The 58,410-nt window shown below is 37.2% G+C and overlaps 2 protein-coding genes across 3 annotated transcripts; one reads left to right on the forward strand and one right to left on the reverse strand.

The window, feature by feature from the left end:
• Positions 1 to 2,147: 2,147 nt before the first annotated feature.
• LOC130247971 (NADH dehydrogenase [ubiquinone] 1 beta subcomplex subunit 1-like) lies at positions 2,148 to 6,741 on the reverse strand. Its single transcript, XM_056481487.1, has 3 exons — positions 6,657 to 6,741; positions 2,381 to 2,525; positions 2,148 to 2,297 (listed from the first exon to the last, which is right to left on the reverse strand). Exons 2-3 carry the CDS (start codon positions 2,518 to 2,520, stop codon positions 2,261 to 2,263), a joined length of 177 nt encoding a protein of 58 aa, XP_056337462.1. The 5' UTR covers positions 2,521 to 2,525; positions 6,657 to 6,741; the 3' UTR covers positions 2,148 to 2,260.
• Positions 6,742 to 7,238: 497 nt separating this feature from the next.
• Positions 7,239 to 38,608, forward strand: cpsf2 (cleavage and polyadenylation specific factor 2). 2 transcript variants are annotated; one of them, XM_056481663.1, is made up of 15 exons: positions 7,239 to 7,381; positions 10,162 to 10,314; positions 12,574 to 12,733; positions 16,120 to 16,225; positions 16,328 to 16,457; positions 17,306 to 17,421; positions 19,310 to 19,497; positions 20,997 to 21,287; positions 24,273 to 24,373; positions 27,697 to 27,900; positions 29,922 to 30,074; positions 32,336 to 32,561; positions 34,763 to 35,083; positions 35,410 to 35,544; positions 38,278 to 38,608. In XM_056481663.1, the coding sequence occupies exons 2-15, from the start codon at positions 10,166 to 10,168 to the stop codon at positions 38,368 to 38,370; spliced, it is 2,373 nt and encodes a 790-aa protein (XP_056337638.1). In that variant the 5' UTR covers positions 7,239 to 7,381; positions 10,162 to 10,165; the 3' UTR covers positions 38,371 to 38,608. The 2 variants fall into 2 exon arrangements, with proteins under 2 accessions (XP_056337638.1, XP_056337639.1); XM_056481664.1 differs by having other exon boundaries at positions 10,165 to 10,314.
• Positions 38,609 to 58,410: the final 19,802 nt, after the last annotated feature.

A 58,410-nucleotide genomic window follows, 5' to 3' on the forward strand; every position in this document is an offset into this window, starting at 1 on the left:
GGTCGCGAGAGTTATTTAAAAATTGTGTAATTTTCAGTGATTATAATAAATATTTTTCAGTATTACAAGTGAAAGCTAATATTTTCAGATTTTTAAAAAGATATTACTGATTCATAAAGTATTTAGGACACATTCGGGCAGAATGCATCTTTGTACTTGGAACGCAGCGCTCAGGAACAGTTTAAAACTGTTGTCATGTCAACTTGCCGCAGTAAACAAAGCCTTCAACGCTTGCCCCGCCTTCGCGCTCTTCTTATTGGCCCACTGCTCTAAGAACTGAACACGAATGATTGGTTAAAATCAGCTGTCAATCACTCAGTCAACACTCAGTCAACGCCTCCTGTCTTCAGATGACAGGAGCTACAACCGCGAAAATGTAAAGCGCTGAAGACGAGAGAATGAAAACAACACTGACAGATTTTGTCTTAGAAACACCTAAAGCTACAAATATTTGCACATCTGATTACTGATCATGTGCTGAATGTTAATCCACCAGCTATACTTATTGAAGAGTGGATAAAAGACCTCCATTGGCTTCAAGTCTGCTATGAAAATAACTAGCATTCACTGTAAAGTCTGTGGGATATCTTTTGGGATATCCGTCCGTGTATCTTTTGGTCACTCAATCATGTTATAAAAATGTCTTTTCTTGTGATAACGGGATTTCATTAAGACATATTTTCCTCACGCATGCATATTTATTTTTTTGCTTGTTAGTTTTGATTAGTGTTGATTTTCAAATGCAATAAATCTGTTTATAAAACGTGTAGTAACAGTGCGATAATTGGTGGAAGCCACTAAATTTTGGCTGGTGCGTCTACATTTTTAAAGTTAGAAGCACCAGTGTTACCAAGCAAAAATGTTAATTTCGAGCCCTGTAATCTATAGTAAATATAGTTAAAATATTGTGAACAGCTTAAAAAAAAGCTATTTTTATTGTTTGTATATGCTTTGGTAGTGGGGGGTCGCGAGTTCTTGACGATCTTACAATGGGGGTCGCGGGTTTAAAAGTTTGAGAACCACTGGGATAGATAAATAGACAGACGGATGGATGGATTGATGAATAGACCAACAGATGGATGGATTGATGAATAGACAGATAGATGAATGGATGGATAGATGAATAGAAAGACGGATGGATGGATAGGTGAATATACAGATGGATGGATAGATAAATACAGACGGACGGATGGATGGATAGATGAATAGACAGACGGATGGATGGATTGATGAATAGACAGATTGATAGATGAATAGATAGACAGACGGATGGATAGATGAACAGACAGATGGATTGATGGATGGATAGATGAACAGACAGACGGATTGATGGATGGATAGATGAACAGACAGACGGATGGATAGATGAATAGATGGATGGATAAGTGGATGGATAAATAAGCAGATGGCTGTATAGAAAGATGGATGGATGAATCGATAGATGCATTAATAAAAAGATGGATGTATAGACAGACAGACGGACTGATAGACAGATAGATGGATGATAGATAGATGAATGGATGAATAGACAGATCGATAGATGAATGGATGAATAGACAGATCGATAGATGAATGGATGAATAGACAGATCGATAGATGAATGGATGAATAGACAGATCGATAGATGAATGGATGGATAGACAGATCGATAGATGAATGGATGGATAGACAGATCGAAAGATGAATGGATTGGACTGAAATATATTGATGGATAGACACATATTGATAGATGCATGAATGGATGGATAGACCGACACACAGACAGATGGATGGATAGATATGGGAGTGTATATGTAACGTATTTATTAATGAAGACTAAGTTCATAAAATTAAAAAGCATGTCTGTTAATTAGAATAAAACATTCATAATAATCTCTCAACACCAGATCAGCACATGAATATATGTATTATTTGTTTATCTAAACATCCTATTATTGGATTTTCCTAAAAGCCATTATCAGTAGTTTATAAAAGAATGAAAAACATGGACTATTGATGTTATTTCATAATGCCCATATCATAATAATAATCCCTGAATGGTGATCAAAACTAATCATATCAGAGCACATATTAATGCGATGAAGAGTTTGGAGTTTCAGTGTCCCATCACTTGTCCTTAAGCTCTGAGAAATCAAAACCACGAGGCCTTACAGAACTAAACTGACAATTTATTGCAGCATGTTTGCAATCAGACACAGTCGCTGGACAGACAATATACACATGGTGGGAATCAGATCCAATAAATATCAGTGGCGGAGCCTCACTTCCAGGTGTACTCCTCACCGGGCTTCAGCTCCCTGAAATCACAGTTACACACTCAGAACACATTCACTTACAAACAAACAAACACACACTCTGAGTTGATAAGAGCTCAAATGACCTGCTGTATAAAGCGCTCTTGTTCCTGAACGCCGTGAGTTTCTGGTCATTCCACCGGTCCAGATAAATACCCATGACGAAACCCATGGGCACCAGGATATTGACCCAGTGCTCACGAACAAACGCTGCAAACTTCACCATGATGCCTGATGATGGAGAAAACAGTCAAATCCAATGCTATCTCATGCCAATTCAGAACTTTAGGATTCAGTGGATAATTCGTATGAACTTCAAATTAAATGTACGTTTTTTTAAGACCGCTATAATGAAATTTTAGGCTTACTCGGGGCTAAACACTGAGGATTTGTTTTCTAATGGCACGGTTACTTCTGTAAATATTTTTTTATTAATGGAAGATCATGTAAAGGGAGGTGTTGTTTTAGTTTTCTTTTAAATTAGGGAATTTAATTAGGAGAATTCGCTGTAAAAATGTCTAACAGCTGTCGTGAATTGTATCTCGTTCATTTTCCTGCGGCTTAAGCTACGGTCACACCGGGCTTTGTGTGTGCGAAATTCTGTCGTGCGGCGCTGCGAAAAGGGGCGGGATTAAACAAGATCATTAGACATTTAAAAAACGAGCGATTTGCTCCATGTTTTAAATTTCTGTCCAGAGAGGTCATGTTTTGTTCCTCGACGGGTCTCATGCAGTCAAGTGATGCGATTTCGCAGGTTAGAGTTCACCAAGCTTGAACTTTTGCACCGCAGCAACCTGCGAAACTTGACGCATGACCTTGCGTTTCCGTTCTGATGCATTCACGTGCGTATGAATGGAAGTCTATGGGAGGAAAAGCCAAGTGTAGTCCCTTTATTCATCAGGGGTCGCCACAGCGGGGACAGACTCATACACTACAGCCAATTTAACTTATTCAATTCATCTATAGTGCATGTGCTTGGACCAGGCATGGGCCGGTATAAGATTCTTAAGGTATGATAGCCTCGGATATAAATAGCACGGTTTCATGGTATCATTGTAAGGAGATTACTGCTCTAAAATAAGTTCTTTTTAAACGTCTGGGTAAAAAACAAAACTTTTTCCCCCCTTTGAAAACAATATATTTTAATTTAAAAAACATTTTAAATTTGCAGTAAACCTGTCCGGCCTAAACAATTTAATGAATTATTGACTTCTGCTGTCTTCATTTCTTTCAAAAAATGCCAAAACCGACCTCCGCAGACTACAGCGAATAGTTCGGACTGCTGAACGAATCACTGGCACAACCCTTCCCACACTTCAAGAACTGTACTCTTCCAGAGTGAGTAAAAGGGCTCGCAAAATCACTCCGGATGCCTCACACCCAGCACACTTTCTGTTCGAACTGTTACCGTCTGGTCGGCGCTTCAGAGCACCAAGCACAAAAACAGCCAGACACAGGAAAAGTTCTTTCCTCAGGCTGTCTACCTTATGAACAGTTAAATATTCCCCTACTGTGCAATAAATATGTGCAATACTTTCTCATACGCACTTGTACACAGCACCTTATATCAATATACAATGCAATACTTTCTACATACGCACTTGAACACAGCACCTTATAACCTGTATATTTATAACAATCTGTACATACAATTCAACATCCAGATTTCTTCACTAACCGCATCTGTTTAATGTTTATCTTTCTTTTGTGTTGTCACTTGTCACTTTATGTACACTGGAAGCTTCTGTAGCCAGAACAAATTCCTTGTGTGTGTGAAACACACTTGGCAATAAAACTGATTCTGAAAACACAGATTTCTTTAAAATTTAAAACGGCAACTTTGGAGATTTTTCTGCTGGAGATACTGTTGTCCCAAACAAACAAAAAAAAAGTAAATAAAAAAATCTTACTCATACTTTAGGACCGGTATTACAGAACATTTTGATGGTATTTAAACCTCGAATTTATCAAACCACAGTATACCTTGAAAACGGTTATCGTCCCATGCCTAGTTTGGACTTGTGGGGGTAAACCGGAGCACCCGGAGGCAGCCCACGCCAACACAGAGCGAACATGCAAACTCCACACAGAAATGACCCAGCTGGGGATCGAACCTGCGACCTTCTTGCCGTGAGGCGACAGTGCTAACCACTGATTGTGTAACTTTACTTGGATAAAGGGAAATTAAGACCTGTTTAAAAAGATTTAAGACCTACAAGACAAATTTCAGTGAATTTAAGACTTTTTTTAAGGCTTAATTTAGTTTTTTTGAAATGTAAAACATTTTAAGAGTTTTTTAAAGACCCTGCGGACACCCTGACCATCCCGTTCAGACATATTAGTAGGATTTTCTCATCCCCTGATGACGGTTGGGTTTAGGGGAGAGTTTGGTGTTACGCTTCCTTTTAAAAATGGAACATTTTCACATGACTGAACTCGCATGTATGAATTATACACTAAACCAACAAAACTTAAGAGTTATTTGAGCAATTCCAGCATTATGAATGAGACATTTGCAGTAAAAACTCAAAACAAAAATTCACATAGAAGAAAGATAATGAGCAATTCCATGCAAATGTCAACCTTGCCATTAAAAAAATAAAGTTTTGACCAAAATAGTGAAACGTTTCTAGATTTTGGGTGTAAGCGACTTTAGAAATACTCAAACATGTCTCTCTTAGTGTTTTCAAACTATTATAATTGATTTGCCAAAGTCACAATAATGGCATTTTCACATCTGTCACATCCATAACGAAACTTTTCCCTCATAAAAGCAAAACTGTCAAGTAAAACCAAATCAATCATTTTTGTTTTAAAGTGAGCCGACTCTTATCCTTTAGATTAGCATTGTTTCTTTTGGGTTGTGCAGTTTAATTCACAGAATTTCTACAAAGCATGTTGTGTACTGTAAACTCGCAGACGATTTTGGGAATCTAAAAGTGTGCTGATATTAGAGATGTACTGAGTTTTCAGCCACTGAAAGTGTATCGGCCGAAAATGTTATGCCATTTAATGGAGCCTCTAATTTTTCTGTCTTCAGTCATTGTTGGGGTATTCTTTTAAACAAGGAAGCATTAGGAACTTACATGGTTATCGTTTAATATGGAAAATAATTATCAATGTTGCATTTTTGCGATATCGCCCAGCCCTAAACATAAAGATGCATTACTCTCTTCATTCAAACTCCAAAGAGTTCTGTGAAATGAATAAATAATAAATATATATAAAAAAAATTCATTTGCACATTTAAACACTATTTTAGCAAGCTTAGTTATAACATACATACACAAATCTACTGGGGAAGAATGGTGATCGTTTTCCCTACTATTCATTTGCAGTGTCTTGCGTTAAAAACCTTATAGAGGTAAAGTTGTATTTATATTCGGATATTCAGACATTCTCCTTAATAATATAGTTTCAGGAAAGTATTCTTTGCAAATTCTAAATCGAGAAATCATATTAGCAGCCAATGATTGTCAAAGTACAGCATTGTTTACAGTCAATTAGATAGTGCTAATGTGGTTTTGAAGTCATACTTGCATGCTAATTCTGACTGAATTTTAAATTGGCGTAAACAGTTAAATGAATGAATGTGCTGTTATATATTCGCACATTCCTTCATTTAACGGTCCCTATAGTGTTTACCACGCTAATTTGAATATTCGGTCAGAATTAGCATTCAAGTCATATTTGCAAACAACATTAGCACTATTTAACTGACTGTGAACACTGTTGTACTTTGATAGTCATTGGCCTCTAATATGATTTCACTATTTAGGATTTGCAAAGAATACTTTCCTGAAATTATATAATGGAGAAAGTCTGAATGTGTGAATATAAAACCAACTTTAGCTTAAATATATTATTAATATATTAAATACACATAATATTAAATGTAAATTAAGTTAATAAGCAAAAACAGATAACCCGTTTTTATATTAGTTTGCTTTTACTGTACATTGAACACCTGAACATACATTTTTAATACTATTTTGTCCGTAATGTTTATTAATTACATTATAATATATAAATAAATCTGAAATTCCGCTGAATTTACGTTAACGTTACTGATCTGTCTGTTTGCAGAACTCCTCAGAAACTCTTATTCATTTATATGTAACGTTATTGACTCAAGTCGTAGTATCATCATAGAAACAATATTCAGATTATGATAGAAAAATATTTGTTGACGTGAAGGTGACTGTTGTGGGCCCTTGTGCACACTATCTGCTAATATCCTCACACATATACGAGATTGTATTGTCACTTTCAGCTATATAACTCTATCAAACATCTAATATTCACAATTAGGAATAAGCACGCGTTTATTAGTAACATTTATGAGGATATAAAGTCGTTTACCTTGAGAGTGCTAGCACAGCAGCATTAGCAGAAGGGTGAGAGGGCTTTGGGCTGCACCATATGTCAATAGTTTGAAGGGAGGCACCATCAAACCTTTGTGTTACAGGCACAGTTTAACCGAAAGTTAAAATTCGCTGTTAATTTGTGCAGGTTAATCAAATTAAATTAAATAAATGAAGTAATACCCTGGCTCTTAATGGTACACTGAAGTGTATTCTAGGTATATTGTTTTTGGACTTATTCATTATTCGTTATTCACTTTATTATAGTTATTTGTTTTATCATGTATTAGATTTATCTTAAGAAAAATAACGGGAGACTGTTTCCTCCGCTGAAATATAATTTATTTTCTTTCCTACTTTCTATCTTAAAATCTTGGCTTTGAATCGCGAGTTTCGCAATTAATAATTAATTTTCGGTCAGAATTGTAGTCTGTCTCCATAATAACTATATTGTTGAAATATATTTAATCCAAAAGTTAATATCTATATAATTAAGGGAGTGTATGCTTTACGTTTAGGAGACTTTTGTTGGTTATTATAAGTACCCCTCTAAAACTGTCAGTGGTAGAGTCTAGTGACGTCGGCAGCGGTGGTAATGGCTGCTCCTCTCATGCCGCCGATCTTCACACATTAATATGATTAAAGATGATTTTTTGATCGATTTTCATAACATTATAAGAAACCAAACCTCCTAAATTCAAAAGGTGATATTACAGGATTCGGGTATGTACCTTTATATTTACATATATTCGGTCAGTTTTGCCAAGAACACCACTTCATTTGTTTGATTCTAATGTGTTTTCATTGAGTTAAGATTTAAGTTTAATGTCAGATTTATCTTAATGTTTAGAAATTGTGTAAACAAAGAAGGCTCAAGAGTACTTTATTCGTTCATTATTTCAAACTATTTCCGCTCTGTGTCTTGAAATGATAGTTTTTCTCATTATATGCTTGTCTGTTGTCTTTATTAGCATATGTATGAATTAACGTTAACGTTAGCTTGTTTACAAAACGTTCTATGGTTAGGGTCATGCTACAGGGATGTTATCAGATAATAATACTATGGTATTTGGAGCTACATCAAAGAATACGTTATTAACATAGTACATGTGCCATTGACTTTTGTAAACCATAATAATACTATGTAAATTGCTGGATTGATTTTCTTATTTAAATGCCATGTTGTTGTTAAATCTGATCTCAAAAATTAGGCTTAATATAAGATTGAGTGAAAAAAAATACTATCAAACTTCTAGGAGAGAAGGGCCTCAGATTTTATAATGAAATGCATTTTGGCCAGAAAATTCAGAAAAAAAATATATATACATATATATACATACATACATACATACATACACACATACATATGCATAAGACAGATAAATAAAGAATGAAAATGCAGCACGTACTGCTTGAAGTAAGGGTGCACAGTAACAATATATCGGCAGCCATATCGATAACGGCTAACATTATCTGTGCACTTCAAAAAAAACTAAGCTCATATTTTAATATGTTTTAGAACATATTGTCAGAGTAATTTCCGATTCATTCTGCTGTGGTAACCCTTGATGTATATATATATAATATATATATATATATATATATATATATATATATATATATATATATATATATATATATAAAACACTGTATATATGTACTAATCTGGACTGCTTGGCTTTTAATTGCTGCTGGGTAGCCTATATTTATATATAATTTTTACTGGTTGAAACCATTTCAAATTCAAGAATACGTATTAACATAGTACATGTGCCATTGACTTTTGTAAACCATAATAATACTATGGTAAATTGCTGGATGATTTTCTTATTTAAATGCCATGTTGTTGTTAATCTGATCTCAAAATGATGTGAGTGAAAAAAAGATTGAAGATTAAGTGAAAAAAAAAAAGGTATTGACATTCTAGGAGGAGAAAAGGGTCCTCAGATTTTATTATGAAATGCATTTTGGCCAGAAAATTCCAAGATTATATATATATATATATATATACCAAGAAATGTAATATGTATAAGACAGAATAACATAAATGATGAAAATGCAGCAAGTACTGCTTGAAGTAAGGGTGCACAATATATATCGGCAGCCATATCGATATCGGCTATCATTATCTGTGCACTACAAAAAACTAAGCTCATATTTAATATATTTTAGAACATATGTCAGAGTAATTTACGATTTTTTTTTTTTTTTTTGCTGCTTGGCTTTTAATTGCTGCTTGTAGCTATATTTATATATTTTTACAATTTTTACTGGTTGAATCATTTCAAATTCTTGTTGCCACCACAGTTTTTTATTTTACTGGTACTTTGAATAAGTTTAGTTACTTGATTGCTTTATTTAGGCTTTGTTTGCCAGGCAGTAGATTGTATTTATATAAAAGAAAGTTGGCCTTAGGATAGTTGCTTAATAAAGTTCAGAGATCCAGATCAAACTTTAAGTTGTTTTAAATAAATCAGTTATTCACTGTATGTGTTTTGTTTGTAATCATTTAGAAAAAAATGGAAAATATTTATATTTATCGGCTAATATATCAGCCTCCAAATCTAAAAAGTTATCGGTAGAGGTCTGCGCCGGACTGTTTATTTAAGTCCTGCTCCTGCAAGGTTTTTAATCCGCACCCAAACGCTATATTCAGTCTTTGCTCACCTGCTGCCCGTTGGAATAATTTTCTACCTGATCGTCTCCTGCTAATTTACATCTGGTTTCCCAAAATCTCACGTTAAATTAGGTACTACCAAAAGAGAGAGATAACAGATAAAATTGTAGGTTGTGCAAGGATTTTAGGCTAAATGTCAGTTTTGTTTGCCCCTTTGTGATGAGACATGAGTGCCGCCAGTCTTGAGACTGCTAAAAGGTAAAACTTTGAGGTATTATCACATCATGCAAAGGGTAATATTTTCTATTTCCATCTATGACGCATGAAAAAGACTTCCCTATATCACACTTGCCTGATGTGGGTTCCTAACAGTACACTGACCGTTATTCAATGCTAGCTGAATGTCCTTCAAGGACTGCATCTTCAGTTTGCTCTGCCATGGTGAAGATCACTCTGAGAATGTTATACAGTGGTGGAGTTCAGCATGCGTAACAGTCGTGAGCTCAATAAGAATGAGGAAATCACAGATATGCTGTTCTGAAATAACATCGGAACGCTATATTGTTAGACCACCTGCTCTTGTTTAAGTTGAGATCAGTGCATTCCTCGTTTTACCTGTAAATACATTCATAAGACGCATTTTTTTTCTTCTTTGTACCTGGACTCAGTTAAATTACAAGTACTTAATTTATTTTTTAAAGTGTTTTACACCACTGCAAATATCAAAGTATTATCAAAATCTGCAATCATTGTGTCTGACTCACTTCTTGTGATAGAAATGTTCTTAAATGTCATTCTGATTTAAAATCAAATGTCAAGTCTAAATGTGCTGTTTTCTGTTGGTGATTTACTGATGATCTCTGATGTTCATTCTTCATTCACACAGCAGAATGACGTCCATCATCAAGCTGACGGCTCTATCCGGAGTCCAGGAGGAATCTGCTCTGTGTTACCTGCTACAGGTGGACGAGTTTCGCTTTCTGCTCGACTGCGGCTGGGATGAAACTTTCTCCATGGACATCATAGATTCCCTGAAGCGGTATGAGTTTATGCTGATTCAGTTCAGTTCATCTTGATTTCTATAGTGCTTTTACAATGTAGATTGTGTCAAAGCAGCTTAACAGACTATTAAATTGACTAGTGTTATAATAATTGATAGTTACTAGTAAATTGAAACTGCTTCAGTTCAGTTTTATAACGGTATCAAATTTTATTGTTAATATAAGTATTATCAGGATATTGACCTAAGCTTTTACGGCAGTATCAAATTGAATTGTTGCGATCAATTGCTGAAACCTTATCACAGTATATGGTATTATCACGATATGACCTGAGCTGCAAAAGGGATTAATTTAATATGTATAATAGCTCAAAATGGCTGCATGGTGGTGCAGTGGGTAGCACGATCGCCTCACAGCAAGAAGGTCACTGGTTCAAGCCTTGGCTGGGTTAGTTGGCGTTTCTGTGTGGAGTTTGCATGTTCTCCCTGTGTTTGCGTGGGTTTCCTCCGGGTGCTCCGGTTTCACCCAAGAGTCCAAAGACATGTGGTACAGGTAAATTGGCTAAGCTAAATTGTCCGTAGTGTATGTGTGTGATTGAGTGTGGATGGATGTTTCCCAGTGATGGGTGGCAGCTGGAAGGGCATCCTCTGCGTAAAACATGTGCTGGATAAGTTGGCGGTTCATTCCACTGTGGCGACCCCTGATTAAGCCAAAAAAAATTAATGAATGAAGAGCCCAAAATACTTAGTATATTGCTTATTGTAGAGTGTATGCTTATGTCGTAGCCAATGTTCTTGTTGCAATGCTAATTGTTGATACTTTTATCATGATATATAGTATTATCACAATTTCATTATTGATTAATTTAGCAGGTACAGTAACACACAATACTTAATCATATTTTTTGTATGTACATGTCCAGATTAAATACATTTTAACCAAATTAAATTGCAAAAGGATGTACAATAGATAACGCTTTACAATAAAGTCTCATTAGTAATGTTAGTTGATGCATTCAAATCAACAGTATGAAAAAGACATATTAAAGTTATGTTATAGTAACTTTAAAAAATACAACTGGATTTTATTAGTTATTAACTTTGATTTAAAAAAATAATTACGACTTTTGATTTTAATGCATTAAAATTAGGCATTAACAAAGATATTGGTGTCACCTAAGATTAATAATCATGTTTTGTAGTTGTCATACATTGACTTTAATTAAATGAAACTGATGTTAACAAATGCAACCTTACTGTACAAAGTGTTAACAAACAAAAGGGCCCATACATATGCACAGAATCTCAACTTCTATCCCAGATTAATCTGAAAATGTGTGAAAATAAATTGCCTATTAAGTCTTCCTCATTCGGTGCTGTGTTGAACACTGAAATACAATCTGAATACTCTAAAACCAGTGTTTCCAACCCTTTTCCTGGAGGCACACAAACAGTTCATGTTTTTGGATGTCCCATCATCTGACCATTAACTTCAGATTTGGAGTCTCTTCTAATGTTCTTATGAGTGTTTCAGGTGTGTTTGATTAGAGAGAGAATGAAAATGTGTACTGTTGGCGTGCCTTCAGGAACAGGGTTGGGAAACTCTGCTCTAAAAAAAAAAAAAAGTACCCTGAAATGTGAGATGTTTAGTATCAGTATGTAGTATCTATTAGGCTAGTTTGCTCAAAAACAGTGACAAAATTGCATTTAGAAGCTAAAAACTATATATAAACATCCAAAGTTTGCAGTTTGTCACTTCTGTCTAAATGGATCAACAATTTTTTTTCACATCACCTCATACTTCAGTTTCTCATCAAATCTTCTGACCAATCAAATGCTCTCTAGTGTCTAACATGCCCTGCCCCTTCAAGATGCTTCTCATTTGCTTTTCATTTGATGCGCTTGAGCTCAACAACTCTCACTGGCAGAGCTGTGATAAAAACAAAATGCTATTGGCTGTTTTTTTAAAAGGGGAGGAGCTACTCTGTGGCCCGCCATCTCTTCATGTTTCAGTTGGGGTTATATTAAACGTCGAATAAAAATGCACATTTCAAAGCACTTTACGGGACCTTTAAATAATAATTATTTGTAGTGTAATAATAATAATATAATAATAATAATAATAAAAATAAATAATAATTTTAAGTGTCCGCGATATCAATATTGTGCATGTTCATTATCACAATTTATTGAATATCCAAATATCAGCATATATCTATATAAGGGATTCACAATGATGTAGCGTTATTGATGTAATTTCCTATGTGTGATGTGTATTTCCTGTTTTGTGCGAGTCAGGTATGTGCATCAGGTGGATGCAGTGCTGCTTTCTCACCCTGATCATGTGCATTTGGGTGCTTTACCGTATGCTGTGGGCAAACTGGGGCTCAACTGTACAATCTATGCCACCATCCCAGTCTACAAGATGGGCCAGATGTTCATGTATGATCTCTATCAGGTGAGCTGGACGGATATACACAAAGTATTGCTTATGATAAAGACTGGACGATATGAGACAAATCTCATATCACAATATAAGTCAATATAAAGTCATCTCATATTCTGATAATAATAAAAAGTTGAAGTCTGAATTATTACCCCTCCTGTGGTTGCTTTTGTTTTTTTTTCTTTTGCTAAATATTTCCCAAATGATGTTTAACAGAGCAAAGAATTTTTTACAGTATTTCTTATTCCTCTTTGATATTTTTTCTTCTGGAGAAAGTCTTGTTTGTTTTATTTCGGCTAGAATAAAAGCTGTTTTAATTTTTTAAAAACCCTTTTAAGGTCAAAATTATTAGCCCCCTTAAGCAATATTTGTTTCTATTGTCTACAGAACAAACCACTGTTACACAATAACTTGCCTAATTACCCTAGCTTCATGATTAACCTAGTTAAGCCTTTAAATGTCACTTTAAGCTGAATACTAGTGTCTTGAAAAATATCTAGTCAAATATTATGTACTGTCAGCATGACAAAGATAAAAGAAATCAGTTATTAGTAGGCCCACAGGGAATCTGCGCGCACAGAATTCCCTGGATTTTTAGCCATCATTAATTCTGTTTATTTACTTGAGTAAATGTGTGTAAATCTATATTTATTCACTTTTCAAAGTAATTAAAGTAATATTATTGACTAATATATGAAAATGTTCATCTGATTTATGTACAATGCAGTTTGTACAGTAATATTTTCTGTCTTTTAGTGGAGATATTATATGAGAGACTTGCTTTGTTTACCAAATTAAGTGAATCTTATTGGATTTGCATTTTAAACATTAAATACAAGTTAAAAAGATAATATTTTTATAATAATAAAAATTCCTTACATTTATATAGCGCCTTTCTGGGCACTCAAATCGCTTTACAGGGGGGAATCTCCTCATCCACCACCAATATGCAGAATGACATCCTGGGATTTTTAATGACCACAGAGAGTCAGGACCTCGGTTTAACATCTCATCTGAAAGACAGCGCTCACTGAGCAGTATAGAGTCCCTGTCTCTATACTGGGGCATTAGTACCCACACAGACCGCAGGTTGGGCGCCCCCTGCTGGTCTCACTAACACCACTTCCGGCAGAAACCTAGTTTTCCCATGAGGTCTCCCATCCAGGTACTGACCGGGCTTAGCTTAAGTGGGTGACCATGTGAGAGTTGCAGAGAGCTAGCTGCCGTTATTTGCACATATTAAGGTTTAGTTATGATACTCCAAAAATAATTCCGCAGAAATCCACAGATTTAACCAAATTCTCTGCAGAAATGACAAAAAACGTCCGCAGATTCTGTCTGGCCCTAGTTTTTACAAATTAGTTATTAAAACTAAATGTTGTTTAGAAATGTTTAGTAACAATTTCACGATGCTGCTATTCATGTTTTTGTCTGCATTCCATCACATCCCATAATATTGCGCTTATATAAATTAAGAAGTATTCCCCTAAACAATGTGTTTGTCACCACAAAATAAATGATAGAGCATAATACAAAGCTATAGACTTTTTTTGTCCGTACAGTATATATCAACATATTGCACAGCCCTACTTATGATTGTCATATGAATGAAGACTTTTTAAAAATTGTTTCAAATTAGTTAAGAATGAAAAACTTGACAGTACATGGCATCATTTAAATGATAAAAGTCATGTGTGAATAAACATAATTGCATATACAGTAATGCAATTATATCTGCTTAAAGGTATAACAGTATTAATCTGTTATCTGTTATGGATTAGTTTTACACACACATGCATACAGTGCTCAGCATAAATGTGTAAATATGAGCAATATCACATGAGTAGCAGTGCGATATGGCATGCGTTGGAACAAGGCCACAGACTGAGTGCCTTAGTGTCCCACTAGTGACGATATACAGTACAGCCATATTGCACTGCTATGAGTGTGATATTGCGTTATAGAAACAGTTTGGCATCATTATCGTGTGTATGAAAAAAAAAGCAAACACGGACAGTCTAAAAGCCCTTTTGTATGAGGAACTACTTCGTTCATTCACATCTGCAGCTGACGTGCAGAAACCGTTGCGACTTCACCAATGTCCCTTAAGAGCTAGTATTTGAATGATTCTCTAGCGTAATGTCTAAAGTGATGAAAAAACAGATCATTTTTGCTGACATTTTAAGATTATAAGACTGAACAGCATGAAATGCCATCAGTCTACAGAGATTTCCCAGTATTTCTCTGTTGCAATCAGCAGATCACAATAATTAATCCCGAAAAAGCCAAACACTACCATAAACACTAGACTATGATATAAAGACAGCACTACATCGCTTACCTAAGGGCTTACTATGTGGCCTCTGTCGCTATCTTGTGGCAGAACATCAACCATCTTTACTCTGCACAGTATGACAGGCTGATGGCTGTTGATGTGCTGTATCTCTGAAATTATTAATAGGCACTATCCTTATAAATAAACTGTATAGTTGCAATCTAAACGACTACATTCTTGCCTAAAAAAGCCTCGAAGGTACATTATGTTGTCCAACAGCTGCAATATTGTCAAACTGAAGTGAGTTTATTGATCTACTGTCACTCTATGTGGGCAGAGTAATACAAGTGTGAGGAGGCTGTACTAGTGCTGAGATTACTTTAATATCTTACTGCTATCTGCCAGTCAGATTTGAGAACCAGACAGAACTGTTGTGTGTAAATAAGTGTGTGTGTATATGATGACAGTAGATTATATTTGACTAGATATTTTTCAAGACACTTCTATACAGCTTAAAGTGGCATTTAAAGGCTTAACTAGGGTAATTAGGTTAACTAGGCAGGTTAGGGTAATTAGGCAAGTTGTTGTATAACGATGCTTTGTTCTGTAGACTATCGAAAAAATATTGCTTAAAGGAGCTAATATTATTGACTTAAATTGGTTTTTAGAAATTAAAATTGCTTTCATTCTAGCCGAAAATAAAACAAATAAGACTTTCTCCGGAAGAAAAATATTATCAGACATACTGTGAAAATTTCCTTGCTCTGTTAAACCATTTAGGAAATATTTTTTAAAAATTATAATAAATCAAAGGGCGACTAATAATTCTGACTTCAACTGTATATATAATTTTTGTGAGCAAACTTATTGTGGTACTGCAATCATAACTGTTAACGGTTTATTTAAAATATATATTATTAATATTTATTTAAAGCAAAAGTATGTTATATAATCCTTATTATAAATATTAAATGTTACATTCCTGTGATGCATCATAAACGTGAACTGCAGTTGAACCCTCATTCAAACAGATTCCCTAGCAGAATGAGGCAGAGAAACACTGCTATGATGAAAAGTTCAGCTATGAAATATTAACCATGCTCTATCCTGTTTAAACTCATAGTCTCGACACAACACAGAAGATTTCACCCTCTTCACGCTGGACGATGTCGATTCGGCTTTTGACAAAATCCAGCAACTGAAATACTCACAGATCGTCAACCTGAAAGGTGAGAGAAGTTATCATAATAAAAAAAGCACAATTCTTCGAGAAAAGTGCTGATGTGTTCTTTGTGGAGCTTGATATTTAATGATGGTTTATTGGTGAACAGGGAAAGGTCATGGTCTGTCCATCACACCGCTTCCTGCGGGTCACATGATCGGCGGAACTATCTGGAAAATAGTGAAGGATGGAGAGGAAGAAATCATCTATGGTGTGGATTTCAACCACAAGAGGGAGATGTGAGTCTAGAAATCTGCTGTAATTCAAATCACATTGGGTCTATATAATATAAATATATATATAAATATATATATAATGTTTTATTTATAATGTTGGACTTTGGAATAGTTTTATCAGTGATTTTTATTTTTTATTTTACTTTTGCTGTGCTGTCCAATGTTCTCAATAATAATTTAAAGGTTTTAAAAGAGTCAGTTGAGGGGCAGAGTTCAGAGGTCCTTCTGGGGGTATTTCAGAATATTTATCAAATTAAAAGATCTTATATGACTTTTTATATACAGTTTAAAGTCGTAATTGTTTGCCCTCCTGTGAATATTTTAGTTCTGTTTCAAATATTTCCTAAATTATATCTTAACAGAGCAAGGATTTTTTCACATTGTTTCCTATAATATTTTTTCTTCTGAAGAAGTCTTATTTGTTATTTCGGCTTGAATAAAAGCAGATTTTAATTTTTTAAACCATTTTAAGGTCAAAATTATTAGCCCCCCTTAAGCAATACTTGTTTTCGATTGTCTACAGAACAAGCCATCGTTATACAATGACTTGCCTAATTACCCTAACTCTCCAAATTACCCTAGTTAAGCCTTTAAATGTCACTTTAAGCTGTATAGAAGTGTCTTGAAAATATCTAGTCAAATATTATTTACTGTCATCATGGCAAAGATAAATAAATCAGTTATTAAAACTTTATGTTTAGAAATGATTCCACGATGCTGCTATTCATGTTTTTCTCTGCATCCTATTATGTTTAGAAAAAAAAATCTCTCCGTTAAACATAAACTGGGGAAATAATATACAGAGGGGGCTAATAATTCTGACTTCAGCTGTATGTGATGTTGTCTCTCAGTCATCTGAACGGCTGCTCGCTGGAGACTCTCAGCAGACCCTCTCTCCTCATCACAGACTCCTTCAACGCCTCGTATGTTCAGCCTCGCAGAAAACAACGAGACGAGCAGCTGCTCAGTAAGTTCATACTAACCTAATATTATTCTTATGAATAATCATTAAATAATCTGCTTTGAAGCAAGTCAGACATTTCTACTCTTTATATAATGCCAGAAGGACAATATAGTAGCATTATTATACAAATACATTCTTTCAAAGAACACATCATACTTCATTCCTAAGAATATTTCATATTCCGCACAATAACCCAGTGGTTAGTCATTTTACCATACTATCAAATAAAGGAAAAAAAAATCCTATTTTATAATACTTTAGGTATTTTTAACGTTTGTAATTATTAGTCATTGGAATTCAGAATGCGAAAGTGTTTATCCAAAACAAATAATATAAATAAATATAGAAATAAAACAAAACAATGCAAGGTAACAACTGTAAAAAGTAACATGTTTAACAAAGTTATTTTAGACATTACACATAGGCACAGGTTCTTATACAAGATTTATTTTCAGTTGTTAAGCACCCTCATGAAAATATACTATAGTACTTAGTATATTAATTACTATAGTACTTTACTGTAAATATTATAGTACTTGTAAAAAAAAAATCAGTTTGTTTTTTTTCAGACACCTCAATAGATTTTGTGAGATGACAGAATCTTTGCAATTAGCTAATGTTACTGACCTTTTTTTAAAATATTTATTTATTTATTTATTTTTTTATGTATGAACCGATATACACTCACCGGCCACTTTATTAGGTACACCGTACTAGTACCAGCTTGGACTCCCTTTTGCTTTCAGAACTGCCTTTGTGGCATAGATTCAACAAGGTACTGGAAATCTTCCTCGGACATTTTGCTCCATATTGACATGATAGCATCACGCAGTTGCTGAAGATTTGTCAGCTGCACATCCATGATGCCAATCTCCCTTTCCACCACATCCCAAAGGTGCTCTATTGGATTGAGATTTGGTGACGGTGGAGGCCATTTGAGTACAGTGAACTCATTGTCATGTTCAAAAAACCTGTCTGAGATGATTCACGCTTTATGACATGGAGCGTTATCCCTTCTGGAAGTAGCCATCAGAAGATGAGTACACTGTGGTCATAAAGGGATGGACATGGTCAGCAACTATACTCAGTTAGGCTGTGGGGTTGACACGATGCTCAATTGGTACTAATGGGCCCAAAGTGTGCTAAGAAAATATCCCCCACACCATTACACCCACCACCACCAGCCTGAATCGTTGATACAAGGCAGGATGGATCCATGATTTCATGTTGTTGATGCCAAATTCTGACCCAACCATCTGAATGTCGCAGCAGAAATCGAGAATCATCAGACCAAATTGAGACCATTCTCTGTAAACCCTAGAGATGGTTGTGCGTGAAGATCACAGTAGATCAGCAGTTTTCTGATATACTCAGACCAGTCCACCTGGCACCAACAACCATGCCACGTTCAAAGACACTTAAGTCACCTTTCTTCCCCATTCTGATGCTCAGTTTGAACTGCAGCAGATCGTCTTGATCATGTCTACATGCCTAAATGCATTGAGTGGCTGCCATGTGATTGGCTGATTAGACATTTGCATTAACGAGCAGTTGGACAGTTGTACCTAATAAAGTGGCCGGTGGCCACTTTACACAAAAAACCAAAAATACCCAACACACACCACATATATCACATCTTCTGTGTCAGTGATTGTTTTTTTTTTATTTTTATTTTTTTATTTATTTATTTTATAGTTTGTTTAATGTTGTCTTATATATGTTTTAGTGTGTGTGTGTGTGTGTATATATATAATGATATACCTTATATATTCTTTAAATGAGAATTGTGATGTTCTATATATGTGAACTATTTCTCTAATAAACATTTGATCACACACAAACTTCCTAATACATGTTTGTGGTAAGTTTGACCTTCCTCTTTCTTTTCCAGCCAATGTGATGGAGACTCTGCGGGGCGATGGGAATGTGCTGATCGCAGTGGATACAGCGGGACGGGTGCTGGAACTGGCCCAGCTCCTGGATCAGATCTGGAGGACCAAGGATGCAGGACTGGGCGTTTATTCACTCGCTCTGCTCAACAACGTCAGCTACAACGTGGTGGAGTTCTCAAAATCCCAGGTCTCACTTTTATAGTCCACTCAGATATGTGTGTGTGCAATAATGTGCTGTCTATATCCTGGCTATTTGTGTGTGTTTTTTTTAATTTTTTATATATATATATATATTTTTATTTATAAGCGAGCAGATGTTGTCTATCTGTCTGTCCGTCCGTCTAACTGACTGTCCATCTGTCTATCTGTCCTTTTGTTTGTCTGTTGTCTGTCTGTTTGTCCATCCCTCTGTCTGTTTGTCTGTCCGATCATGTTTGTCCGTCCGTCTATCTGTCCGTCCATTTATCTGTCTGTCTGTCTTTCTGTCTGTCCATCTATCTATCGTCTGTCTATCTATCGGTCCGTCCATCTGTCTATCTGTCCGTCCGTCTGTTTGTCCGTCCGTTCGTTTGTTTGTCTGTCCATCTGTCTATCTATCTGTTGTCCGTCTATCTGTCTGTCGATCTGTCTGTCTGTCCGTCCATCTGTCTGTTTGTCCGTCCATCTGTTTGTCCGTCCGTCTGTTTGTCCGTCCGTCCGTTTGTTTGTCTGTCCATCTGTCTATCTATCTGTTGTCCATCCATCCATCCGTCTGTTTGTCCGTCCATCTGTTTGTCCGTCCGTCTGTTTGTCCGTCCGTCCGTCCGTCCGTCCGTTTGTTTGTCTGTCCATCTGTCTATCTATCTGTTGTCCGTCCATCTGTCCGTCTGTTTGTCCGTCCATCCGTTTGTTTTGTCTGTCCATCTGTCTATCTATCTGTCGTCCGTCTATCTGTCCGTCTCTATCTGTCCATCCGTTTATTAAATATTATATTTTATTAAAATTACTTTGAACAGAAATGTCTGCAAATCTGCATGGCCATTAGAAAAAATACTATAGTAATGTATAGTAAATATTAAAGTATTTTTGAATTTTACTATAGTAATGTACTTGAATAAATCTGTTATGGTGGTTCCATAGTTTCTAGCACTAAAACTATAGAATACTGTAGTTTTTACAAGTCTAGGGTATAATATACACACTAAAATACACCTTGGTTTACTGGAGTTTACAGTATAATATAGTATTTGTTTTTACAGTAACAGTTCACCATTGGTAATACAAACAAAGAGTTGAAAATACTATATCATATACAGTATATTAAACTTTACTATAGTGTGGTTCACAAACACTATTGTGATTACTATAAATTACTACAGTATTTTTTCATGCATGTACACCTGATATTATAAAAAGCTACTGTGACATAATCAGCCACTGCACAGAATACTGTAAAACAATAAAATGCATGTATATATTTATATAAAACATTGATAGTACAACTAATGCAGATGTGTTCACCCTTTACCCCTTAGTTTGTAGCATTGGTGTAAATGATAAGCTACTAAAAAGCAACAGAGCCTTTAAGTAGAATTCTTAATTTATCATTATTATGTAGTGATTGGAACTGTGGAATAGTTTGTGATATTTGACTGTAAAGATGCGATCTTTAAGAATTTTAACATCTATCTCCCTCTTCTCTCACAGGTCGAGTGGATGAGCGACAAACTGATGCGCTGCTTTGAGGACAAGAGGAACAACCCTTTCCAGTTCCGGCACCTGTCACTCTGCCATGGCCTGTCAGATCTGGCTCGAGTGCCCAGCCCGAAGGTGGTTCTGTGCAGTCAGCCGGATCTGGAGTCTGGCTTCTCTCGGGAGCTCTTCATACAGTGGTGCCAAGACTCCAAAAACTCAGTCATCCTCACCTACAGGACCACACCGGGAACACTGGCCCGATACCTCATAGATAACCCCGGGGAGAAGAGGATAGAGCTGGAGGTGAGGACCAGTCAGGAGCGCAATAAATGCATAGGCTTACAGGGGAGGGCCCTACTGGTGGCACACTGTCTTTAAATATGGAAAAATATTTTACCGCAGTAAATCCAATGGATTTTCAACACTCGGCTGATGGCGCTTGCATTTAAATGGCTCTAGTTTTACTCTAGAACATCTAAATGAATGTCTATTCAAGTCTATTTATTGGCCTTAAGGCTTAAATCTATTTATTAATGCAATCAATATTAATTATCAATGCTTTAAAATAAGTCTTGTGTAATTGAAACTAGTCACTGGAAGTTTTCACCAGAAGTTTGTCGGTAGCCCATTTTGAAGACCACTAGCATGGATGAAACAATCTGAATATCCATTAACCCTTGTGTGTTGTTCAAATGTACTACCCTTTCGTTATGTTCAGGGCTGTTTTTGTCCAATTGACTTTCATCATAATAACACTTTTCGATTGCGAAGCCATGATACCAAATAATCATGCATTGTTTCTGGTTTTGTCAGGTAGTGCAGGTTGGTGGTTTTCTCTGGTGGGAAGAGGTACAATTTGTCATTTTTACTGTTGATCATCAATTAGTACCATTTACCCTTTTAGATAGGCCTGTGTAAAAAAGTTTCTGGCTTTTATTATGGAGTTCTGTGGAGCTAAACCGCAGATTATAATGTGTGTGCATAAATACATTTGCTATGTTTACTATGTAACTATGTTCTTTACTATGAGAGCTGAGCTGCTTATTGTAATTTTTTTCAGACATATCAAGGTAAGCGTACAAATGTCTCTCTTACGCTCTGTCTCTTTCTCTCTCTCACATACACACAGACACGCTATACTCCATATAAAAACCTTAAACTAGGCTTTGCACTGCAACTGATGATCAACAGTAACAGTTTATAAATTGTACCTCTTCCCAACAGGGAAAACCAACTGCAATCAAAAATGCATGATTATATGCTATCATGGCTTTGCAATCAAAAATGTCATTATAATGGAAGTCAAAAGGGCAAAAACAGCCCCCAACATAATAAAAGGGAAGTCAATTTGGCCAGAGTGTATTGGTGAGTTTTTGAAGAATGTCCAAGCATTTTCCCAAAATATGTGTTGAAATAAGGGTTATCAGCAAAAATTGTTCCATTTGCTGAAACACAGAGAAAGTCGTGGCCAAATTAAGACTCAAAATCACCCCAGAGTGGATGAAAACATCTCCAACAGCACACAAGCGTTGAATTGTGTCAACAAAAAAAATCCAGAAATGAAAACTTTTGCTTTGTCTATGCATTGTTGCTTGGTCACTTTTTGTTCCTACTTACTCAAGATCTGATGCAAATTTGTAAATATAATCAGTTGCTGTTAATGCATTTTTAAGCTATCAACCACAATTTAAGCAACAATAAATGCATTAAAAACATGTTGTCATAGAAAAACCATTAATGATTGAAAATATGAAGCAGCGATTAGATTTTTAGTGGTTAGGCTAGCAACTGTTTATATTGCACATCATAGAATATGATCGTAGCATCCATTCGTTTTAATTTCCTGAGAAAATTGTTTGTTTTTTTTGTTTGTTTTTTTTACGATTTTTAATTAACTAAAAATATTTTAAATATTATTTTGCTATTATTATATTTTTTGCATTTTATGTTTATTGTTAACTCCATTAAGTACAATCATATAGTATTTCAAGTTACATTTAGATCTCAGTATTTGACCTTAAATGACATACAAAGGTGTACTAACTATACATGGTACTCAAATTTTGTTAAATTATACATTTAAATATAAATTTATAATTGTCTTTGTTTTATATACACTACCTGACAGAAGTCTTGTCGTTGATCCTAGTTGTAAGAGCAAGAAATAATAACTTCTAGTTGATTATTTGGAAAAGTGGCAAAAGGTCGATTTTTCTGATGATCTGTTGAACTGCATCCCAATCATCACAAATACTGCAGAAGACCTACTGGAACCCACAAGGAGCCAAGATTCTTTAAAAATCAGTCAAGTTTGGTGAAGGAAAAATCATGGTTTGGGGTTACATTCAGTATGGGGGGGTACGAGAGATCTGCAGAGTGGATGGCAACATCAACAGCCTGAGGTATCAAGACATTTGAGCTGCCCATTACATTACAAACCACAGAAGAGGGTGAATTCTTCAGCAGGATAGCGCTCCTCATACTTTAGCCTCCACATCAAAGCTCCTGAAAGCAAAGAAGCTCAAGGTGCTCTAGGATTGGCCAGCCCAGTCACCAGACATGAACATTATTAAGCATGTCTGGGGTAAGATGGAGGAGTCATTGAAGATGAATCCAAAGAATCTTGATGAACTCTGGGAGTCCTGCAGGAACGCTTTCTTTGCCATTCCAGATGACTTTAATAATAAGTGATTTGAGTCATTGCAGAGATGTATGGATGCAGTCCTCCAAGCTCATGATGGAGTCAGACACAATATTCATTCTGTTTCCACTACACATGACTTTATATTCTATACTGGACATTATTTCTAATAAATGACAAGACTTTTGTCTAAACAAAGTCAGACCTTACTGTCCTAATGAAATCATTAAAAATCAAGGCATGATCATATTTTATTTTGGTCAAATCAGCGTAATCTAGACGCCTTTGCCTTTCATATAAGCCACTTCTGATACCAAATGATCAACTAGAAGTCAAGTTATTATTTGTTGTTCCTAAAACCTGGATAGGCGGCAAGAATTTTGTCAGCTAGTGTATATATACTAATGTTCCTAGTGAATGCAGTAAATATTAATTTATCTGATGTCATTCAGATAAATCTCTAAATATCAATGATTTGATTGCAAAAATGTTTGACTTCTGCCTTTTTATCTTTATTTTTTGTGCAGTTTTTGTCTTTAATATGTAGCATATGCAGTCTAACTGTGGGAATGTGAAGTGTTTGATATCTTAATTTATTATTTGCAAGCTTATGTTATCGTTTCTTTTTCTCTCTGTGACTAAACAAGATAAGAAAGCGCTGCCGACTGGAGGGACGAGAACTAGAGGAGTACATGGAGAAAGAGAAGATGAAGAAAGAAGCTGCCAAAAAACTGGAGCAGGCAAAAGAGTAAGTGGAAAATGTGACTAAAACACTGTCAGAATGAAAAATGGGCTTTGATTCACCCAGAATGCACCACTGATCAAACCCCCAAGACTTTCTCTAACAGCATTTATCAAGTGCAGTCTGGCTAATACTCTGCATAGTCAAAGAAAAGATCCTCTGTGAAAAGAAGAAAGATCTATAGCTATAAATACTTGATGAACTGAGGCGTTATCAGGTTAAAAAGTCGCAGCACTCTTTAGAGCTGTTGTTAAACATTCAACATCTGCTTCTGCCGCTGCTTAAAGATGAATAAAGGCACTATAAAACAGCTCTGATGTTCAGCACGGTGTGTCAAATCCTGCACTAATGCTGCTAACGTGTCTTCATGTTAATTTGTAGTTTTATGCACACTATGTCAAATGTAGAAATTATTGAGGCTGTTCGCATTTATGCTTATTTATAGAACCAAAAAACTTAAATAGTGCAATAGGTGATTGTCTTCAGACAGACTTTTTGTTGTGCTGGTCTCTTCACATTTCTATAGTAATGATTAAAGTAAATGATCTAAATGTATTTCTATATGGTGGGTAAGGCATAGGACTAAAAAATGTTCGTTCAAATAAAAAATTTCAGGCTAAAAATTAGGATAGGTTGCCCAAAATGTCCATCAACAAATGTAGATTTGTATATCTGCAATGTACAATGTTTTAATGAATGGGCTATAGACCTTTTTCTTGGAACGCAAAATTACCCATTATGCTTTGCGTGTATGCGCAAGGAGAATGCTAAGAACTTCCGGTCGGCAGCTGCTGCGTGTAAACAGTCACCTTTGGAAAGCTTTGAATCGATAGCTTTAATCTATTTTACCTGCTTTTATCCTCTTTAAACTGATACTGTTGTCGATCAGCGCCACCTCCTGGACTGATCATTTTAAAAAAATGTGATCTAATAGGATGGAAAACAACTGCTGTGAGGCATTTTCCCCTCATTGTCTGACGGCATCTTCTGCTGTTTAAATGAAGCCTCGTCATCGCTAAAGTCACCTGCACTGTCCCACTAGCACACTGATTTAATAACGGTGGCAAAGTGAAAATAAATGGACATTTTGAGATGATAGAAAAACACAAACCGTGGTGAATACAACACACTAAATGAAACATAAACGGCTCACAATTAGAATGACCAGCAAATCAGCCAGCAGAGTATCAGTAACGGACTATTATTGGTCATTTTTGTAAGTTGCATGACTTGCATACTTAAGTTTCATGTCAGTAATCTGGTTTGCAGTGAAGTATTGCGTGTGTGTATTGAAGCTGAGCTAACAGCTGAAACACACAGACACACGCACACACACTGTATTTCTGATGGCAGACACGTGAACTAGGAGACAGTTTTTCTCGCGTGCTTGAACCAACATCTGACAGATTATAACGGCTTTAACACACACCTTTCAAAGTTGTGTGTCACAAAACTCTCCGTAATCCACTCAAAATGCTATTAAACGCATTTTCTTAGCACAAATTACCGATTGTAAACGCTGTAACGGAAGTTCTTAGCATTCTACTGGAAGATGCTGGTCACTATGGCGCACTCCATGCAGCAGCCAAAAAAAAGGTCTACATGATCGGAAGTGTTCAGCCACTGAAATCTTCTGGCGAAAGATTGATGTGATTTATTTTCAATTTTGTAACTGCATCGATAGTGTAACTTAATCAAAATATAGTCAGTTAAATAGACCTAAGCATTGGTTTAGTTGTTCAAGCGTAAAATGAGACGAAGAGCCATTTAAACAAGCGATGTGAGGAGCAGTGAGCTGTTATGATGAAAAATTAGTAACCGTCATTGTAAAGATGACTGGATATTTCTGTTTTAAGCGCTCCTTTTTTTCCTGATTTTTATTTAGTTTAATAACAAACCATAAGTAAATAGCGCCTGTTTTTATTTTACTCGTTTATTTTTGAACAGTGACAACCTGAGATGCGGTCCCTATAGTGTTTACCACGCTACTTTGAATATTCAATCTGACATAGCATGTAAGTATGGCTTTGTTGCGAAGTTTCAGCTTTTTGGAAACTGGCAGTAATGAGTGTAATTCCTGCACCCTGTCAACCAAGTGTAACAGAGGCCAGCTAGTGAAGTGCTGTGCAGGTAAACCTCACTCTTCTGACACCTAAAGGTGCTAGACGCTAGAGACCATGGTCTATTACCTTGTTAGATCAACCGTCTTCTATGTGGACAGTCGCCGGTTCGATCCCAGCTCGGAGCAGGTTGGGTGGTGTAGGACCAGCAGGGTTACATTGGTGCCTTGACCTGGATGGGAGTGAGGTTTAGGGGTGTGAGTGTAACAGAGGCCAGCTAGTTAAGTTCTGTGCAGGTAAACCTCACTCCTCTGACCTCTAAAGGTGCTCTAGAGACAGACACTATAGACCATGGTCTTTTACCTCCTTGTTAGATCAACCAACTCCCAAGTAAAGAGTTGCCGGTTTGATCCCAGCTCGAAGCGGGTTGGGTGATGTAGGACCGGCTGGGCAACGTTGGTGCCATGACCCTGATTGGAGTGAGATTTAGGTGGGTGAGTGTAACACAGACCAGCTAGTGAAGTGCTGTGCAGGTAAACCTCACTCCTTTGATTTCTAAGGTGCTCTAGCGACAGACGCTAGAGGGCATGGTCTTTTACCTCCTTGTTAGATCAACTGTCTTCCATGTGGAGAGTCGCTGGTTCAATCCCAGCTCAGAGCGGGTTGGGTGTTGTAGGACCAGTGGGGTTACACAAGCACTACGCATAGTCACTTCGTTTGCTCGCGGCATTCTGAAGATCTTTTCAACTGGGTGCACCTAGAACACACAAGCCACACGTCTCTATTCGAAATAACGAACCTGCGCATGGGAAAGATGTGATATTTGATCCATCTATCTGTCTACCTATCCATCTTCTTTGGTCTGGTACCAACTGATACACTGAGAGTTAGCAGTCCGCGGCCCAGGGTTTGGGTCTAGAGTTATCATGTGTTTCCTGATGTGCATATAATGGGGTGGCATAATGGGGGATATATATGGGGTAATGGCTATTAAAAATACTTTTCTATCTGATTGTAAAAATGTTACATATTCATTGTGGAAATACCCCCCCCCCCCCCCCCCCCTCAATAAAAACCCATTTATTACTGATATCAATTAACTGTATTGAGTAATAACCATAATCACCTAATAAGAAATTTGTTAGTAGCCGAGGTCATGAACTTATATGTACTTTTGCACTGTAAGAACGTCTTGGCTAATGGAGGTTTAATAATTGCATAATAATATGCATGAATGGTTTTATACGATGGTTGTTTACTGTTGTTCAGAGTGGACCTAGACTCGAGTGATGAAAGCGATATGGAGGATGATCTGGAGCAGCCGGCGGTGGTGAAAACCAAACATCACGACCTGATGATGAAGGGTGAAGGCGGCAGGAAGGGAGGATTCTTTAAACAGGCCAAGAAATCCTACCCGATGTTCCCTACACACGAGGAGAGAATCAAGTGGGACGAGTATGGAGAGATCATCAGGTGAACAACAAGATTTATTCAGACATAAAAGAAGGATATGCAATGTGTCAAATCTATCCATCTGTCCATCCGTCCTTCTATCCATCTGTCTATTCATACATCCGTTTATCTTTCTATCTGTCCATCCATCCGGTTATCCATCATTCTATCCATCGTTTCAATCATCTATCTGTTGTTCTATCCGTCTTTCATTATATTTCTGACATTCTATCCATCTATACATAATTCTATTTATGCATCTATCTGTCTCTGCTGTGCTATCCATCTATCAGCTGTTCTTTCCATCCGTCTATCCATCTACTGTATCTATCCATTCGTCCGTCCGTTGATTAGTTGTTCCATCCATCTATCTGTCGTTCTATCCGTCTATCTGCCTTATCTATTTGTCTATCCAGCCATCTGTCCATCCATCCGTCCATTCATCTGTCTTTCTATCCGTCTGTCTGTCTTCATCGGTCTATTCGTCGTTCTTTCCCTCCATCTGTCGTTTTGTCAGTCTATCTTCCATTTTATCTGTTGTTCTATCTGTCTTTATATCATATTAGTCTATCTGCCGTTCTATCCAACTATCTGCCATTTTATCCGTCTCTCTGCCATTCTATCTGTCCATCCATCCATCCATCCATCTATTTATTCATCTCTGTCCATCCGTCTTTCCATCCATCTATCCATCGTTCTCTCTTTTGTTCTATCTGCTGTTCTATCCACCTTTCTGTCGTTCTGTCAACCTTTCCGCCGTTATATCCACCTATCTGTCGTTATATTCGTCTATCTGTCATTTTATCTGTCTCTCTGCCGTTCTATTCATCTATCTGTCATTTTATCCACCTATCTGTCATTTTATCCACCTATCTGTCATTTTATTCATCTATCTGCCTTTTATACGTCTATCTGCCTTTTATCCATCTATCTGCCGCTCTATCCGTCTATCTGCCTTTTATCCATCTATCTGCCGCTCTATCCGTCTATCTGCCTTCTATCTGTCTATCTGCAGTTCTATCCGTCTGTCTGCCATTCTATCCGTCTATCTGCCGCTCTATCCGTCTATCTGCCTTCTATCTGACTGTCTGCCGTTCTATCCATCTGTCTGCTGTTTTAATTGTCTGTCTGCCGTTCCATCCATCTATATGCCATTCTATCCGTCTATCTGCCATTCTATCTGTCTATCTGCCTTCTATCTGCCGTTCTATCCATCTATCTGCCGTTCTATCCGTCTATCTGCCGTTCTATCCATCTATCTGCCATTCTATCTGACTGTCTGCCGTTCTAATTGTCTGTCTGCCATTCCATCTGTCTGTCTGCAGTTCTATCCATCTGTCTGCCGTTCTAATCATCTGTCTGCCGTTCCATCCGTCTGTCTGTCGTTCCATCCATCTGTCTGTCATTCTATCCAACTAATTGCCATGCCATTCATATATCAGCCATTCTTTCTATCCATCTGTTCTATTAGTTCATCCATCCTCTATATATTTGTCTCTGTCCATGCTTTCATTCATCCATCATTCCATCCATCCATCTATCCATTGTTCTATCTGTCGTTCTATCCACCTATCTATCATTCTATGCGTGTATTGGTCATTCGATCCTTCTATCCAATCATCTGTCCGTCTGTCTGCTCATCCATCATTCCATCCATCCGTCCATCCTTCCTTCAATCTATCATTCGTTCTATTTGTCTGTCTATCCTTCTACCCGCCTATCTGCCCTAGATAGATCTTTAGCCATTTCTTAAGGATGAAAACTCACACACAACGTAAAAGCAGAAAAAAAAAAATCACCCAATACTGTAACTTGGATGCAGAAAAAAATAACTTTGCATGAAAGCATCTTCCAGCATTGCCCTAACAATGATGGCATCAAATACCATAGTAATACCATGGCATTTATGCAGTACAGGTCTCTGCTCCTGTTCACTCAATAAACTAAAGTAGTCGTTTTTATTAATCGCTGTGGATGTGTTGTTGTCTTTTATTAATTGTGTCCTATTGATGTGTATTAACTCTGATCGTCTGACCTCTCAGGCCTGAGGATTTCCTGGTCCCGGAGCTGCAGGCCACAGAAGAGGAGAAGAGCAAGCTGGAATCTGGACTGACTAACGGAGAGGAGCCCATGGAGCAGGACCTGTCGGACGTGCCCACCAAATGCACGAGCACCACTCAGACGCTGGAGATCAGGTGAGAGTCTGATAAAACACCTTTCAATCACTCCTGTACACTAAATTCAGCGGGTACTTAAACACTTGTGTGCTGCTGGGGATGTTTTCATCCACTCTGGGCTGATTTTGAGGCTTAATTTGGCCACAACATTCTCTGTGATTCAGCAAACGGGACGATTTTTGCTGACAAACATTATTTTGACAAATATTTTGGGAAAATGCTTTGGTATTTTTAAAAACTCAACAAATTATGAGCCAGCGTGATCTAGAAAAAGCCATTCATGCTTTTAGCAGCTTTCGCCTGGACTATTGCAATGCACTCTGTTGAAATTAACCAAACCTTATTTCATCGGTTACAACTGGTGCAAAATGTTTAATTTTGTTTTTAATACTGGAAATTAACTTTAGGCAGCCTCCTGGTTGTAAAAAGGTACTTTATAAATAAAGATTTATATAAAATTTTCCTTAAAGCAAAGAAGGTCAAGGTGCTCCAGGATTGGCCAGCCCAGTCACCAGACATGAACATTATTGAGCATGTCTGGGGAAAGATGGAGGCATTGGAGATGAATCCAAAGAATCTTGATGAACTCTGGGAGTCCTGCAAGAACGCTTTCTTTGCCATTCCAGATGACTTTATTAATCAGTGATTTGAGTCATTGCAGAGATGTATGGATGCAGTCCTCCAAGCTCATGATGGAGTCAGACACAATCTTCATTCTGTTTCCACTGCAGCATGACTTTATATTCTACACTGGACATTATTTCTGTTCAGTGACAAGACTTTTGTCTAAGCAAAGTCAGATCTTACTGTTCTAATTAAATCATTCAAAATCAAGGCATGATCATATTTTATTTTGGTAAAATAAGCGTAATCTAGAGGCCTTTGCCTTTCATAAAATCCACTTCTGATACTGAATGGTCAAGTTATTATTTGTTGTTTTTAAAACTCAACAATACACTACCCTTTTGTTATGTTCTGGCTGTTTTAGCCCCATTGTAGGGATAGAAATTGTGACCATTTTGGTCACATATGTCTCCAAAATTTTATCTATACGACGTCAAAATAGTATTTGTGTGAGCGCATAAAACTTTTGCTGTGCGACCGGTTTTCTTTTAAAAAAATGTATTTGTAGTAGCAATAAACACAGTACAATGATTCCACTTAGGAGAGAGTACATTTCCCACTGCTAAACATTTTTCGTTTTTACAAACTATAAAGTAACAGAACACAATAAAAAAAAAAGTTTCATCAAATAAAATATATAAAAACAGTAACAATAAAATGGTAACATAATATCAATACTAAGTATACATAGGCCAGAGAAGGTCAAATCTTTATTTATTCACTCAACTTTAGGTTATTATCAACTGTGAATTCCTAATCTAAAGAGAGGATTAAGAGGGGGAGTGCAATGGGTCGTAAATTGAAAAATGTTTGTTCTGTGGATGGGAAATTATATGGTAATATTTTTATGAACACTGGATGGAGCAATCTAATGTAATCAGTCCACTTGGACCAGATATTTCTAAATGCATTAATTTATAGTCGAAGGGAGAATGTAATTTTTTCCATGACATAAGTATTATATACTATCTCTAGCCTTTCTTGGGTTGTTGGGGATTCGGGAAGTAACCAGTGTCTTGTAATTGCTTTTTTGGCTGCGATTATTAAGCGACCTGTTTTCACTGCAAAATGTTTACTGCGTGCGCAGATTTAAGAGACATTCTCGCAGAAGGCATCTTTCCACCTAAAAACATATTTGGGTTCTCAGGATTGGATAAAAACAGTTGTCATGGAAACTTGCCGCAGTAAACAAGGTCTGCAATGATTGCCCTACCTTCAAGCTCTTCTGATTGGTCCACTACTCTAGAAATGATCGCTAATGGATTAGTTAATATTCGCTGGGAATCACTCAGTCAATGTCTTCTGCCTTCAGATGACAGGGAGACCTACAATCGCAAAAAAGTAAAGGATGGGCGAATTAAAATATCACTGAAAGATTTTGTTTTAGAAACCACCTAAAGTTACAAATAATGGTCTGTTCACATCTGATCATATCTAATTGGTGATCATGTGGTGAATGTTAATCCACCATTTACACTTTTCGAAAAGTGGATAAAAGACTTCCAGTGGGTTCAAGTTCACTATGAAAATGACTAAAGCCATTCACTATGAAGACTTCAACTGTACATACTAAATAAACACAGTACACACACTTAAACACACCTACGTTATAACTCCTCAGATGTGCTTCATTCACTGCTGTATTTGTGTCTTAGAGCCCGAGTGACGTATATCGACTATGAAGGCCGATCTGATGGTGACTCTATCAAGAAGATCATCAACCAGATGAAGCCTCGGCAGCTGATCATCGTTCACGGGCCACCAGACGCCAGTCTGGACCTGGCTGAGTCCTGCAAGGCCTACAGTGGGAAAGACATCAAAGTGTACACTCCCAAACTGCAGGAGACGGTGGACGCCACCAGCGAAACACACATTTACCAGGTCAGCAATCACTCACACATGGTGCACTTTCAGATTTAGGCTCAATTTCAGTTCTATTTTTACCTTTACCCTTCAATATTGGGGTTCAAAATTTACCTCTAAGAAATGCGACAGCACTACGACACACAAACACGTCATCATATGTTTTTGCAAGCTCTTGCTTCATATGAGATTGACGATGGCGACTGCTGTAGTTATTCCAGTTGCGTTATTTTTTGGTATTTATCTTCAGGAAATCACTGAAGGCATATATCATGCTATCATAACCATATAATGTGGCAATAAGATGGTAACTGTACTGTGTATTTACACAGTGGCCATATTGATCTATGTAAACACAGTAAAAAACATTAACATAATAGCAGACACTGTAAAAGCTCATTCCCAGCCACTAGACTTTTCTGACAGGGGATTCGAGTGTCAGAAATAAAAAGTATGTTTTGGGACTGCTAAACAGGAGTTTTTATTATGTATTATAAATGGCCAAATTTAGCAGGATTCTGATAAAGCATGACATCAAACACAAGTGCCGTTATGAATGTATAAGAATATACACATATATATATTTATATGTGTGTGTGTGTGTATGTATATATATATATATATATATATATATATATATATATATATATATATATATATATATGTATATATATATATATATATATATATATATATATATATATATATATGTATGTATGTATGTATGTATGTATGTATGTATGTATGTATGTATGTGTATGTATGTATGTATATGTGTGTGTGTGTGTGTGTGTATGTATGTATATGTGTGTGTGTGTGTATATATATATATATATATATATATATATATATATATATATATATATATATATATATATATATATATATATATATATATATATATATCTATGTATGTACATATACACATATACACACGCACACATATACATAAATATAAAAATATACAAAATATATACAAAGTTTCCTATTAATAAAACCGAAATAAAAGTACAACGACTGTCACCTGCTGGTGGTTCAAAGAGAAAATGTATTGATATACACTTTTTAGATGCAAACACTTACAATCGCTTTAGTACCATTTGTGTATGATTATAGGCTATATGCAGAGCTAGTGCATCTTTCCATACTGATAAACTTCCGGTGAACGGTTAATGTGACTTTTTTCCATTTTATACAGTTCCGATTAAGAAACCGTCTACTATAATAAAGAAAATCCGCTCTAACTGTAAAAATACAACTGTAAATAAATCGCTAAATACTTTTGACAAATGAAAGTGTAAAACCTGCAGCCCACAACAAAGGTGGAAGGTTGTTGCGTATCACATTTAACAAACTGTTTCCTATGATTTTTATGTAATTCATGGATAATTGAATATTAATTAGATGATTATGCTGCTGTGCCGTCAGCCAATCGTTGCATTGCTGATCATGATTTGGTGGATCGGTAGATCTGTCCTTCACAACACACACAGCGATCTCAGATCAGTTCATCCAGACATTTTCCTCTAACCAAATTAGCCAGAGATCAGTTATCAAGATTAACAGATCCAGTATCTGTCTAATCATCTTAGATCATTTAAGCGAGGTACCAAGAACAGACCCATGATATTACCCAATGCATTTCCGTTTAGTTCTAGAGCAGTGCGCCAATCAGAAGAGCTTGAAGGCGGGGCAAGCATTGCGAGATTTGTTTACTGTAGATAGTTGACATGACGACTGTTTTAAACTATTCCTAAGCACTGCGTTTCACGTTTGAAAGCATGCAAATAGGTGCAAAGATGCATTCTGCATGAATGTCTTTTAAATCTGCGCATGCAGTAAACATTTTGCAGTGAAAACCATGGCAACAGTTTTATCCACTCGTACAAATGCTCCCAAATATATTATGAGGTCACATAGATAAGATTTCAGGCGCATATGCGAAGCGGTCGCAATTTTGAGCCCTGATGATCATATTTTATTTTTGTTAAGATGAGCATAATTTAGAGGCCTTTGCTTTTCATATAAGCCACTTCTGATACTGAATGATTGAATAGAAGTCAAGTTATTAATTGTTGTTCCTAGAACTTGAAAGGGTGTACTATCATTTATATTTATATATATACATATATATATATATATATATATATATATATATATATATATATATATATATATATATATATTGTTGAATGTGATGTTTGTGTGTGTGTGCGCAGGTGCGGCTGAAGGACTCTCTGGTCAGCTCTCTGCAGTTCTGTAAGGCCAGAGATACAGAGCTGGCCTGGATCGACGGTGTTCTGGACATGCGTGTAGAGAAAGTGGACACTGGTGTGATCGTGGAGCTGGGAGAGGCGAAGGACGAGGTGGAGGAAGGAGGAGAGCAAGGGATGGAGGTGACTGAGGAGCTAAGCACTGAGCCCAGCACTGCCGCCGCCGCAAACCAGAGGGCCATGAAGACACTGTTTGGAGAAGATGAGAAGGAGATTTCAGAGGAGAGCGACGTCATTCCTACACTGGAGCCACTGCCGGCACACGAGGTGAAGAGAGGGGCCATTTAATAAAGACTTATGTGGCTCATTTAAATCTGTTCACAAATATTATTACAAATATTTATATGTACAGCCAAGCCCGGCGTTATTCACACCCCTGGCATATCTAGATTTTTATGTTTAGAAATGTGTCAGAAAATGGGGGAAACGATATACAGGGGTGCTAATAATTCTGACTTTAACTGTTTTTATACATATTGGCGATATATTTCATTGGCTCTTTACTGTATTTTGCACAATGACAATAAAGTTGAATGTAATCTAGTCTAGTATGGGGTTTTGATGTGTAATACTGTTTGTGTGTTTTTGTACAGGTCCCGGGTCATCAGTCTGTGTTCATCAACGAGCCACGGCTGTCAGACTTTAAACAGGTTCTGCTGCGTGAAGGCATTCAGGCTGAGTTTGTTGGTGGAGTTCTGGTGTGTAATAATCTGGTGGCCGTCAGGAGGGTGAGTCACATTTACACCTTAATATATCATCATCATCAACATATCTAATCAATGGCTCTTTAGTGCACATTATGAGCTGTACAAACTGAGTGTGTTCATGCATTCCATTCAGAAAAAGTCCAATCTGGGAATTGTCACCTTAAAAAGACAGCTATGCACTGATCTATGTATATACAAACACACGAACACTCACCGGACACTTTATTAGGTACACCTTACTAGTGCTGGGTTGGACCCCCTTTTGCCTTCAGAACTGTCTTAATCCTTCGTAGCATAGAATCAACAAGATACTGGAAATATTCCTTAGAGATTTTGCTCCATATTGACTTGATAGCATCACGCAGTTGCTGCAGATTTGTCGGCTGCACATCCATGATGCGAATCTCCCGTTCCACCACATCTCAAAGGTGCTCTATTGGATTGAGAACTGGTGACTGTGGAGGCCATTTGAGAACAGTGAACTCATTGTCATGTTCAAGAAACCAGTCTGAGATGATTTGCGCTGAAAGTAGCCATCAGAAGATGGGTACACTGTGGTCATAAAGGGATGGACATGGTCAGCAGCAATACTCAGGTAGGCTGTGGTGTTGACATGATGCTCAATTTTTAATAATGAGCCCAAAGTGTGCCAAGAAAATATCCCCCACACCATTACACCACCACCACCAGCCTGAACCGTTGATACAAGGCAGGATGGTTTCATGCTTTCATGTTGTTGATGCCAAATTCTGACCCGACCATCTGAATGTCACAGCAGAAATCGAGACTCATCAGACCAGGCAACATTTTTCTCCTATTGTCCAGTTTTGGTGAGCCTGTGTGAATTGTAGTCTCAGTTTCCTGTTCTTAGCTGACAGGAGTGGCACCCGGTGTGGTCTTCTGCTGCTGTAGCCCATCCGCCTCAAGGCTGGACATGTTGTGTGTTCAGAGATGCTCTTCTGCAGATCTCGGTTGTAACGAGTGCTTATTTGAGTTACTGTAGCCTTTCTATCAGCTGGAACCAGTCTGGCCATTCTCCTCTGACCTCTGGCTTCAACAAGGCATTTGCGCCCACAGAACTGCCGCTCACTGGATATTTTCTCTTTTTCAGATTCTCTGTAAACCCTAGAGATGGTTGTGCGAGAAAATCCCAGTAGATCAGCAGTTTCTGAAATACTCAGATCAGCCTGTCTGGCACCAACAACTATGCCACGTTCAAAGTCACTTAAATCATTTTTCTTCCACATTCTGAAGCTCGCTTTGAACTGCAGCAGATCGTCTTGATCATGTCTACATAATTAATAAAGTAATGACATGTGTACGCTTCAGTGCACTCTAGGAAAAGTTTGCAATGCCGTTTTTAAGCAAGGGCTCCCATACATCTTGAAAGTACTTAAAGGTACTTGTACATCAGACATGGCCTGGAAAGTATTTAAAAACAAACACAGGTCCTTAAATGCTTGAATTAAATTTGACATTAAATTTGTTTATGGTTTTATTTCAGCAATTGTACTCAATTGTCAAATACAGAACAAAAAAGTGGTGTATATATATATATATATATATATATATATATATATATATATATATATATATATATATATATATATATATATATATATATATATATATATATATATATATATATATATATATATATATATATATATATATATATATATACACACACACACACACAGTTGAAGTCAGAATTATTAGCCCCCCTTTGAATTTTTTTTTCTTTTTTTTAAATATTTCCCAAATGATGTCTGATAATATTTTTTCTTCTGAAGAAAGTCTTATTTGTTTTATTTCAGATAGAATAAAAGCAGTTTTTAATATTTAATGAACCATTTTAAGGTAAATATTATTAGCCCCTTTAAGCTATATATTTTTTCCTGATAGTCTACAGAACAAACCATCATTATACAATAACTTGCCTAATTACCGTAACCTGCCTAGTTAACCTAATTAACCTAGTTAAGCCTTTAAATGTCACTTTAAGCTGAATACTAGTATCTTGAAAAATATCTAGTCAAATATTATTTACTGTCATCATGACAAAGATAAAATAAATCAGTTATTAGAAATGAGTTATTAAAACTATTATGTTTAGAAATGTGTTGAGAAAAATCTCTCCGTTAAACAGAAATTGGGGGAAAACAGTGAACGGGGGCTAATAATTCTGACTTTAACTGTGTATATATGTATATTTATTTATTTATAATTTTTTCTTATTGCAGAGAGATAACAGTTATTAGACATTTTTACAGCAAATTGACCAAATTGAATTCTCTAATCAGGAAAAAAAAAAACAACAAACAATTACACAATGCCTCATAATAATAACTGGGCAGTATTTCCCATCACACGATGTGTTCATTTCTACAAAAACTACAGAAGTTGACATAATATTTATAAATAAACATGAAATAGGCCAGGTTTTATAAAGGAGTTATGCTCAATCCATTCACACAAAAGCTGACCAATATATATTTTTGATCCTTCATGTAATCGTGTCCATAATAAATATACTTTTAACAATGTTTAACTTGCCCTTATTTATAAAAAAAATAAACGTTATGTTGAGAAAAGTATATACAACTAGAGTTTTCTTGTTTTGACACATTGAAATAAGAAAGGCTAAGAAATCTCCCAAATTGTGCTCTTTATACTCATTTTGATTGTCCAGTGTTTGTAAGTCAGATCATCAGGCTGTTTTCATCACTGATTCTCTGTTTTTCTGTGTGTCAGACTGAAGCGGGCCGCATCTGTCTGGAAGGCTGCCATTGTGACGATTACTACAGGATCCGTGAGCTGTTGTATGAGCAGTACGCCGTTGTTTAATGCTCATTCAGCCGCAGTGCAAACTTTCATTCCCTTCACATCTTTTGTAGCTTTTGAGTCGCCTATGTTTTATTATTGTTTACCCACATGTTTTCATGACGGACATTTTGACCCAAATCGAGAGCATCTGCCTGGACTGTTGAAGAATCATTGCTTTTGTTCAGAACTGCTGGATGGAAAGAAATGTTTTTTACTCCTTTATTTTGTTCACTGATAAAAACTTCAGTTTTCGTAATGATGTAACGTGTGGAAGTGAGTTTGTGCATTCACATTTATTCACATTCATACTGTTATCTAAAGCCAGCCAGGCTTGCTGAGAATAGCATATTGTCGAAGGAAGGTTGTGTGTATGTGCGCGCATAGAAACACATACTGCGTTTGCCAACATGCGAAGTATGCAGCACAGCATAATAATGAATACAGTATCCCACAATGCATTGCTCCCAACTTTTGACGGATGAACTGAAAATCGGACCAAACATTAGATTCACATTTTTTACTCATTTAATCTGACACAGTGAAAAAAACAAATACAAATATTGGAGCTGAGATCACAATAACTATAATGTATAAAGTAACTGGATGCAACTGAATTAAGCATGCATTTATTTAATGAACCCCCAGAAATATTTTATATAAAAATTAAAAACGTTAATGTAAACAAAATATGTTTTCATTTTACTAGCTAGTTGACAAATCAATGTTATAAAATATATCTAAACCAAATAAAATGACTGTCTATTAAAATATATAGCTATATTAAAATTTTACTAATATATATATATATATATATATATATATATATATATATATACACATATATATACACATACACACATACATACATACATACATACATACATACATACATACATACATATATATACATACACACACACACACACACGCACACACACACGCACACACACACACAGACACACATATATATATATATATATATATATATATATATATATATATATATATATATACATACACACACATACATATTTTTATATATATTCATACATACAGTTGAAGTCAGATTTATTAGCTTCTGTCAAGCGTTGACGCTGAAGTTCACATGGGGCTTCATTCAGCTTCAACGCTCGACAGAGGGCGTGTCTGAAATTGGGCCTGATGCGATCCACATGGCAGCATCAGCCAATGAAATTAGTCCGCAATCGACTACTGCCTGAGCTGGTGTATTTGCATAAAGCAATCTGATTGGCTGACGCGTCCATTGACACTTAAAGTTGAGAAGTACCCAACTTCTGCAGCGAGCCACACTACTGAAGCGGCACCATCGGATCCACAATGCAGTTCGGCAACGCCTGACGTCACCCATTCAAAGTGAATGGGAAGCGTTGACGTTGACGCCCCGCTTCTCTTCATCTTCAGCTTCCTAGCAGAAGGTTGAAGGTTTTCTTCTAGTACTGTTTAATAGTTAGCACTGTTCATAATTCCCTCCACCTTGACTAAGGCCACAGCTCCAGCTGAAGGAAAGCAACCCCAAAGCAAGAAAAGAGTTCACGCTTAGCTGATGATTGATAAAGTGTGTTTGGCATGCTGTTCCTGGAGAGAGCCCTAAGCTCAGAAGATCCTCGAGCCTTCGGCAAATGGGTCTTCCTCCAATTTGAAGGGCGAGAGGGGAGTTTAAACTCAGCTATATTTCGAGAACCTGCTTGTTATGGCTAATGAGTTAGGAATTGGTTTAAGAGATGGCTGACTAAAAGTTTGTCTATGATGCCACTTTGGATTAGTCGATTCACTTATGTCGCATGTCTTTGGATGGTGGGAGCCATCCATGCAAGCCCATGATGTTCTTGCTGTGAGGGAACAGTCCTAACCACTGGGCCGCCGTGCCACGCTATCTAGGAAAAAGGAGGAGGGGTAAGGGTGGAATGGGGAATTCTTCAAGACAAAGATAACTGAGGTAAGAAACTCTGTTTATTTATAGTGAGTTAGAAATTACCTGGTTGGTGAGTTGTGTTAGCTAATGCAGCACCAGCCGTGGTCAATCATAATCACGTGATGCATTTTAACAGGAGTGTGTAGATTTTTTATATCCACTATAAATGAATGAATTACATTGTGCAACCTTATTCCTCAAGCTGTTTTATCAGGTCTCTTCACACCCTTTGCTTCAGTTGTTTTCCAGCGCTGTGCACTAGGATAATAATAGTTCATGCTACACCAAAGTGACAGCGTGATTTATTTTTTTGCCTTCAAATGAACTGTGTTGCTGTGCTACAACTCGTACCTAATCCACATCATATGCTTTTTTTTTTTGTTTCCTTGACCCGAATAACTGATCCAGGGTCAAATCTTCCTGCCATATTTAGAAATATTTCCAGCACGGCTGATCCTGAGTCAGCTGTTTGAACACACAATCTGCCAACACAGCAAACATTATGGTCCAGATATACGTTACACGGATGACACCAGTTTATTCTCACCTCCATATCCTGCTTTAACATAGTCTTAGTCGGAGTTTTTCATCCATTCTGCAGCATATTTGAATAAACTTCTAGAAAACTTTGATGGAAAAGTGTAAAGTCTGCATGAACCCAAAACTGCCGGGACTTTTATTTCAGTATGTTAATGTACTTCCAACTGAAACCGAATATTGAGTAGGGGGCGGGGCTTTCTTTTGTGCTTCATTCCGAGCTAATCATAGCAAAGCTAACGGTAAGCAAAATATTAATGTTAAAGTTCATTCAAATCAAGTATTGTAGATGTTATTCTTCAGGATATCTATAATCAAGTGTGCTTCAACTTTGTCACTTCCGGCTAAATTAATAATAAAAAAAATTCATCACCACACACTTCAGTTTCTCATCAAATCTTCTGACCAACCAAATGCTCTCTAATATCTGACATGCTCCGCCCCCTTCAAGAAGCTACTCATTTGCTTTGCATTTGATGCGTTGAGCTCAACCACTCTCACCGGCAGAGCTGTGGTAAAAACAAAACTCTATTGGCTGTTTTTTTTTTGTTTTGTTTTTTAATGGGGCGGAGTTACTGTATGTCGCACCTTATTTTCATGTTTCTGATAAGATTACTTCAAATTTCGCATAATAAAAATTCATATTTCAAAGCAATTCACAGGACTTTTAAAAATATTGTGGCTTTATTATATTGTATTTGTAGTTATTAATATTGTAGCAAATGTAATATTGAAGTCTGACAATCCACTTCCTGTTTGTTTATAGCTAAATTCTCAGATTAGGTTTGTCTGATGTATTGGGCGGGGCTAACATACTTAACTCCACCCCTCCAACTGTCAAGCCTCATTTATACTTTCGCCTGGACTTGACTGTGCGTGCTTGACGCGTTCGCTGTTGTGACATTCTTTAAATCGACAGGGGGCAGTCAAAACAAACCCACCAACAAGTCAGACGGATAAACAGAGAGGTAGGAAGTTTCTGCAACTGCGTCATATCATTAATATCATTCAAGATATTTAAACTGATTACTTTTAGAATTTTAATGATTATAAGGATTTTTATAACCATTTAAGATTTTTAAAATCAAACTTTGATGCATCACTTGCTTTTGTTCATAACTCAGACAGTTCTACCTATTAAAGTTAAATAACAAGTAAACGACAAAAGAACATGGGTTGCTCTACAATTTTATTTTTTAATATGGCAAGAATAAAAGCAAAAAATGTATTTATTTATTTATTTATTTATTTTTATTTATATTTAGCCCACTCAACAATTCACACCTTAGTGTTTGGCTAGTTACTTGTATGCTAAAAAGGCAATAAAGGTCCAACATTCCTGACCATTATCACCAATAAAGCCTAGAAAAACAGGCCATTAGTATAATGTAAACCGACAGGTTCAAATATTCCTTTCAAGTTATCGAAGAAATAATTTGCGACTTCATTTTAGTTCTGTAACTATTAAATTGTTTTAAATGTAAAATTGTAATATATACATCAGTGTAAAACCTGTGACTGGTGGAAAAACATTCTGTAATATTAAAACCACCCGGGGCTCCACTTTTGCCATGTCCTTTCCTTTTGGCTTTAACAAACTTATCCCTCAGGTTTTTCCAAAAACTTTCCTCTTTTACCACAGCTGTAGCAATTTCTAGCCAGGAATATTTGGTCATCTGGTTCTCCTTATGATCACGCATGGATGGATTATAAAGATGTTTGTACAGTCGTACTTGTTTCATACAAAACCTCCACAAAGTGATTCATATTCAACGCAAATGAAATGCGGCACCTTCCGAACTGTTCGCTCGAGTCTCAAATTTTGTGCGCTCCGCCAGCTGAAAGCACACAAAATGTGCGCGGACACAAAGCGAACCTCCGCAAATGCAGCAAGGATGCAGTGAACTAGCGAACGCGTCTAGTATAAATCAGGCTTCAGTTTTGACAACAAACAGAAATGATGAGCAGGTGGTGTTAGGTTGTAATAATTCTCCACTAACACTTTCCCTCCATCTTTCTGAGTGAAATGCCTACTTTACTACATCCAATCAGCTCGCAGTCAAAAAAAACAAGCCACGCCCTCTGTTCTTATTTAATATTTCTTTTCTCTAGGAAATGAGTTTCGAAACACTTTAATCATGTGACTTGGGTGTTTCACATCACCATAGTCACGTGACCTGGGTGTTTTGAAACACTTTAGTCACATGACCTGCATGTTTTGAATCACCATAGTCACGTGACCTGGGTGTTTCAAATCATCATAGTCACGTGACCCGGGTGTTTCGAATCACCTTAGGCACTTGATTTGCGTGTTTTGAATCACCATAGTCACGTGACCCGTATGTTTTGAATCACCGTAGTTACGTGACTTGCGTGTTTCAAACACCTTAGTCACATGACTAAGTGTTTTGAAATCACCTTAGTCACGTGACTTGGGTGTTTCGAATCACCTTGGTCACGTGACCTGCATTTTTCGAATCACCTTGTTCATGTGACCTGGTGTTTCGAATCACCTTAGTCACGTGCCCTGGGTGGTTCGGACCATACTTCGGTGCAGTTTCGAAATACTTGTGCTTCAGGATCTTGACATTGTCAAAACGTCAGTTTCATGTCAGCCATCCCTAGTTTTATGTTTAATCCACTTAAATTTGAGGAAAGTAAGTTAACTCGATTGTTTTGTGTTGGGACAACTTGAAGCAATTGTGTTGGTGAAACTAAATGGTTAGTGTATATGCACTGTAAAAAAAAGCGGGGCTCCACAAAATAGTTTCATGCTGTCCCAACACAAATGGATTAAATTAACTTAATTGTTTTTACAAATTTATATAGATTGAACATAAAACAATTAAGAAAAACTCAAGAATTGTGTTGGTTCAGCTGATTTCAAATAAGTAGTTTAAACAAGCAGAAAAATCATTTGTTGGAGTGCACTACATCTAAACCCGACAGGATCCAATCTACATTTAGTGTATTTTCTCCAGCTTGAATCATCAAATTATTCATCTTTCAGCACGGTCCAGATGCTTACAGTTGGCCAGGCATCTGTTGAACCTCGGTCTGGCTTCTAGATTCATCTGCCAGGCTCCAGATGCTGACTGTGACCCATCAGGCAGGAGAAGATGTTTCCACTGATCCGCAATCCACCTGGTCAAGATGTGCTCCATCCTGCAGAGTTTATACAGGTACTGGAAATCCTAGAAAATGCTTGAATATTAATCTTTTGTCTTCACAGTTAGAGAAGTGCTTAGATTTTGGATAGAGTCTTAAAGCAATCTGCAAATACACTTCATTGAACATGCATCATACACATAGACATAACCATTTTTGAAAGGACAATATATACCGCAGGTTAATTATATAATGTCCACCCTATCAATAATTTTAACCTCTCCCTTGTCAAACACACCTGAATCAACCCATCAGAACATCAGTAGAGACTCCAATACCTTAAATTAATGATTCAGATAAGGGAGACATCCAAAATATGCACTAATGTTGTGCCTCCAGGAACAGATTTGGGAGACACTGTCCTAATAGATGTGATTTTGAAACATCAAAAAGCAATGTGAGCTGATAAATGCTCCCTCTTCGTGTTGCATAATAGTTTATTACAGCTTTTTAAATGTAAAGACGCGTTCATGTGCATGTCAAAGCATTGTTTGTCCTGCCGTTTTAATGTCCCCATAAAGTAAGTCTCCTCCAGTAATCCTCCCTGTGAAAGAGTGGAGGAGATTTGGAGAAGGCGATTCCTCGGGTTGATTCCAGCTCCACCTCTGCTTTTCATTCTGATAAGTGACGGCGAGCGGCAGGACTGTCCATCAGCTAATCCTCTTATAGTCTTCATAATGCTGACTCGGCTTTAATGGAGCTGACAGATGAGCTATAAGAGCAGAAATGGAGCGTTATGTCCCCGAGTTCAGCTGCTCATCCACAGCAGCCTAGCTTAGTGTCCGCAGATGGCGACATAAACCCTGTTCCTGGACCTAAACATCACCTATTAATGCGAAAGCTGTTTAGGAAGGTTGATTTTAACTAGAGAGGCATTCGTGAGACAGCTTTTGCATGCATTAGGAGAACCTATAGAGGATAAACCTGAAATTATTTTTTACAAAAAAAAAACACATCAATTTTGATCAATAACACACAATTATATCATGTACTCGCCCAAAAAAAATGTTTGTGTGTATATAATATTTACATAGTTTATTAAACTATCGGAACCATAGCATTATGGATGACGCAAAGGCATATGGGCACATTGTCGAAATAAGAGAAAGATTTGAGAGAAAGTAGTATATTAAATAATATAGTAATACATCATTATTATGAGAAACTATAGTCAATATTATGAGAAAGTACACTCACCGGCCACTTAATTAGGTACACTAGTACCGGGTTGGACCCTCTTTTTCTTTCAGAACTGCCCGAATCCTTCATGGCATAGATTCAACAAGGTACTGGAAATATTCCACAGAGATTTTGCTCCATATTGACATGATAGCATCACACAGTTGCTGCAGATTTGTCGGCTGCACATCCATGATGTGAATCTCCCGTTTCACCACATACCAAAGGTGCTCTATTGGATTGAGCTCTGGTGACTGTGGAGGCCATTTGAGTACAGTGAACTCATTGTCATGTTCAAGAAACCAGTCTGAAATGATTCATGCTTTATGACATGTCGTGTTATCCTGCTGGAAGTAGCCATCAGAAGATGGGTACACTGTGGTCATAAAGGGAAGGACATGGTCAGCAACAATACTCAGGTAGGCTGTGGCGTTGACACGATGCTCAATTGGTATTAATGAGCCCAAAGTGTGCCAAGAAAAAATCCCCCACACCATTACACCACCACCACCAGCCTGAACCTTTAATAAAAGGCAGGATGGATCCATGCTTTCATGATGTTGATGCCAAATTCTGACCCGACCATCCAAAGGTGGCAGCAGAGATCATATTTATCAGTCAAACCGCTGTAAACACCAACAATCTTTACCAGCGCTGCAGTGTCTCTCCATGCGGACGCTTTCACTGTTACACATCTCAATTAAAGAACTTTTGTTAAAAAAAAAGAAAAAGAGAGAACATAATGGGAAAGTTAGTCTTTATAATGAGACAGTTTCTTATTATTATAACCGGCAAATTTACTATTTTATTTCATGGTGGAAATGGGCTACTTAATTTAGGGACGTTTTGTCTTGAAAATATTCACTAAACTATTTTTGACTTGGACTTTTTGTCTTCTTCGCCTTAATCATACTTTCAGTTTTAAGTATCTTGAAATAATTACACCTAACTTTTATCTTTTTTTTTTTTTGTTAAATCTAAACAAACATTTGCCTGAAAAAATAAATGTTTCTGAATTATTTGTAATTTCGGTAATAAAAAAAAAATGCATTTTGTGTTCGTCTCCAAATTCTGGTCAACTCCGTTACATTGATTATAAAAAGGCAGAACAATCTGTAAAGCACTGATAGAGAAAGCATGTGACCTATTCCAAGTGATGTCATATCTTCTGGCAGGAAACTCAGGAATGCATTGAGGCATGTGTTTATTCTTCTCTCCTTCATTTGTACAAATATTTAGGACACACCAATCAATTAATTGTGAACTCTGTTATTGGAATTTTTCAGTGAATTTCTAATTCACTTTTTAACAACATGCATAAATTCTGATTAAACCATGTGAGAAATGGTTTCCTGTTAGCACATTGAGCTAAAGCACAAAATGGTGGAAAATATCAACTCTGTTATTGTCAACTTTATTAGCGGCTCAAACAGTTGAACAACAAGTAAACAATAATAGGCTATATTAATAACAGAATCATCAACTTTTAAAAACCATAATATGATGAAAATACACAAAAGTCTGATTCAGACATGCCATGTGGTGTTCGGTTTGATGTTAGCATCTTGAGCTAAAACACAAAATGGCAGAAAATGTCAACTCTGTTAGTGGCTTAAAAAGTGAAACAATAAGTGAAACAATAATATTAGTACCATAATCATCAACTTTTAAAAACAATATTATGATGAAAATGCATAAAAATCTGTTTTGGACATGCCATGTGGTGTTCGGTTTGATGTTAGCATCTTAAGCTGAAGCACAAAATGGTGGGAAATGTCAGCTCTACTTATTGTTCAATTTTTAGGCCGCTAACAGAGTTGACAGTAACAAAACAATAATATTAGCAACAGAATCATCAAAATAAAAACAATAATATGATGAAAATACATAAAAGTTTGATTAATACATGCCATGGGGTGTCTGGTTTGATGTTAGCATCTTGAGCTAAAGCACAAAATGGTAGAAAATGTCAACTCTGTTATTGTCAATTCTGTTAGTATCAACTCTGTTAGTGGCTTAAAAGGTTGAACAGTAAGTGAAACAATAATATTAGTAACAGAATCATCCACTTTTAAAAACAATATTATGATAAAAATGCTTAAAAGTTTTATTAATACATGCCATGTGGTGTCTGGTTTCCGGTTAGCATTTTGAGCTAAAGCACAAAATGGTGGAAATGTAAATAGTTATTGTCAATTATGTTAGTGGCCTAAACAGTTGAACAATAAATAAACTGTAATACAGAATCATCAACTTTTAATAACAATAATATGATGAAAATACATAAGTCTGATTCAGACATGCCATGTGGTGTCTGGTTTGATGTTAGCATCTTGAGCTTAAGCACAAAATGGCTTCAACTCTGTTAGTATCAACTCTGTTAGTGGCTTAAAAAGTGAAACAATAAGTGAAGCAATAATATTAGTACCATAATCATCAACTTTTAAAAACAGTATTATGATGAAAATGCATAAAAATCTGTTTTGGACATGCCATGTGGTGTCTGGTTTGATGTTAGCATCTTAAGCTGAAGCACAAAATGGTGGGAAATGTCAGCTCTACTTATTGTTCAATTTTTAGGCCGCTAACAGAGTTGACAGTAACAAAACAGTAATATTACCAACAGAAACATAAAAATAAAAACAATAATATGATAAAAATACATAAAAGTTTGATTAATACATGCCATGTGGTGTCTGGTTTGATGTTAGCATCTTGAGCTAAAGCACAAAATAACAGAAAATGTCAACTGTTATTGTCAACTCTGTTATTGTCAATTCTGTTAGTGGCTTAAAAGGTTGAACAGTAAGTGAAACAATAATATTAGTAACAGAATCATCAACTTTTAAAAACAATATTATGATAAAAATGCTTAAAAGTTTGATTAATACATGCCATGTGGTGTCTGGTTTCCGGTTAGCATTTTGAGCTAAAGCACAAAATGGTGGAAATGTAAATAGTTATTGTCAACTATGTTAGTGGCCTAAACAGTTGAACAATCAATAAACAGTAATACAGAATCATCAACTTTTAAAAACAATACATAAAAATACATAAGTCTGATTCAGACATGCCATGTGGTGTCTGGTTTGATGTTAGCATCTTAAACTGAAGCACAAAACGGCGTAAAATGTCAATTCTGTTAGTATCAACTCTGTTAGTGGCTTAAAAAGTGAAACAATAAGTGAAACAATAATATTAGTAACAGAATCATCAACTTTTAAAAACAATATTATGATGAAAATGCATAAAAATCTGTTTTGGACATGCCATGTGGTGTTCGGTTTGATGTTAGCATCCTAAGCTAAAGCACAAAATGGTTGGAAATGTCAGCTCTACTTATTGTTCAATTTTTAGGCCGCTAACAGAGTTGACAGTAACAAAACAGTAATATTACCAACAGAAACATCAAAATAAAAACAATAATATAATAAAAATACATAAAAGTTTGATTAATACATGCCATGTGGTGTCTGGTTTGATGTTAGCATCTTGAGCTAAAGCACAAAATGGCAGAAAATGTCAACTGTTATTGTCAACTCTGTTATTGTCAATTCTGTTAGTATCAACTCTGTTAGTGGCTAAAAAAGTTGATCAATAAGTGAAACAATAATATTAGTACCATAATCATCAACTTTTAAAAACAATATTATGATGAAAATGCTTAAAAGTTTGATTAAGACATGCCATGTGGTGTCTGGTTTCCGGTTAGCATCTTAAGCTAAAGCACAAAATGGTGGAAATGTAAATAGTTATTGTCAACTATGTTAGTGGCCTAAACAGTTAAATAAACAGTAATACAGAATCATCAACTTTTAATAACAATAATATGATGAAAATACATAAGTCTGATTCAGACATGCCATGTGGTGTCTGGTTTGATGTTAGCATCTTGAGCTAAGCATAAAATGGCAGAAAATGTCAACTCTTGTTTAGCATCAAGTAAACAACAATTAGCAACAGATTCAAACATTTTCTATCACATTTAAGCATTATTTAAGGTCTGTAATGGATTCAGTTTACTGTAAATTATACACATGTCATTCCAGTTTAAGAAAAATGAATGGTAAAATGCCTGATGTGCATGCAGTTCTGGAGTCTTGCGTCTTATGCTTTCAGCTAGATTTACATGTCAAATATTATCAGTGAGATTTACCAGCAAAATGAATGATAAAGTGATACTAGAGGAGCTTATTCATGACGGTTTACACGCAACGCTCATAATAAATAATCTGTCAACAATGGCTGCTGACTGACAGCATTTAAACCGCCCGTTTTCAGACTTGTATTTTCATCCATAATAGTAATAATCACCATTGTACAAAGAGTTCCTCCACCAACTTGTATTTTTCCATCTGCAGTCCTGTCCTCCTCTCAGCAGGTGGGTGAGTTTGTGGTGTTGTTCACCCACGGATGATTGAAACAGTAGTTTGAAGCCAGAGAATGACATCAGTGTGTGTGGGATCTTATAATTGTGGACCTGATCAAAGCTCAGTTCATTTACTTCTTAAAATCTGTGTGAAATCAAAACTTACAATGATTATTTTAGCACATGCTGTCATTCTTTAGGTGAACAATTAACCTGTGTTAACTTAATCCATGTCCACAGTAATAGGTTTCATTTAAAAATGCCTATTGTTCATGCTTTCATGTTGTTGACGTCAAATTCTGACCCTACCATCTGAATGTTGCAGCAGAAATGAAGACTCATCAGACCAGGCAACATTTCTCCAATCTTCTATTGTCCAGTTTTGGTGAGCCTGTGTGAATTGTAGCCTCAGTTTCCTGTTCTTAGCTGACAGGAGTGGCACCCGGTGTGGTCTTCTGCTGCTGTAGCTCAAGGTTGGACGTGTTGTGTGTTCAGAGATGCTCTTCTGCAGACCTCGGTTGTAACGAGTGCTTATTTGAGTTACTGTTGCCTTTCTATCAACTGGAACCAGTCTGGCCATTCTCCTCTGACCTCTGGCATCAACAAGGCATTAGCGCCCACAGAACTGCCGCTCACTGGATAATTTCTCTTTTCTGACCATTCTCTGTACACACTAGAGATGGTTATGCGTTAAAATCCCAGTAGATCATATAATATTCTCTCTGTTCACTGTAATAAATGCTGTATTCCTCACAATTCCTTCATGTTGTCCCAACCCAAATTGGTTAAGTTAACCGCTGTTACAAATTTAAAGGAATTCAACTAGGGCAATATTGGAAAAATTGGGCATTGCAATATTTCGTTTTTCTGCAATATATATTGTTATATAAATACCACATAAATACCACATTACCAGATGACTTTAATAGCTCTATCTGGAAATTATTTATTAATTTAGTTTAATTATCATTTGCGTAAAATATTATAAACAAATTTCATTCATTGATAAAGACAACAGATCTCTATTTGATTGAGATCTGTTGATTGTGGAGGTCATTTGAGTGCAGTGAACTCATTGTCATGTTCAAGAAACTAGTCTGAGATGATTCATGCTTTATGACATGGAGCGTTATCCTGCTGGAAGTAGCCATCAGAAGATGGGTACACTGTGGTCATAAAGGGATGGACATGGTCAGCAACAATACTCAGGTAGGCTGTGGAGTTGACATGCTGCTCAATTGGTACTAATGAGCCCAAGGCAGGATGGATCCAGGCTTTCATGTTGTTGATGCTAAATTCTGACCCGACCATCTGAATGTCTCAGCAGAAATCGAGACTCATCTTACCAGGACGCTTTCTCCAGTCTTCTATTGTCCAGTTTTGGTGAGTCAGTGTGAATTGTAGCCTCAGTTTCCTGTTCTTAGCTGACAGGAGTGGCACCCGGTGTGGTCTTCTGCTGCTGTAGCTCATCCACCTCAAGGCTGGACGTGTTGTGTGTTCAGAGATGCTCTTCTGCAGACCTAAACTATACTCATTTCTTGTCTCTGAATGCTTTAATCTCTCCTCAAGCAATCACAGGCCTTAAAGACATGCAAATGATAAATTGGTACTCTATTATGGTTATTTGCAACCATGGCTCCTGGTGAAGATCTACTCGACATTGCTGATCCTGCGATGGGACTATTGTGTACGCGCACACTGCGATATTGATGCTGAAATGATATTGTGCAGCCCTAGTTTCAACTTAAAACAATTTGGTTGTCCCAATAATAGTTAGCTGGATTTATATTTAAAGAACCAGAAGTTGCTGAGGGGCAGCACGGTGGCGCAGTGGCTCGCACAATCACCTGACAGCAAAAGGTCGCTGGTTCGAGCCTTGGCTGGGTCAGCTGGCATTTCTGTGTGGAGTTTAAAGTTTGCGTGTTCTCCCAGTGTTTGTGTGGGTTTCCTCCGGGTGCTCCGGTTTCCCCCACAAGTCCAAACACATGCGCTATAGGAGAATTGGGTAAGCTAAATTGTCCGTAGTGTATGTGTGTTAGTAAAAGTGATTGGGTGTTTCCCAGTAATGGGTTGCAGCTGGAAGGGCATCCGCTGTGTAAAACATATGCTGGATAAGTTGGCGGTTCATTCCGCTGTGGCGACCCCAGATTAATAAAGGAGTCTCAACATGCGCTATAGGGGAATTGAATGAACTAAATAGGCTGTAGTGTATGAGTGTGTGTGTGTGAATTAGTGTGTATGCGTGTTTCCCAGTACTGGGTTGCAGCTGGAAGGGAATCCGCTGTGTAAAACATATGCTGGATAAGTTGGTGGTTCATTCCGCTGTGGCGACCCCAGATTAATAAAGGAGTCTCAACATGCGCTATAGGGTGTGAATTAGTGTGTATGCGTGTTTCCCAGTACTGGGTTGCAGCTGGAAGGGCATCCGCTGCATAAAACATATGTTGGAATAGTCGGTGGTTCCTTCCGCTGTGGTGACCCCTGATGAATAACCCCTAATAACCCCTGAATAACAGACTAAGCTGAAGGAAAATGAATGGATGAATAAATAACAGTCTACAGTATAATTATAAAAACAATCCTCCGAACATCATGTGGATTGACTTGCACAAACCGAAGAAGTCAAAATGTGTTGGGTTATGTCCTGCTGGGTATTTTCTGCTCTGCAGGCTGCAGTTTGTCATGCATACGCTGTGATATTTCATCCTGCAGGTGATCGACTGAACATTTGTTCCCAAGGCGGCGGAGTTTGTAATATGCACAGAAATTAGCTGTCAAGACTCTGCGGGGAAAAGAACAAATTATGCAGCGCTCCATCTGTATTATAGTGTGTGGGAAAAAAAGAGTGCATTGTGGGTAAGGTGACACAGTCATTTTTCTGCAGAGATGTGGCACTGTAGATATTAGATAATATTCTGTGCAACAGCAAAAAAAAAAAAGTAATAATGTAAAGTGCAAGAGACTGAAAACTGCTCTGAATCCTGAATTTCATGTTTGTCCAAATGTGGCATGATAATACCAGGATGTTCTCTGGGATGCGTTGGATCACCATGTTAATACTGTAGTATATAGCTACGATTTTACTTAATGTGTGTGTGGTTGGCAAAAAAAAAAGTGTTGTTTTGACTACTAAATAGTAAATGTGTTACATTTTATTTAGTTTATCTTAGATTAATAATGAGAACAGAAGCATAACCACAACCCCCCTGTAGCCAACCTTTCAAGAGGGGTCTGGATGCAGACCTGGTGCAGTGCATTCTGGGCTGCATCCAATGCTTTTGAATGGGCTCAGCTTACCCCACCCCTAACCCTACCCCTCACAGTGACATCATTAGCTCAATTTCAGTGCATTGTGTCTGACATTGCATCGCCGAGTGATGCAATCTCAGCTTGCAACATAAAGGCTGCATCCAGATACTATTAAACCTTTCTGCAAAAACTGGATTACATTCACTTAACCAGGTAAATGTATATATTGCACATCCAGTTTCTGCTTCCTGACTTACATTTACATTTACATTTAGTCACTTAGCAGACGCTTTTATCCAAAGAGACTTACAAATGAGGACAAGGAAGCAGTTTACACAACTATAAGAGCAGCAGTGAACAAGTGCTATAGGCAAGTTTCAGGTGTGCAAAGTCTAAGAAGCAAAGCATTAGTAATGTTTTTTTTTTTGAGAGAGAGAGAGAGAGAGAGTACAGTTAGTGGTATAGCCAGAGAGGCAGTTACAGATTAGGAGGAAAAGTGGAGACTAAATAGTTGAGTTTAGTCGTTTCTTGAAGACAGCAAGTGACTCTGCTGTTCTGATGTAGTTAGGGAGTTCATTCCACCAACTGGGCAGATTGAATGCGAGAGTTTGGGAAAGTGATTTCTTCCCTCTTAGGGATGGAACCACGAGGCGACGTTCATTCACAGAACGCAAGTTTCTGGAGGGCACATATATCTGCAGAAGTGAGAGCAGATAAGAAGGAGCAAAGCCAGAAGTCGATTTGTAAGCAAACATCAGAGCTTTGAATTTGATGCGAGCAGCAACTGGCAGCCAGTGCAAACAGGTGAGTAGCGGAGTGACATGTGCTCTTTTGGGTTCATCAAAGACCACTCGTGCTGCTGCGTTCTGAAGCAGCTGAAGAGGTTTGATAGAATTAGCTGGAAGCCCGGCTAGTAGAGAGTTGCTCTCGATGCTAAAGTGCTTCTCCTGCTAACTAAACCTACTGTGCTCAAATATATAGTCTTTACCTGGCGTTTGGACACGCCTCCAGAGTAAAAACACCTGAAACTGCAGCAGGGTGGGGGGGTGGGGATGCGAAACCGTCCGGCTCGACACACAAGCTCTTACAGTAACCAAGGAAACAGTGGGTAAACTTTCTAGTACCGTACACAGATAGTTGAAAACAAGTTTAAATGTCCTACAACCATACACAACCAGCTGAAAACAAGTCTACGCGTTCTCTAACCAAACACAGCAACTGAAAACAAGTATAAATGTACTTACACAGTGTTGCTCTCGATGCTAAAGTGCATTTGCACTACTACAAATAAGTGCAATATGTAGGCCCACACGGAATCTGCGCGCGCAGATTTCCACAGAATTCCTCAGATTTTTAGCCCATCATTAATTCTGTTTATTTACTTGAGTAAATGTGTGTAAATCTATATTTATTTAGTTTTTTAATTAATTACAGTAATATTATTGACTAATATGAAAGTGTTCATCTGATTTATGTACAATACAGTGTGTACAGTAATATTTTCTGTCTTTTAGTGGAGATATTATATGAAAGACTTGCTTTGTTTATCAGATAAAGTGAATCTAATTGGATTTGCATTTTAAACATTAAATACAAGTTAAAAAGATATTTTTTATTTCATATATTAAGGTTTTAGTTCTGATACTCCCAAAATAATTCTGCAGAAATTCGCATTTTTACCGAAATTCTCAGCAGAAATGGCAAAAAACATCCGCAGATTCCGTCTGGCCCTAGCAATATGACATTGATTTGGCCCCCTAACTCTGGGAACCCTAAAACAGCGTGTGCCCTTAGAATCGTCCTAGCCCCCCCCCAGCGGTGCCCATGGCTCTGAGATATACCTCAGGTTTGTGATCGTCCTCAAGGTCAGTTTGTTCTTCTGCAGGAAAAACACAAACAAACCGTTTGTTACCGTCTTTATCATGATGATATGTCACTGCGGATTAAACAGACTCTCTTTCTCTGATTAACCTTTACAGTCTATCTTTGTCAGAAAAAAGGTTGCCCTCTTCAACCTGTGCATTTCTTCAACACGTCCTGCTTCTAATAGATCAAAAAAAAAAATAATTATTTTATATATTAATTTTATATATAGTATTCAATCACTGGCCACTTTATTAGGTACACCTTACTAGTACTGGCTTGGACTCCCGTTTGCATTCAGAACTGCCTTAATCCTTCATGGCATAGATTCAACAAGATACTGGAAACATTCCTCAGAGATTTTGCTCCATATTGACATGAGAGCATCACGCAGTTGCTGCAGATTTGTCGGCTGCACATCCATGATGCCAATCTCCCGTTTCACAACATCCCAAAGGTGCTCTATTGGATTGAGCTCTGGTGACTGTGGAGGCCATTTGCGTACAGTGAGTACAGAGAACATTGTCATGTTCAAGAAACCAGTCTGAGATGATTCTTGCTTTTAGTAACCAACATCCAGGAAATGAAATGGTTAACTTATAACAAAAATATTTGTATACGTTTAGCTATGATAGCCCTAGAAGTGAACTACTGTAACACTAAATAAAGCAACCTCAGTGTCGTGTTAACAGTGCGGCTACTCGTGTTATGCTGGAGTGTGCAGCACAAATACAGATTTCTGCATTAGAAGTGTAATATTATATTATATTAATCTCGTTCTCGTCGTTCTGGTCTAAAAAATAAGCAGATGTGACTGCGAGAGCTGAGTTAAAGGTCACTGTTTACTGGCCTGCAGGTTTGTGTTCATTAGCATTGAAGGAGAAATGTTTAGCGTGTAATGAGTCTGGCACAGGTTGCCATCTTCACCTGACACCGTTTGTTCTGTGTGTGTGTGTTTGTTTATGTGTGCTTCGCTCTCTCTGTGTGTGTGTGTGTCTGTCCAAACAAGCCCCACCGCACCGTCGTGTCGCGACTGCGTCTTATGATTATGATGAATATTTTATCTTCCTGCCAGTGATGCAAGAGCTCGTGGATGCATTAAATTTGGAGAATCCCGGTGGGACAGGAAGCCCTGCGTGTGTCTGTGACGTCTAAAAAATAAATAAAAACAAGTGTTCGCTAACACTCACTTCCTGTGGCGTCTGTTTACATGGAATCAAAGATCTTACACTCTTTGAGGGAAATATGAGGTTCTACTTCAGCTAAAAACGCCAAAAAATGTTTTATTGCAGATATCAGAATCAGAGTAAAATCTGTGACATCCAAAAAACAAAACCAAAAACAAGCGTTCGTTTCTGTTTATCAAGCAAAGAATTTACAGTACACGGAAATTGAGGGATAGATTTCTTCAGCTTAAACCATCAAAAATGTATTGCAGACAGCAGAATCAGAGTAAAACATGACATAAAAAGTAAGAGCTTGCCAAGTGACACAGAACTTTACCTAGGGCGCTTTCACACCTAGACTTTTGTTTTGGAACCTGTCTCGTTTGCCCAGTTAGCGCGATTCGTTTGGCAGATGTGAATCCAGCAATCGCTCCGAGATCGCTTGAATAAGGTGGTCTCGGCTCGATTGAAACGAACTCTGGAGCAGATCGATTGTAGTGAGAAAGCAATACGATCCGGTTATATCACAGTGTTTTATGGATATGTAATAGGCATACGGCTATATGAGGAGAGAATTATGAGTAGGGCGGGAGGTCACTCCAGATATCCCAAGTCTCCCGGAGGTTTCGGGAGTCTCCCGTAAATGCACAGAGATGCCTGCAAACAAGTGATAATCTCGCGTCTCCCTCCCGGTTCTCAAATACGTCGCACACCCTTCTCACCTCTCCTCACCGCATCCCTCCTCGCTCTTCAGACACGTCGCGCGCACCTTATCAAACACCAACAACCATCACCCCCTCCTGACAGCTGAGCGGGACTCTGCAAAATAAACCCTGAAACTCTGACTAATGTGAGGAGAGTTTACTCACACGTGACTTGTTTTAGCTCTTTTGGTCCGTTTAGAAACTTTGCCATGTGAAAGTGAACCGCACCAAGAGCAAAGAGCAACAATGAACCATTGTAATCCCTGTTTCGGAACAACTGAATCGATTCACAGGTGTGAAAGCACCCTTAGACTCTTTAAGGGAAATATGAGGCGGTACTTCAGCTAAAACTGACAAAAGTATTGTATTGTAGACACCAGAATCAGTGTAAAACATGTGTTGTTTAAAATAATAATAATAATAATAGTCAATATTGTATATAATCTGTCTGGTTCTTGAATCTGATTGGTTGATAGCCGTGTGATACTCTGCCAGTAACAGACCTCGTACCGCTTTTTCACCCTTCACTCTTGTGTATTACTCTGCCCACATACAGCAACAAGCAGAGGACACTCTACAGTTTGACAAATATTGCTGCTGTTGGACAACATAATGTACTTTTGAGACTTTTTTTAGTAGAGAATATAGTTGTTTAGATTATGCACAGGGTGTTCGCCGGGTCTTAAAAAATAGTAAAAGTTGATCAATCAATTATGAGAAAATTAAGACCCTTAAAAAGTATTAAAAAGTCTTACTCTCATTTTTACGAGGTCTTAAATTTTGTTCAAGCGTTGTCCAAGTTTTTGTTCAAGTGTTTGACTCAGAGGGCGCAGAGGCTAAACAAACACAGACGCAGGGGAGAAAGACAGTGACTGTGTTTACATGGATATTAGTAATCGATTTATCAGCCAAATTATTAATTTGTCGACTGCAGTTTGGCTCTTTCACTTTCATTCAGGAACGTTTCATGCATGCACTCCATGACAAACAAGATATTGGATGCGAGGATGAACTGATGAAGAGGGTAGTTTGATACCGCATGGCGAGTGGGAAAAAAACCTCTGCATTTCTTGTTAACTTAGATGCACTCGGTAGGTAGTGTCAGAAAGCTGTATGTGTAAACACTTTCCTGTCACAAAATGAGGTGAAAATCCTACACGACGGTAATAGTTTGATTAAGGTGTTTACATTCGGAGAGCAGCACTTATGGCCCGTTTCCACTGAGTGGTACGGTACGGTTCGGTTTGGTTTGGTACGCTTTTATGGCCGTTTCCACTGTCAAAAAGCGTATCGAACCGTACCGTACCAGTTTTTCGGCACCCTTTCGAAAGGGTACCAAACACGAAAAAGGGTACCAAAAGGCGGAGCCACACGCGCAGCTGAGCCATGGTCGATCTGGGCTCAAACAAACCTTGTCGTCATCTTGATGGACAGCCACAAATCCAAGAAGAAGAGCAGATTTACCCTGTGCCCCGTAGTTTTTTACGAGCCAGTCTGAGGCGCGAGCGGTTTCACTTTCTTGCTAGCGCTCGCCGCGCGTCTAACATTATATCTGAAATAACAAACTTCTTGAGCTGATGATAATAACCTGTGCTTGATTATTGACGTACTTTTGAAACCCGATCCTGTCAGACACTGACAAACGCGAGAGTGAAGCGTGAAGAAACAAAAGAGAAGCCGGGAAAAAAGGAGCACATTAAATACGGGCAAAATGTCTACTTTATGTAGTTCTTCTGTAGTTGGGAACATATCGGAGACTGTAAGGGGCTGTATGTGTTTATATATGTTCATTTATTTAGTTATTTAATATAATTACAGACGTTACAGTAGGCTGTTTCGCACTGTCATTGATCTGCAGTTATAATCAACTCATGTTCATAGAAAAGTTAGTAA

This window comes from Danio aesculapii, chromosome 20 (genome assembly GCF_903798145.1).
Source record: "Danio aesculapii chromosome 20, fDanAes4.1, whole genome shotgun sequence".
NCBI classification, from domain to species: Eukaryota; Metazoa; Chordata; class Actinopteri; order Cypriniformes; family Danionidae; genus Danio; species Danio aesculapii.

Bases quoted from the DNA above. Each gene is read 5' to 3' on its own strand.
- LOC130247971 (XM_056481487.1), bottom strand. From the start codon at position 2,520: ATGGTGAAGTTTGCAGCGTTTGTTCGTGAGCACTGGGTCAATATCCTG. The intron at 2,298-2,380 runs GTCATTTGAGCT...CTGTGATTTCAG, and splicing joins AAGAGCGCTTTATACAGCAG to GGAGCTGAAGCCCGGTGAGG.
- cpsf2 (XM_056481663.1), top strand. From the start codon at position 10,166: ATGACGTCCATCATCAAGCTGACGGCTCTATCCGGAGTCCAGGAGGAA. The intron at 19,498-20,996 runs GTCTCACTTTTA...CTTCTCTCACAG, and splicing joins TGGAGTTCTCAAAATCCCAG to GTCGAGTGGATGAGCGACAA. The intron at 27,901-29,921 runs GTGAACAACAAG...CTGACCTCTCAG, and splicing joins GAGTATGGAGAGATCATCAG to GCCTGAGGATTTCCTGGTCC.